This window comes from Canis lupus, chromosome 17 (assembly GCF_003254725.2).
Source record: "Canis lupus dingo isolate Sandy chromosome 17, ASM325472v2, whole genome shotgun sequence".
NCBI lineage: Eukaryota > Metazoa > Chordata > Mammalia > Carnivora > Canidae > Canis > Canis lupus.
In genome coordinates, this window is record NC_064259.1 from 58,743,554 (window position 1) to 58,814,917 (window position 71,364).

At 42.8% G+C, this 71,364-nt stretch overlaps 3 long non-coding RNA genes and 8 other non-coding genes across 11 annotated transcripts in view; 8 read left to right on the top strand and 3 right to left on the bottom strand.

Moving 5' to 3' along the window:
* Positions 1 to 519: 519 nt before the first annotated feature.
* LOC112664048 (uncharacterized) lies at positions 520 to 2,175 on the top strand. The gene is made up of 2 exons (XR_003139475.3): positions 520 to 1,393; positions 1,855 to 2,175. It is a non-coding gene; the product is annotated as an uncharacterized LOC112664048 (long non-coding RNA).
* TRNAG-UCC (transfer RNA glycine (anticodon UCC)) lies at positions 859 to 930 on the top strand. The gene has a single exon. It is a non-coding gene; the product is annotated as a tRNA-Gly (tRNA).
* Positions 1,701 to 1,772, top strand: TRNAH-GUG (transfer RNA histidin (anticodon GUG)). The gene has a single exon. It is a non-coding gene; the product is annotated as a tRNA-His (tRNA).
* A 491-nt stretch (positions 2,176 to 2,666) lies between the features above and the next one.
* Positions 2,667 to 2,739, top strand: TRNAK-CUU (transfer RNA lysine (anticodon CUU)). Its single transcript has one exon. It is a non-coding gene; the product is annotated as a tRNA-Lys (tRNA).
* A 10,079-nt stretch (positions 2,740 to 12,818) lies between these two features.
* TRNAN-GUU (transfer RNA asparagine (anticodon GUU)) lies at positions 12,819 to 12,892 on the bottom strand. Its single transcript has one exon. It is a non-coding gene; the product is annotated as a tRNA-Asn (tRNA).
* Positions 12,893 to 14,394: 1,502 nt separating this feature from the next.
* On the top strand, positions 14,395 to 22,813 carry LOC118351229 (uncharacterized). The gene is made up of 3 exons (XR_004806350.2): positions 14,395 to 14,759; positions 19,371 to 19,616; positions 19,758 to 22,813. It is a non-coding gene; the product is annotated as an uncharacterized LOC118351229 (long non-coding RNA).
* A 9,872-nt stretch (positions 22,814 to 32,685) lies between these two features.
* Positions 32,686 to 32,757, top strand: TRNAQ-CUG (transfer RNA glutamine (anticodon CUG)). Its single transcript has one exon. It is a non-coding gene; the product is annotated as a tRNA-Gln (tRNA).
* A 1,655-nt stretch (positions 32,758 to 34,412) lies between these two features.
* LOC118351230 (uncharacterized) lies at positions 34,413 to 43,304 on the bottom strand. Its single transcript, XR_004806351.1, has 3 exons — positions 43,167 to 43,304; positions 42,278 to 42,388; positions 34,413 to 34,524 (listed from the first exon to the last, which is right to left on the bottom strand). It is a non-coding gene; the product is annotated as an uncharacterized LOC118351230 (long non-coding RNA).
* LOC112665185 (U1 spliceosomal RNA) lies at positions 38,106 to 38,267 on the bottom strand. The gene has a single exon (XR_003140275.3). It is a non-coding gene; the product is annotated as a U1 spliceosomal RNA (small nuclear RNA).
* A 16,782-nt stretch (positions 43,305 to 60,086) lies between the features above and the next one.
* On the top strand, positions 60,087 to 60,160 carry TRNAN-GUU (transfer RNA asparagine (anticodon GUU)). Its single transcript has one exon. It is a non-coding gene; the product is annotated as a tRNA-Asn (tRNA).
* Positions 60,161 to 71,330: 11,170 nt separating this feature from the next.
* TRNAV-CAC (transfer RNA valine (anticodon CAC)) overlaps positions 71,331 to 71,364 on the top strand; it is a 73-nt gene continuing 39 nt past the window's right edge. The window contains exon 1 of the tRNA in view: positions 71,331 to 71,364. This exon is cut by the window's right edge and continues 39 nt beyond it. This is a non-coding gene — a tRNA (tRNA-Val).

The following is a 71,364-nucleotide window of genomic DNA, read 5'->3' on the forward strand; positions in this document are numbered from 1 at the left end:
ACTACCTCATACCATATGCTAGACTAATTAAAGAATTAAATTCAAGAGTAGAAACAATGAAAAAGCTAAGAAAAATACATAGTTATCTTAGTATGGGATAGAAGACTTTTCCAAGACAAAAACAAAAACGGAAATGATAAAGGATAAAACTTAAGTGAGACTACGTAACAGAAAATTGCCCATTTAAAACTCCTATAAATAATATTAAAAGTCCAATGACAAAGTAGTATAAATCAGTAATATCAATATAAAGAATTAATAGAAAAATAGACAAAGCATATGACTTAGTAATTCTCAAAACTAATACAAAAAATCGGTAAGTCTGAAAAATGGTCAACCTCAATAGTAATAGAATAAAAGCAAATTGAGATAAGACTTTTTATCCTGCACTTTTGTGAAGGTGGAAAGCATAACGAGATCCCGCTGACTGATGTGATATGGTAATAGCGAAAACAGGTGTTATCGCCACCTAGCAATTTGGCGATATGTATTCAAAGTTTTAAAATGCGCATGCTTTCTCATTTGCAATTTTGCCTTAATGCATTTGCCCTGTGAAAACACTCTGAAATGCCTAATGACTCCCTCAGGGTAGCCTTCACTCCTTAACTGGATTTCAGACGCCCCCTTCAAACGACAAAAGCTAAAGCTAGAATTGGCTTTTTTTTAAACGTGTGAATCCATAAGAAGCCGCCAAAGAATTTTTAATATAATCATAGGAGAAATGCTAGAGAGCTTCTCTTCTACGTCCTCCTTTCGCTTTGTGTTAGTAATCCCCTAATACAGCTCCCGGGGAATTGCGTGACCAAGCTCTGCACCAGATACTCCTCATAATGAAATCGACCCGCGCCTCCCGGCACCGCGTTGGTGGTATAGTGGTGAGCATAGCTGCCTTCCAAGCAGTTGACCCGGGTTCGATTCCCGGCCAACGCATCTGCTGCCCTCTCTTTTACTCCCCCATATTCGAAGTCCAATTCAGTAAAGCAATGGGGAAAGGAAAGCCTTTTGATCATCCTTGCGTTCTAAGATTACTGGTTTTGGGGGAGTCTCTCCTAAAAAAAAGCCTCCGGGATGTTGGCGGCTGCAACCCTCGGCCAAGTTCGTGTGCTGGGTTCGGCCGCTGGGGTCGCACCACCGGTTTACGGTAACTAGCCTTTGGGGACCTTTAGGGAAGTGTCTGAAACAGAGACTGCTCGGATTTGTTTTCCTAAGTCCTCAGATGTGACTCGAGTTCACTGAGAAATCAGAATAAAGAAGTCAGCCCCAGGGGCCGCAGCTCCCGAGACAGCGCCACGTCGCTTGCAAAGGCGAGGGCAGCGAGAGGAACGAGAGGAGGGCCGCTTCCGGTCCCACCATTCTGGGGACAGGAGCCTCTACTCCAGGCCACGAGCTGGAGGTGCAAACAGGGAAATCCTCGGGGCGGCTTGGTTCTTTTGGGAGGAGGGAAGAGGAGTTCGGGGGTGGGGGTGCTGGGATGGTCCCCGGCCGCTGCCCCGCCGACGGACGATGCTGGCGCCCGCACGCGGGATTCGAGCTCAGACCCAGATTCGGGGATGGAGACATCGAGATTGTGGAGTGGAAACATTTGTTGGGCGTTTTGAGTGATGCAGACCGTTTGAATCGGGCAGATGACACGGCCGCTCGTAAGGGGTCCTGTTAAAGGGCTAAAATTAAGCCGCAGTGTGTCGCCTGGCGGGTGGCGCGCCGTGATCGTATAGTGGTTAGTACTCTGCGTTGTGGCCGCAGCAACCTCGGTTCGAATCCGAGTCACGGCACATAATGTCTCCTTGGCGAGCCTGGCGTTTTACTTCTATTTTACGGTTGAAAACAGTTTTACTCTCTTTTGGTTCTAAGCAGGCTCCCTGAAGTGCAATCCACGAACTGGGTGAATTGCTTTTGTTCCGCTCCTTCCGAGGCTCGCCCACCCGAGGCAGACTCACCTACCCAGTTCTGGCAGCGACGCGCTTCAGGGCGGTGTAGGGGGCCTCGGGGTTGCCACCAAGCCTGCAGACGAGAGGATCCTTCGCTTCTGACTCTGAATTCAGCGCCTGTACCGGACGCGGGAAAAACGAAGAGTTGGGAGCGCAAAGTGAGATAGCCTGGGGCTCTGTCTCCCCTCTGACTTGAAATCTCGCTGGAACGTTCACACCTAATAAATACAGTCTTTTACTTAAGCCACGCAAGATTTTGGTATTTAAAAACAAATTCGTGTCCTCAGTGATGCGTCCCTCAGCCCCACTTGCACCCACCACCCTGGGTCTGCAGGGTTTAGGACGAGAAGCCAGGGGCTGGATTCCCAAGGTCCGGGGAGAGCGAGCCCCCACGCCCCACCTCCCCGGCTGTCTGCGCCTCTCATCCCCGGGCCCTCGCGCTCTTTCGCCTCCTCCTCAAGGGTCCGCACGCCTTAAGTCCGGCTGTCAAAGCAGCCCGGTCCACGCGGACTTTGCGGAAACACGGAGATTTTAGGCCTCCTAATTCCCCGTCTTCTGGCCCCGCGCAATCCCCATCACTCTCTCCAAGCCTCAGTCCTGGGACTGCAAAGCTACTATTGTGTTCACAAAATCTTAGAGCCAGAGGGCTTGAAAGAACGAGTAACTAGCGAGTATATGGACCTTGCGGCCTGTCTCTCCAAAGAAATGATATTTCTAAAGAGAAGCCAACTGACCAGCGCCCGGCTAGCTCAGTCGGTAGAGCATGAGACTCTTAATCTCAGGGTCGTGGGTTCGAGCCCCACGTTGGGCGCGAGCACGTTTTTTTTCCTATTCAGTTCCTATCAAATCCTCTGTTGACAACCAACAATTATGAACTTATAAAAAGTCATTGCGACCACTATTGTTTTAAACTTCCGTAAGGTCTTCCAGGAATCTTCTCTATTCCCTCCAAATTGAGGAAAAATAAGGAATCCGAACCGGGGATCCTGGTCATTGATACAAGGATCCCTGACCTACTGCTGGGGGGAGAGGAGGCTTCTCCGGGGGGCGAAAGTGTCAAGAGCTGGAGCTCCTGCCCCCGGGGGTCCCCCTACGTCCTGCTGCGACTCTGCTCCACCGAGAAGACGCCTTAGGACAGGACGGGATGGAAACACTCTCCTCCTCTTCCGCTCAGTGGTGGGAAATTTTGGATTCACTTCTCGAAGGCCCTTCTTAGCTAGTTAAAATGTTCTCCACTAGGTGCCAAGGAGCATCTGCTTTTGCTTTTCAGGTTTTGAAGCGTTCACCAGCCTCAAAGGGCTGTGAAATAAAATTCGTTTACTAAGATCTCGAACCGGGGGGAAAAAAGGGGGTTCCCTGGAAAATGATCTGGGGAGGCGGAGGAGGGACGCGGAAGAGCCAGGGAAGGGAGGGCGTGCGCCGACCGCAGGCTCGAGTGGGCGGGGCGCGAGGGGGCGCGAGGGGGCGCGAGGGGCGCAGGCGCGAGCGAGCGGGCAGCGGTGGGGAGTCTGGGCTGCGCAGTCTCGGAGCTTGCGGCCGGGCGCTCTGCAGCGGTTGCGCTCGCTGGGAGGCCTTTGTTTTGCTCCGCAAAGTCTGAACTTGAACCAATAATTCTAATCATCAGTTTTGAATAACGAAGTAGGTGTTTAGGGAAAAATAATGGTCAGTGAATATCATGGCCTGTATATAAGGGTAAATTCCAAATCAATCAAAGATTTAAATGGTAATAAAGAACACTCATGATGAGAACCAGCTGTGTATGGAATTGTTGAATCACTAAATTATACACCTGAAACTAATATAACACTATGTTAACTGGAATTAAAAACTTGGAAAAATAATAAAGAGGAACATAAAAGTTCTTGTAGAAACATGAAACGATTATTTATCATGTTGGGTGTGTGTGAAAAAAGCTGTTTATGACATAAACTCAGAAATCTTGAGAAAAATATCAGGTCATTTGACTACATAAATCAAATGATATCCGCATAAGTCCAAACACAAACAACAAATTTGAGAAATATTTGCAACTCGCACTGCATTAAAAATCCTCCATTTTAAGTTCATGCATTGGTGGTTAACATCCTTTTCACTGCCCTAGTTGTGAACTCACATCCCAAAACAGCTGAAACCCCTTGATAACAAACGCAAATCGCTGGACTCTAACTTCCCCTTCCTGTCTTCTTCCTCACCCACAACCTTGCTTCCCATTCTCTCCATACCTCTCTTGGTTTGCTTTCCGTGGACCCCACCCAAGACCCAGTAGAGACTTAGGTCCACAGGTCCTCCTGTCTCTACTACTCCGCCTGTGAAATTGAGCACCCTGCTGGTTATGCCTCTATGTGGCCCTGTGCTGCACAACATGACCCCCCTCTTTGGGACTGTGAGTATAATAAACTTCTTCCTTTCAAGCCTGTTTCTCTTCTCCTGTGGCTGCACCAACTTCACCAAACCATACCCAACACCTGCATTCTTAGAACATACATATATACAAAAGACTGGTTTTCCTAATATTTACAGAACTACAAACCAATAAGAAATAAGCCAACAACCCAATAAAAATAGCAAACATATAAAGAATAGAAAATATAAATTTCTATTGTTCATAAAGAAAGATATTCAACATTCAAGGGTAAATTGGCCCAAGTTCTACAGGGTGCCTTTTAAACAACATCTATCAAAAATTTAAATAAGCTTTTTAAAAAAACTTTTTAAATCCACATTTAGAAATTTATCCCATGATATACCTACACGTTTGAAATTAAACATATACAAGGTTACTCATGGAACACTTTTCATTAAGTAAAAGAGTGGAAACCTCTCTAAATGTCCACCAGTCTGGGGAGGGTAACCAAATATACAACTAAATGTACAACTGTACAACTAAATATGGTTCCGCTAGCTGTAAAAAAAAAAAAAAATGAGGAAGTTCCTGATACTCCAATGCGGTGTGATTGAAAAGAAATGGTTGTAATATTTTGCAGCTCCTCCCATCAGGAGGTGGAGCTTATTTGTCTCCCGTCTGTATCTTGGATTGGCTCTATGACTTGCTTTGGTCAACGTTGGCGCCTAGTAAACCTGATGGAAACACAGGCTTGAAAAATGCTTGCACTTTGAGGATTAACCTCCTTTTGCTGCCTTTGGAATCCTAAAATCATGATCTGAAGACCCTCAAGCTAGTCTGCTGTAGAGATCACAAGGAGAAAAAGATTCATCCCAGCTCTTCTAGGCAATTCAACTATGCCTCAGACAGATGATTGAGCCATCCATCCTTCAACAGCCAGCCCCAAATTAGTTGGCTCAGAACAGAAAAACTTCAACTCACGGAAGCACTAAAAAGTAACACATTATTGTTATTCTAAGACAATAAGTTTGGAATGGCTTGTTATACAGCAAAAGCTAACTTAAACTCACAGAGATATAAATCAAGTGAAGATCCCAAAGTGAGGAATGATCCTATAACGTGCAATCATTTGTATCAAAAGGGAAATAATGGTAGTTGCAAGAGATATACACTTTTACCTGTATATACATAAACCTCTCTGGAGGGATACACAAGAAATCCAAGTTCCCCTATTGAAAGGACCATTCAAGTTCCCAGTATAGTGGCTAAAAATAGACCAGTTTCAAAACAGTAGGGACAAAGAGGAGATGCTGTAAGCTTTTGGGAAGGGAGATGAAAGAACAGTTTAATGTAAATAGTCAAGAATCAGAGTGACATCTGCCTTCCCTACAATGTTGATACCCTCCAGTATATAACCATCAGGAACAAACTTGTAATCAAAGTTGGATTTGGCCCATTGCAACAAAGGAGACAACATACACCATGGGGAACTGTGGGGGCAATTCTACCTTTGGAAATCTTAGTAACTTTTATTCAAAAAGTGGGAGGAGTGGAACAGAGCCAAATGTGAAACTGTAAAGAAGTAACAGTAGCTATTAGTGGTTGAGAAAGGAAGAGGAAGTTTGGTTATTTTATGTGGTTTGGACTGTGTGCTGTTCATGCTCAGACATGATCACTGTGGGCATACTGGCCATACTGACTCCGGTTTTGGCCGGCATTTTGATTTGTCCTTTTGGTGCTCTTTCTATTGTTATGTTCTTCAAAAGCCCCTGCTCCCCCAGATGTCTTGTGATCTCAGAGGAGACAAGAGCACCAAGAGTACCTTGATACAAACCTCGATAACATAGTTTTGGCCTCCTGATGCACAGGTGTCGGCAGGAGGTCTGTTAATGTTAGCTAATGATCACAATTGTGTGAACACTTGGATCTCACTGTTAGGGTCTCCCTCAGGTCCCATCTCCTTCCAATCTGTGAGTGAAGGTCTGGATTTTTGTGGAGAATAGCTGAGCAGCTGACTGGTGGGCCAATTCCCCACCCCCCAACCCTGTCAGTTAAGTTACCCAGTATAGAAACTGTAAACTGTCGTCTGATTTGTCTTTCCAACTCAAAGTGCCTTCTCAGTTTGGGGGATGCTTTACAGTTCTTCTGCCTCCGAACAATCATGAAGTACTTCTTTTTTTTTTCTTTCTTTCTTTCTTTCTTTCTTTCTTTCTTTCTTTCTTTCTTTCTTTCTTTCTTTCTTTCTTCTTTCTTTTCTCTCTCTCTCTCTCTCTCTCTTTTTTTTTTTTTTTGCTTTGCTTTGCTTCATCGTGATTATAGAGTGATTTTATCTGATGTTGGTGTTCTGGGAAGTTTCCTAGTTTTACCAGGGAAACAAGACAGCCTAGGTGAAAAATCTAAGGGAAAATGATTTCACCCTAACATTCTCTATTTAGTAAAATATCAATTAATGGATATAATACAGATATGGATATAATAGACATTTTCAGACATACAATGTCTCCAAGAGTTTAGTCCTTAAGCAACTTCTTTACAGAAGTTATTGGAGAATATACACCATAAACAGGAAGGAAGGAATGAAGAAAGGAGACCACTTGCAACCCCTGAAGCAAAGGACCTAACAAAAGAGGGGCAATGGAAACCCCAAGCTGATGGTGAAGTAAAGGGAGGTATTATGACAGCTGTCAAGTAGTCCAGACTAGGGGCAGCCCCAGTGGCCCAGCGGTTTAGCGCTGCCTTCAGCAGAGGGCCTGATCCTGGAGACCCAGGATTGAATCCCACAACAGGCTCCTTACATGGAGCCTGCTTCTCCCTCTGCTTTTCTCTCTCTCTCTCTCTCTCTCTGTGTTTCTCATAATAAATAGATTTTTAAAAAAGCAGTCCAGACTGGAGGAGATAGGAATGTGTCAGGAGAGATTTCTTGAAAAACAAACAAAACACAACTATGTGTGTTTCAATGTGTCAAGGGGAGATTTACAGAACTGGAAAAAAAACGGTTATAACCTAGTAACAAATGCATGGAAAACTAAGCAAATGGAAAAATAAGGTAATTGTTAGTGCCAGGAGAAAATGTTACACAGAAATTGATCACATTTAATTATGAGTTATATAAATATATATACATACCTAGGAGATATATATGTGTATATAAAATCTCTATACTTGTATCTATATATCTATATATTTATTTATTGGAAAGAGAGAGAGATAAATTTTTATTTTAAGGAATTAGCTCATGTGATTGTGGAGGCTGTTCAATCCAAAGTCTTCAGGATAGGCCAACAAGCTGGAGGCCCAGGGAAGAGCTGATGTTGTAGCTCTAATCTTGGAGCGGAGTCTGGAAGCAGAATTCCTCCCTCTTTGGGGGACCTCAGTCTTCTTCCCCTAAGGCCTTCGACTGATTAGCTGAGGCCCACTGTCATTATGGAGAATAATCTGTTTTACTCAAAGTCGACTGATTTAAATGTTAATCTCATCTAAAAAATACCTTCACAAGAACATCTAGACTGATGTTTGACCAAACATCTGGGTACCTTGGCCTAGCCAAGTAGACACATAAAATTAATCATCACAATTAGGAAGATAGGGAAGTGGGAAATGTGTGTGTGTGGTAATTGTAGAGGGAGTAGGTGGAAGAGAAAGTATCTAAAACTAGAAAATGAAGAATTGGGATACCTGGGTAGCTCAACAGTTGGGCATCTGCCTTCGGCTCAGGGCGTGATCCTGCGGTCCTGGGATCGAGTCCCGCATGGGGCCTGCTTCTCCCTCTGACTATGTCTCTGCCTCTCTGTCTATCTCTGTGTCTCTTATGAATAAATAAAATCTTTAAAAAAGAAAGTGAAGAATTAACAATATTTGTTCCCAGAGATGGAAATAACCAATCAATTTGATCTCTGGCAGTGAGCTCCCAGGTGCTTTTGTGGCACATTCTCTGAGGCTTTCTGAAAGCCAGCCCTGCTGAGGATTAAGGGGGTTTCCCGGGACTTCCCAGCTCAGCTCAGCGCAGGATTCCTGGGCCCCACTGGGGAATGTAATCACTGACAAGATGGTGTGGTGTCCCAGCAATATCAACAGTGGAGACCCATTACTAGCCTGAATGGGCAAGGGGAGAAAGATGTTTCTGGAACCTGGAAAAGTGATCGTTGTAGCTAAGGCAGTAGTATAGGGCCATCAAACAACAGCTCTGGCTTTTGAAGCATAGCAGAGAACACAATCACTGTCAACCTGCAGAAAATAATCACCCTCTGACCTCATAGTCTTCCTGCCCTGCCAACCCCAATCCATGCCTCCCATGGGCTGTAGCTAACAGGAAGCCAGTGGGCAGAGGAGCCCCTTTATGTTCAAAAAGATTAACTTTCTGGGGCATATAGTAAGGTGGATAATGGTGAGAATGGATCTGAAGCAACAAATACAGAGTACCAAGCAAATATGGCTTTTTCATTCTTGAGGTTTTAAACAAGTTAATAGACTTTATTTCTTGGAGCAGTTTTAGGTTGACCGAAAAACTGAACAGAAAGTACGGAGTTCCCATATAATCCCTCTCCATCTGCCTAGCTCCCCTGTTATTAATACCTTGCACTGGTGTGGTACATTTGTTACAACTGAACCATACTGATAGATTATTATTAATAAAAGTCCTAGTTTTCATTAGGACTCATGCTTTGTATTATACTATTCTATATTTCTGAGATTTTCATTATAATTTCATCATTAGTTGAATTTTGGTGTCAAATAGGTTTTTTCAAAAATATTTTGTATTGGGGCACCTGAGTGGCTCAATGGTTGAGTGTCTGCCTTTGGCTCAGTCATGATCCTGGGGTCCTGGGATCAAGTCCCGCATCAAGCTGCCCTCAGGGAGGCTGCTTCTTTCTCTGCCTATGTCTCTGCCTCTCTCTCTCTCTCATGAATAATAAATAAATAAAATCTTTTAAAAATATTTTGTATCTCCTGAATTATTTCATTTATTTGAGCATATCTGCTTGTTCTCTTTAGACCTCTATGATGTCTGGACTGGAGCCATATAAGTATTTCTTTCCCTTAGATCATTATAAACCCTAGGTTAAATTTTCCTCCCATCTTTGTCAGAACCCTATTTTCTTATGAGAGCTTTCCAACTTTATTAGAACAAAGTATGTTTTTCCTACCATAACTGGATTTTCTTTTCCACAAAAATACTGGCAATGTGGCTAGAATCTTGAAGTGTAGAAATCTTTTTAAGATTTTTTTTTTTGGAGGTAGATATTACTATCTGTTTTTAGCTCAGAGCAGACAAGCAGATAAGGAAAGAAAGAAAAAATCCTGTGGAACTTATGGATCATGATGCTTTAAGAACTTCTGGATCATTATGCTTAAAAAATTTCCCAGAGAGGGATCCCTGGGTGGCTCAGCGGTTTGGCACCTGCCTTGGGCCCAGGGCATGATCCTGGAGACCCTGGATCTCCGTCGGGCTCCCTACATGAAGCCTGCTTCTCCCTCTGCCTGTGTCTCTGCCTTTCTCTCTGTGTCTCTCATGAATAAATAAATAAAATCTTTAAAAAAAATTTTTCCCAGAGAATGTGGCTTGCCCACGGTGTCAGAGGACCAGCTGTCATTGTGGGTTAACGGCCTGCCCTGTGGCTTCAGCAGCCATAGGCAAGTTTGAGTTATAGCATGTAAAGATAGCCTGTTTCATCTGAGGTTTTTAATCTATACTTACAAAATAGGTGGTTACTTTGTTATAAAAGTAATAAAGCCATACTTGTTGACTTTACTGAAAAATAAAATTGTTTATAAAAAACAATCATTAGTATACATTTTGCCTTTGGGAACTGGGAGCTTGAGCAAAGGAAATAAGAATTTTTTCATGTATCTCTCTGTAATCCCTTTTCTGTTCTCTCTCTCTCTCTCTCTCTCTCTCTCTCTCTCTTTCACACACACACACACACACACACACACAATTCCTCTAGGAGGAAAAGATCAAAGAACTACAGAACAAGTTCTACTCCCAGAACTTTTTTTACTTGACATTTTTAAGTATTATAAGCCTTCTGTTTCCACTTCTCTGGTACGATTTTTTAGCAGCACAATTGGAATCCTCAGATCAACTTTTTAGCTGGCTCTGTGGCCTGTGTCCCTGAATTCAGTCTGGCCCCATTGCTGACCACACAGAATGGACAGGGCTGAATGTGACCTGCTTCCGGTGAAGATCTTCACAGGCTACTTCGTGCTCACTTCAGACAGACCAGAGATTCCAGAAACTTCAAACGCGGTTTGTTCATGAGTATATAAATGGCCACAGATTTATATAATTGAACAGTGTTTTCACTTTTGAAAGTAAGTGGGGCCAAATAAGAGGTAGCGGGATAAGGTGAAAGGTGGACTGGGATATCTTTGCCAACTCTCAGAAGAATCCAGGTCTTAATCTTAGCTTAGTTTTAAGGGCTTCAGGAACTAGCCAAATATGAGGAGAAGCAGGCCAGCTTAGGATTTCCAGAAATCAATATTGGGAGCCTCTTTGTCTACATCCTGCAATGTGAGCTAAATCCATACTCCCTTCTGTAGGCTGTAAGTCTGTCCTTGAACATAGTTATTTGTAAATGAGTTCTTTTAAAATCATTAAAGCAATTATAGGTAAAAAAAAAAAGTGACTATTCTCAAGTCTTCAATCTGGCCACTTTATATGAAGGGACTTTTAAAAACTCAGGAAATGCCTCTTTATGTTCCCACTTGTTACGGATTGAATGTCTGTGTTCCTCCCAAATTCCTTTTTTTTTTTTTTAAGTTTTTATTTTTTTATTCATGAGAGACACACAGAGAGAATGAGAGGCAGAGACACAGGCAGAGGGAGAAGCAGGCTCCATGCAGGGAGCCCAACGTGGGTCTCGATTCCAGGTCTCCAGGATCACACCCCATCCCAGGTCTCCAGGATCACACCCTGGGCTGCAGGCGGCACTAAACCGATGTGCCACCGGGGCTGCCCTCATCCCAAATTCCTATGTTGAAGCCCTAACCTCAGTGTGATAGTATTAGGAGGTAAAGCCTTTAGGAGGTAAATAGGTTTAAATGAGTCATGAAGGTGGCATCCCATGATGGAACTAGTGACCTTATAAAAATAGGAAGAGTCACCAGATTCTCCTCTCTCTCTGCCCTCTGAAGATCCTCGGAGAAGGTAGCCATCTGCAAGCCAGAAAGAGGGATCTCACCAAGAACTGAATCTGCCACCCTCTTTACTTTTGACTTTTCAATCCCCAGAACTGTGAGAAATAAATGTCTGTTGTTTAAGTCACCAAATCTGTGGTATTTTGATATAGCAGCCAGAGCTAGGACACCACCCAAAACCTCTGAAAAGATCAAAATAAGATTTTAGAAATCTATATGAGAATGCATCCCCTATTTCTCTTTTCTATGAGAAGTTTCCTTTAGCTACTTGTTCACCTCAGCTCACCAGACAAGGTTTTATAACAAGTGTCACATACCAGTATTAAAACAGTTCCACAAGATCAACAGAATAGCCACCATCACTAAATTCCCCCAAATAAAATCCTGAGAATGCAGTCTCTCCTCTTGCTATGTAAGAAAAATTTTAGAAGACCCATTATCTGAAGTCTCAATCCTTTTTAAAAAGATTTTATTTATTTATTTATTTATTTATTTATTTATTTGTTTGTTTGTTTGTTTGTTTATTTATTTATTTGAGAGAGGGAGCCAGCATGAGTGGGGTGAGGGACAGAGGGGGAAGCAGACTCCTCCCTGAACAGGGAACCCGGTGGACCCTGGAATTTCGGGATCATGATCTGAGCCAAAGGCAGAGGCCCAACCAACTGAGCTACCGAGGCACCCGTCTGAAGTCTCAATCTAATGAAAATTTTAAACATCTCTCCTTTCCAATTTTTATTTGGCTCAGGGCCACGGGTGAAGGCCCCACTCTGAAAGGTGAGTTCTTGGTTCTTCTTCCCCAGCAGAAGCCTGAGCTCCGTGTCCAACAATTAAGGAATGTTTGTATATACAATAATCCACCCATACCATGAAAAGATATGCACTTGTTTAAGATGAAGGAAATAACAGAAGTGGTGATGAGATGCCATTGAAAAGAGTTACAGTAGCTAACATTTAACAAACATTTATTAAGTGGTCAAATGATTTATGTGCATATCTCATCACAGTTTAAATTAACCCATGAAGGAAATAGTCCTATTTGTCCCCTCTTATAGACAAAGAAATCGAGGCACAGAAAATTCATGATTTGTTCAAACCACGTGATGGAAGAACCAAAATTGCCACCCGGAACTAGGGGCTTCACACCCAACAGAAGATGGGTTTGTTGTTCTCAATTCTTGGGATTTTCTAGTTTCCAGGATGTGCAGTTGTAAAAACCCAGCTTCGGGAACTGAGGAATTCTGCAGCGCCTCTGGGATAAAGCCCAGAGGCGGGCTATTGAAAAAAATACCTTTGCTGAAAAATTCCTTCTTTTAGGCTCATTTATGCAACTTCAGTCTTCGGGCAGCATACTTGGGAGTGTGCTTTAGCGCGGACAGAAGGCCGGATGCTGCTCGTAAAAGAGACCAGACCGTCCCTGGGTGGGCTCGAACCACCAACCTTTCGGTTAACAGCCGAACGCGCTAACCGATTGCGCCACAGAGACACGGAAGCTCCTTCTCCTAAACCCATTTCCTGATCTCAGAAATTGCTTTTCAGCCTCTGGCTGGGGCCCTCCTCCCCATTCTTCTACCCCGGAGGCCGGAGGCGCGGGAGGCACTGAGGCCAAAGGGTGGTGTCACCGGGCGTGTATGAACGTGAACACCGGCCGCAGTCCCGGGGAGCGCGGGGGGCGAGCCGCTGCCTCCCCGCTGCCTCCCCGCTGCCTCCCCGCTGCCTCCCCGCTGCCTCCCCGCTGCCTCCCCGCCGGCTCCTCGCCGCCTGCACAGCCCTCCCCTCAGCCTCTCGGGCTGAGCCCGTCCGCCCTTCTCGGCCCCCTCGGCCCCCGCCGCTAGAATGTGGACGCGGCAGGCGGGACTCGGGCTCGGCTCGCGCTGCGCCCCGCGCCCCCGGGCAGGCCGGGCACCTAGGGGCCGCTCGCTAAGCGCTGGGTGAAGGGTCCGTGGTGCAAGGTGGGGGCCCGGGCAGCCAAGGGTCTCAGTGGGGGCTTTGAAGCGCTTAGTCCTACGAGGGGCTCAGGAAAGGTTTCTCAGAGGCGGACGCGCGCTTTGTCCCGGAGCTGGTGGGGAAAGCCCCGACTTCGGACTGGCGCGCACCGGGACGCCACCGAGCTCCGCACCGGGCCCGCCCGGTAGCCTCCGTCCCGCGTGGTCGGTGCGGGGCGTGGGTGCGGAGGGTTGGACCGGGAAAGGCAGAGAAGGGAAGGAGGCGGGCGGGCGGGCGGGAGACCGCTAAAGGAAACGACCAACGGGAAACTGAAAATACCGATTTTCCTACATTTCGATCACCCGCCACTGGCCTCCTCTTTGGCGGCCACCGCTCCGCAACCGTGTGCGGTTGGTGCTCTCCCCTCCGAAGAGACATTCGTCTTTTAAATGATGGGTTTAAAGACGGCACCGCTGTTGGAGGTCACCCTTGGGACGCAGCAACTTCCCGAGAGTGGGCGTGAGGGCCGCTGGGGGGCGCATCACCCGGGCTCACAGCCGCTGCAAACTTCCGCCCCGCCCCGCCCCGCCCCGCCCCGCCCCTGCCCCTGCCCCTGCCCCTGCCCCTCTCCCCCAGCCCGGAGCAGCCCCGCCCCCACCCCCACCCCCCGGGGACCTGGACCCGCCCCTCCCCGCGCCTGCGCCCTGCAGGCCGCTGCTGACCGATGGGACGAGCCGTCTGCACATCTAGCAGATCCGCTCTCCCAGGCCGATGGAGAACTCTAAGGAGCGGGCGTCCGACTGACTGATCCTAGTATTATTGCCGGAATAAACTGAGTAATGCTCGTACTGAGAGTAGGACGCTGACAGCTGTAGCTTGAATTCCACATAAATAATGCTGAAAGTTCGCTATAGTTTTGTACCCATTTGCGGGCACCTTGTAAGCACGCATGCCCTCAGATATTTTTTCTTTATAAATGTATCTTATAATATTCTATTTATTGATATGTATGTTCCTTGGAGTCTCCATGTATTTCCCCAACAGCCCCCAAAAGGAGAGGCGAGCCCGCGGGGCTGGGGCACAGAAAGTGCACTCGGCACCATGTCAACTTTCACCTGTGCCTTAAGAGCTTGCAGAAAAGCGCCCACATTGTCCTGGAGGGTTGGGAAATTCTGGTAACAGGGCTGAGGAGGTGAGAGGATCCGTGGTAAGACTCGGCGGCACCCTCGGGATGGAGTGAAAATCCTTTTATCCCGGACGTCCTCTCCGTGGAAGTCGGGTTCGGCCTGGGCGGGAACCAGCACCGGGAGAGGCCGGAGAGGGCTGGAGTTGCGCGGCAGCTGGGCCCCGCCTCGGCTCGGCGCTTTCTGTCCACTCCGCTGGTCCCTCCTCGAGCTCAGGAAGCCGGAAGATCGTAGGCCTGGATTGTGAGTTAGTGCCCATCCGCCGTGGGCCGCGGGAAATCCATTAAACTCTCTACAAACCTATTTCCTGACCAGCAACACGCTGAGGCTGCCTTCGCTCTTGGCTCAGATACTTTACCTTTGGGCAATGATCCCAGCTGCTAGGGAAAAAAGAAGCGCATCTACTTCGCGTCGTCCTGCTAGCTCAGTTCGTAGCGCTCACGACTTCTAATTTTAAGGTCTTGAGCATCGCCCAGCGTCCAGTGCATTTTATTTGGTTGTCATCGGGTTGGGTCCCCGCCGTGGCCGGTGCTGAGTGGGTCCTTGCCGGGGCCACTAGGGGCGGGGGGCGCCGCCCGGTCCCTTGGAACTCGGGTCCCGGGAACCACTCCTTTTTTTTTTTTTTTTTCAGTTTGGATCGTAAAGAATAATGATGCCCAGTTGATTCACTTTCTCTGAGACTGGCGGGACCCAAGATTCTTATTTTTTGTCCCCCACCCCCAACTCTAGGATTGTCTTGAGTCGGGGCATGGGAGGTTGACTGCATCAGCTCAGATGCCAAGCTCAGATGCTGCCTCTCTGCGGCTATCAAAACTATGGGAAAAGGCACAAAGACAACTGAATTTTGAAAGTAACTTAATTCCTTTGTAATTTTAAATGTTCTATCCATTAAAAGGCTTTATTCCTGGGGCGCCAGGGTCTGAGTCAATTTCAGCTCAGGTCATGATCTCAGGGTGGTGAGATGGAGCCTGGTGTGCGGCTCCTGGCTCAGCTAGGAGTCTGCTTAACATTCTTCCAACCTCTGCTACTTTCCCCTTCAAATAATCTTTAAAAGCCTTATTCCAAGAAGGATGTGCAGGTTTCAGCAGATCACAAAAAGAGTCCTCAGTAGAAAAGAGGTTTAAAATCTGCATGCTTGGGAGAAAAGAACTGGTGCACCCAGGAGCTCGGGTGGGGAAGACAATGGGAAGGAAGATTCAGAACAGAGTGACAAAATTGGAGAAGGGAAGAAAGAGACACATTCCAAGGACTGGTCCCCACTAAGGACAGCTTATCTTTCTGAGCCTCCTTTCCCACCGTTGTCTTTTCAGGGCATCCTCTCACTCTTCCACCCAACGGATTCTGGGAATTCTAGCATTTTCTACTAGGTCTACTAGGCCCACACAATGTTCCCTCTACCAGGACCAGGTCTGGCACCTTACAGTTGTCCTTTTGCTGATCCTCTCTTTTGTGGACTGTAGGTAAACCAAAACCTTATCTTTACCCTCTCAGGGACTCCAAATGGGCCTGAGAATTAAGTTGACATAAGATAGATTAATAGGAGAAAAGCACATTGATTTTTACGTGTACATAAGAGGTCCGATAGGAAAATGGAAAATTCAAAGAAGTGGGTAAGCCTAAGTATTTTTATACTAGGTTGAACAATTGAAGCAATTGTGAAAAAGCGAAGTATATGGGAAGATTAAAGGAAGATAGGAGTTATTTTAACAAGGTCTGTACAGATTTCTCTGGGCCCTGACTTTCTGTGTCACATGACAAGAACTGTTTCTTTCCATCTGGTAGAGGGAGGGCATCTTTCACATGGGAGTTTATCTCCTGCTTTCAGGAAGGAAAGGGGAGGTCAAATCACTCTTCTTGAACCTGCTGTTTTCCAAGTACCTTGAGCTCAAAACAATCCTTATGTCAAAATGGCATATTTTGGGGGTGGCGTATCCTGCCACCCTTCAAGTTAAAGCATGGGAATATGACCAGAGAACAGGATAGGTAGCTCAGATCTCCTTGTGGTGCTGTGGGGTCACCATGCTAAAAGTGAGTTCAGCAGTCCCAGATTAGTCTTAGTTTTTGTTAAAGTAAAAACAAAATCATAGGGCTAGGTCATTTGTAAATGTGGAAAATAATATTAAAATTATTTAGAAATCAGTAATCTATTTTATCTTTTTTTCTATTTTATCTTTTTAAAAATGTTTCAAAGCACTTTAAAAAAATTTTAATTAAAAAAACAATCATCTCTATACCCAATGTGGGGTTTAAACTCACAACTCAAAATCAAGAGTCATATGTTCTACTGAGTGCGCCAGCCAAGCACCTCTAAAATCCTTCATTTTATTTTTATATTTAGATTTTATTTTTAGGAATGCCTGCGTGGTTCAGCAGTTGAGCATCTGCCTTTGGCTCAGGGTGTGATATCGGGGTTCTGGGATCGAGTCCCACATCAGGCTCCCTGCATGGAGCCTGCTTCTCCCTCTGCCTATGTCTCTGCCTCTGTGTGTGTGTGTGTGTCTCATGAATAAATAAACAAAATCTTTTTAAGTAATCTCTACACCCACCTTGGGGCTCAAACTTATAACCCCAAGATCACATGTTCCACCAACTGAGCCAGCCATTTAGGCGCCCTCATCTTTAAAGGTACTCGCAGGAATTCAGGGCTTCTACCCACAACTATAACATAGCAATACTACCAGATTGGTCTTCTTGCTTTAACCAACCATAAAAATGCCCAAAATATGTGAAGCCCCTGTTTGCAGACACTGGCCAGAGGTAGTGCAAGACTGTGATCCCCTGAGAGAGGGGTGGGAAAGCCAGAATCTCAGCAGAGCATGGTGTTCACACTGAACTTCGAAGGCAGAGATCAAAATTAGGGCAGCTGAAACGAAGGGAATCTTCAGAGTAGAGCATCAGAAAGGAGAAAAGAATTTAGATGCCAGTTTTCAGAAGTCTGCATTGGGTCCCCTATAGGTCATTTTAATGAGTGTAGGGCCACTCATGCGCAGAGAGCTACTATCCAAGGCTTACCAGATGACAGATGCCACAAGATGGAAAACAGAAGAGATCTTAGAGATTGGCACTGGCAACACTGGGATTCAGGCCTTGTTAACTCTATCATTCTGAGCATTCAGCTGATACTCCAGAAATGCTCTGTTTTAGGTGTGAAAACCACACCTTAGTGTAAGGCTTACTCTTGACTCTCCCTAACAAATATTAAAACCAAGCCCTGATAAGATTAACAGAGGAGCTGGGCTTTCCAAGTTGAGTCACACCAAGTTAGAGAGCTTTGAGAAACACCTTGGACTTTCCAAAGATCTACCTAAACAAAACATAAATCCAGTGCTGCACAAATTCGAGGTCATCAGCTAGTAATCAAATTGCTCAGTGGGGCAGCCCCGGTGGCGCAGCGGTTTAGGGCTGCCTGCAACCCAGAGTGTGATCCTGGACACCCCACCCGGGGTCGAGTCCCACCTCAGGCTCTCTGCATGGAGCCTGCTTCTCCCTCTGCCTGTGTCTCTGCCTCTCTTTCTCTGTGTTTCTATGAATAAATAAATAATTTTTTTAAAATTACTCAGTGGAACAAATATTGATACTCTTCGGAGAAAGATATCAGAATCTGGATTCTTTTAATGTATCATTCAAAGTGTGGTATAAATAATAAAAACCATAAAGAAATAAAAAATAAGATAAACAAAAACAAAACAATAAAAAGTACAGACATATGAAAAAAAATGAGGTCCATTTAATTCATACTTAAGAGAAAAATAGCAGTCAAAAGAAACCAACTCCCAGATTTCCCAGATACTAAATTTAGCAGACTTCAACATACATTATATGTATGCATTATATATGTATATTTTATATAATTATATAAACAATATACATGAAACAAAAGGACTATACAATGTCATTGCGTATCCTAGTTTTCTTTTTAAAGATTTATTTATGTATTTTGAGAGAGAGAGAGCACACCAGTAAGAGGGGTAGAGGGAGAGGGAGAGAGATTCAGAAGAAGGAGACTTCTTGCAGAGTCTGAGACCACGACCTGAGCCGAAAACTGAGAATCAGATGCTTATCCAACTGCTCCACCCAGAAGCCCCTGTTCTGTGTTCTTCTTTTTAAGATTTTTATTTACTTGTGAGAGACACAGAGAGAGGCAGAGACATAGGCAGAGAGATAAGCAGGCTTCCTGCAGGGAGCCCGATGCAAGACTCGATCCCAGGATCCTAGGATCACGACCTTAGCCAAAGGCAGACGCTCAACCCCTGAGCCACCCAGTGGTTCTGTTTTCTAATAAAGAATCTCACACACAAAAATGGAAATCATAAAAAAGAATCAAATGGGAATTCTAGAACTGCCCAATGGGCACACAAATAAGCAGAGATGCAGATTCTGCTTGGTTTCCACAACATGGGTGCCATTCTCCGTGACTAATCTGGCTACAACCACTACTGAGTGCCCAACAGCCAAGAGCAAAGAACAACCAGCCTATGATATGTTATCAGTCCCCAGTTGGCAAGCAGGGAAGTTATTAGCACAGGGCAGCTGGTTGATCACAAAGGACCTTTGCATCATGGGAGGGGCAGCAATTTTGTTCTCACTGGAAAAGATACTTTTATTTTTTATTAAAGATTTTATTTATTTATTCATGAGAGAGAGAGAGAGAGAGGTAGAGACATAGGCAGAGGGAGAAGCAGGCTCAACACAAGGAACCTGATGTGGGCCTCAATCCCTGGATTCCGGGAACACACCCTGAGTGGAAGGCAGACGCTGAGCCACCCAGATGTCCCAATACTCACTTTTATTATGGTTTTGCCTTCTCTGCCTGCAATGGTTCTACTAAAACAACCATTTTGTGTGTACTTCCAGAATGCCTCTTCTATATCATGAAACTCCAGACAGTATTGCTGCTGACCAAGAACTCATTCGTTTGACAGTTGCCCTGGGTTCACGCTCACTCACCAGTTTTACCCTGAAGAAGCTAACCTGATGGAACGTGTTTTTGAAAATTCAGTTTCAGTGCCAGCTGGATGACAATGCCTTGAGGAGCCAGATATTTCACAGGAGGGTCTATACCCTAAATTAGCAACCAATATAAGGAGCTGTTCCTGGAAGGTAGGAAATGGGAGTGGTTCCTCTCACTATTACCACTAAGGATATACTAGTGAACATTTTGCTTCCCACCCACCTCTGTAACTTTGGGATCTGTTGACCTAGAAATCTTAGTTCCCAAGAGAAAAATGCTTTCACCAACAGGTGCAAAAATGGCTGTATTGAAGTGGACACTGAGCCTGCCCCCTGGCCAATTGGAGGTCCTCATGACAGGGTGTCAACAGGTAAAGAAGGTTACTTTACTAAGTGGGATGACTGATCCTGACCAGCTGGGTTGCTACTACACAATGGAAGTAGGGAGGAGTATTTGAGGAATGCAGGAAAGCCCTTGGAGGACTCTTTGGAACTCATTGCCCTCTGCTTAAAAGTCAATGGAAAACTCCAACAATCCAGTACAGGCAAGACAGAAATGGTCTGGAGACTTTGGGAATGAGGGCCTACAAATCACTACCAGGCGAGAAACCTGTTAACATTGAGGTATGGTGCTTGCTGAGGGCAAAGGAAATATGGAATGAATAATGAATGAAGAAGACAGTAATAAATACCTGTGACAGTTGCAGAAGTGAGGACTGTAATAGATATGACTATTTCTTGCTTATTTTGATGTAAATATTTTTGTGTATGTGTATATTACTCAATATTTTTCTTTCCTCTTCCATCCCACTACCAGCTAACATAAGATGTATTGATAGTAGTAAACTTTTAATCTAAGTATTTAGATGAGGATATCAAAGGGGGAATGAATGTGATTCAACTGGAAAAGATTTTATTCTTTTGGAGAAAGTTTTGGCCTGTTTTCATTGTTTGAAGAAAACACGATTTTCCTATTGTCTTTATTTGAAAGTTAAGAATGGTTTTAAAAGGAGCAAGAGGAATACCACACAGACAACAAGTCCACAAGAGGTGAACAATGGTGGATTTGTGTCAGTTTTCATTCCTAAACTGGAAGAACATTTCCCAGATTTCCCATCCCTGCAAAGTTTTGCGCTAGCTGGACATATTGATTTGGAAGGTGGAAATAAACAGAAGTGGCTGCCATATTCTTCTAAAACTGAGCAGAGGTCACCAGTTCACACGTGCAACTTATTGCTGGTTTATCTTATGGGCATGTGGTGGCAGGAAGGCTTGCAGCAACTACAATTCCCACCGCATCTCTTTTAGGGCTTCCCTGCTCCCTGGGCCTGCTGGATGTTTAACTCCTTGACAGTAAGTGCCAGCTGGACATTCCTTTCTTTAAGGTTGAGAGTTCCGAGTGCTGAGAGACTGAGACAACTTCTACAACTATCCTTTTTTTTTATGGGGTTCACTGTTCCACTTTGTCCCCTGCAAAAGTTGGCCCAGGATCCCAGAAAGCTTTGTTGAATCCTATCTTATGCAAACTCCTATTATTAGTGAAGCCCTGGGATGCTTTTGGGACACCCTTTTTAAGAAACCAAATATGGAAAGTTCTAAAGGAATATAGTTATCAGCCGGTAAAACCAAAATAAAATGACAAGGCTTTTCCAAAAAGCACACTTTATATCGCAGTTCTAGATTAATGGAAGCAAGGTCTACATAAGACTCCTGGTTTTTTGAGTTGTGTAAAAGCTGATCTTCATCAATGTTTAGCAACCTATAGTGAACATCAAGTAAAATTAAAGCTTGGGTGTAAGATATCAAACTGAAAACAGTGGCAAAAATGTATAAATTCAAAAGCACAATATAGACACTGAAAAAAATTTAATTTATATAAATCTGAGGCACCTGTGGCTCAGTGGTTGAGCCTCTGCCTTTGGCTCAGGTCGTGATCCCGGGGTCCAGGGATTGAGTCCCACATTGGGCTCCCTGCATGGAGCCTGCTTCTCCCTCTGCCTATGTTTCTGCCTCTCCCTGTGTCTCTCATGAATAAATAAATTTTAAAAATCTTTTAAAAAATAATTTATATAAATCTATTGTTTTTCACAAATTATCAAGGGGATACAAGGACATTGTGGATCAGAAGTGAGCAAGATAAGACAACATCCTGGGAAAGAGACTGGCAAACACAACTGCCCACAGCTGCCAACACTGGACCTGGTTGGTTTTCTTATGAACTGCAGTACAATGTAAGGGCATTTACAGATAGGGAAAATCTAAAATTCTGCACCTTCAGCCTGTAGGGAACCTGTGTGTCTGGCAGGCTTACTGATGCCCATGTGCCTTTTTTTCAAATGATGCTTTACAAAGTGTGGAGTAGAACACTTAGGATTACAAAGGAAACAGGTTCCTTTCAAATCCAGTTTTCTTTGTGATTGCAGCACTGTGTGTGTCTATTAAAATTCATTAAGCTTCACAACTCGTGGGGAAATCTATTCCATTTTTGAAAGTCAGTTTTATTCACAGAATATTTCATTAATTTCACTTTCAACCCTTAGATGTGGGAAAGTGTTTTGTATTTTCTTTTTCTAGTCCCTTTCTGGAACACATATTATTCTGTAAGCAGAAAGAGTTGAGGGTCCTCAGAAAAAAGAAAGCCTAGAGGTAGCTTTCCTGACACAAGAGAAGGCATTTTGTGTTCCTGGCTATTTTCCGTGATCTATGATGCCCTACCTCTCCACTTGCCTAAGCACACTTCTCCGGAGAACTTGCTAGGAGGTCTCAGAACTACAAAGAAATGCAAAACTTTCAGTAGTTAAGGATTTTAAGAGAATTAAAGGGAGTGCAAAAACTGACAGTCTCTACCAGGCTAGGAAATAGCCTAACCATCTCAGAGACAATAAATCAGTGGTAAAACTCCCAGTACCTTTTCAAAAGTAAGGGAGGCCCTGCATTCGTTACCAGGGATAAGGAGCCCAAGAATCCACCCAGTATGCCCATAGCCCCGTCCCCTTGCCAATTACCTCTGTTTCATTAAAATGAAAAGGCAGGTGCTCAACCATTGAGCCACCAGGTGCCCCCTTTCCCTACTTTTTTAATGCTCTCTCTCCTCCTTCCAAAACCTTTCTTTTGTTTCAACTCAGTGGAGCTCCTCTCTACTTGCTAGATGGAATGCTGCCTATTCATGAATTGTTTAATAATAAAACTAATTGGATCTTCAAATGTACTTGGTTGAATTTAGCTTTTAAACAGGTATTAGGGTAAAGTTTACCTCATAGAATGTGCCCAGAAATGTTTTTTTTGTCTTCTATTTTCTGAAAGATATTGTAGGTGATTGGTATCATTTCTTTAAATGTTTGGTAGAATTCACCAGTGAAACTACCTAATCTAAGTGTGGTTTTGTTTTCAAAAGCTTATTAACTGCTGATTCAGGGACACCTGGGTGGCTCAGCGGTTGAGCATCTGCCTTCAGCTCAGTGCGCGATCCTGGGGTTCTGGGATCGAGTCCCGCATTGGGCTCCTCGCATGGAGCCTGCTTCTCCCTCTGCCCATGTCTCTGCCTCTCTTTCTGTATCTCTCATGAATAAATAAATAAAGTCTTTTTTTAAAAAAATTGCTGATTCAGTTTAGGCCTATTTAGATGATCAATTTCTCCTTGTGTGAGTTTTGGAGAATTGTGTCTTTTGAAGATTTGGTTCATTTCATCTAAATTATCAAATTTGTGAGCAGTTGTTCATTATAGTCCTTTATTATAATTTAATGTCCATGGAATCAGCACTAAGGCTCCTTCTTTCATTTCTGGTATTAGTAATTTGTATCTTCTCTATGTCTTGTTTAGTCTGGCTGGAGGGTTGTCAATTTTATTCATCATGCCAATGTACTAGCTTTTGATTTCATTGATTTTTCTCTATTAATTTCCTGGTTTTAATTTTATTGATTTCTGCTCTAATTTTTATTATTTCTTCTTGTCTGCTTACTTTGAATTTAATTTGTTCTTTTTTAAATTTCTAAAAGTGGAAGCTTAGATTATTGATTTTAGATCTTTCTTTGCTAACACACACATTCAATATTATTAATTTCCCTCTAAGCACTACTTTTGCTTCATCCCACACATTTTTCTTCTTAAGATTTTATTTATTTATTTGAGAGAGAGATAGTGAGAGAGGAGGGGAGCACTCAGGTAGATGGAGGGACAGAAGTAGAAGCAGACTCCCCACTGAGCAGGGAGCCTGACTCAGGACTGGATCCCAGAACCCTAGGATCATGGACTGAGCTACAGGCAGACACTTAACCAACTGAGCCACCCAGGTGGTCCCATATCACACATTTTTATAAACTGAATTATCATTTTCATTTAGCTCAAAATAATTTCTCTTGAGAATTTTTCTTTGACCCATATATTATTCAGAGTGTGCTGTATAATCTTCAAATTTGGGGGATCCCTGGGTGGCGCAGCGGTTTAGCGCCTGCCTTTGGCCTAGGGCGTGATCCTGGAGACCCAGGATCGAATCCCACGTCGGGCTCCCGGTACATGGAGCCTGCTTCTCCCTCTGCCTATGTCTCTGCCTCTCTCTCTCTCTCTGTGTGTGACTATCATAAATAAATAAAAATTAAAAAAAAAAAAAACAAATTTGGGGTTTTTCAGCTATTTTTCTGTTACTGATTTCCAGTTTCATTCCATTGTGATCTGAGAGTGTGTATTGTATTTCTAGTCTTTTAAATTTGTTGAGATGTGTTTTATGGTCCAGAATGTGGTCTATCTTGGTGAATGGTCCATGTAAGCTTGAAAAGAATGTGTATTCTACTATTGTTGGATGAAGTAACATATACATGCCAATTAGATTCACTTGATTGATGTTATTCAGTTCAATTACATCCTCACTGATTTTCTGCCCACTAGATTTGTTAATTACTAATAAAGAGATGCTGAAATTTCCAAGTCTAATAGTAAATTTGTTTATTTCTCCTTACAGTTCTATCAGTTTTTGCCTTATGTATTCTGATGTTCTGCTGTTAGGCACATACTCATCAAGCGTTGTTATACCTTCTGGATAACTGACCCCTTTATCATTATATAATGCCACTTGTTATTATAATTTTTCTTGCTCTGGGACACCTGGGTGGTTTAGCGGTTGAGCATCTGCCTTTGGCTCAGGTCCTGATTCTGGGATCTGGGATCGAGTCCCATGCTGGGCTCCTTTTGGGAGCCTGCTTCTCCTTCTGCCTATGTCTCTGCCTCTCTCTCTCTTTCTCTCTCTGTGTCTCTCATGAATAAATAAATAAAGTCTTTAAAAATATTTTTTTCTTGCTCTGAAGTATATTCTGAAATTAATAGAACCATTCCAGTTTTCTTTTGATTAATATCAATATGGTATATCTTTCTCTATGTCTTTACTTTTATTTTTTTGTCTTTACTTTTAATTTATCTGTGTCTTTATATTTAAAGTTTCTTATAGACAACATATAATTGGGTCTTGTTTACCACTCTGATAGTCTCTGTTTTTTAATTGATGTATTTAGACCGTTCATATTTAAAGTAATTATTGATATAGTTGAATTAATATCTACTATACTTGTAACTGTTTCTATTCATTGCCTTTGTTAATTGTCTCTTTCTTCTTCCATTCTTTTTCAACCTTCCCTGGTATTAAGTGAGCATTTTACATGATTCTATTTTCTCTTCTCTCAGAATATCACTTATGTTCCTTTTAAACATGTTTTAGTGACTGCCCTGTAGTTTGCAATATACATTTACAAGTAATCTAAGTCAACTTGCAAACAACACTATAAGGTTTCATGGGTAGTACGGGTCCTTATAACAGCATTCCTAGCTCCCTCTACTGTCCCTTATAATGTTGCTGTCCATTCATTTACTTTTTCTACAAGGTATAATCATCAAATGCATTTTTGCTATATTACCATTTTGAGCAAATTGTCATCTGTTAGATCAATTAGCAATAAGAAAAATAAAATATTTTATTTATTTTCATTTATGCCTTTTCATTCTATTCTTTCTAATGTTCTTCCTTTTTTTTTGTTCTTCCTTTCTTTATGCAAATATGAGCTTCTGACCTATATCATTTTCTTCTCTGAAGAACTTCTTTTAACATTTTTTGCAAGGCAGATTTACTGGCAACAAAGTCCTCAATTTTTGCCTGTCTCAATGTCTTTATTTCTCCTTTACTTTTGAAGGGCACTTTTGTAGGATACAGAATTCTAGTTGGTGGAGATTTTCTTACAACACTTTAAACATTTCACTGTATTCTCTTCTTGCTTGGAAGGTTTCTGAAGAGAATTCTGATGTAATACTGATGCTTGTTAGTCTATAGATAAGGTGTTTTTTTTTTTTTTTTTTGCCCTTCAGGCTTCTTTCAAGATGCTTTGTCTTTGGTTTTGTGCACTTTATGAGTGTTATATGCTGCGATGGTTAATTTTCTGTGGCAAAGTGGCTGGGCCATACTGTCCAGATATTTAGTCAAACATTATTCTGGATGTTTCTGGGAAGGTGTTTTTTAGATAGGGATAACATTTCAACCAGTGGACTTTTAGTAAAGGAGAACTCCCCATACTGCGGGTGGGTCTCATCCAGTCAGTTAAAGGCTTTAATAGAACAAGCAAGAAGGAGCTCCACCAGCAGGCTGCCTTTAGACACCAACCACAACTCAGTCTCCAGCCTGTTGTGCTGTCTTACTAGGTTGGATTCATCAAGCTTCTACAGTCCCATAAGCCATCTTGGTATAAGGAGTTGTTCTAGAGGAACAGAATCCTAAGAATGTCTTTTATTTCTTTAAAGATTTTATTTATTTATTCGTGAGAGACACAGAGGCAGAGACATAAGCAGAGGAGAGAAGCAGGCTCCCTGCAAGAACCTGATGTGGGACGCGATGTCGGACCCGATCCAGGGACTCCAGGCATCCCCTAAGAAGGTCTTTTAATTCGTTCTGGAGTTTCTGGAATTGGCCCTCTGATATGATTAACTTAAAAACACTAAAAACTCTATTCCACTAATAAAAACTGCACTGGTAGTCCATGGCACGATGTGGCAATAGAGATGTGCAAAATATCACTGAATATTCCTACTCAAGCACTTAGAAAAGGCAAGTATCTGGGGGGACTATGTATATGATACCTTTGAACATTTTTGTCAAACTAACAAGTATAATGAGATTGGCTCATTCCATTATCAAACAGAAATGGTATATACGAGGGACATCTGGGTGGCTCAGTGGTTGAGCATCTGCCTTCGGGTCAGAGTGTGATTCCAGGATTGACTCCCACGTTGGGCTCCCCGCCGGGAGCCTGCTTCTCCCTCTGCCTATGTCTCTGCCTCTCTCTGTGTTTCTCATAAATAAATAAAATCTTTACCCAAAAAAAAAAAGGGGGGGGGGGGAGAGAAATGGTGTATACAAGATAGGGCCCAAGTAAGCCCTGAAGGTACAAGGAAGTTACTTGAAGAAGTGGCACAAATGCCCACAGTCCCCATTCCTGCTACACTACCTTTTCTCTCACAGCCCACATCTATGGCCTCATGGGGAGTTCCCTACAGTTTTCGTGGAAAAAGAAGACTGGAGCCTTGTTTACAGATGGTTCTGCATGACTTGCAGGCACCACCCAAAAACAGACAGCTATAGCACCACACCTGCTTTCTGGGACAGCCTTGAAGGACAGTAGTGAAAGGCAACCCTTCCGGTGGGTAGAACTTTGAGTAAGTCTACCTGGTTGTTCATTTTACTTAGAAGGGACATGTTTGAAAAATTGGTGACAGGGAAGTCTGGAGAAGAAGTGTGTGGATAGACCTCTTAGAATGAATGAAAACATGAAGATATGTGTCCCAGTTGAATGCTCACCAAAAGGTGGCCTCAGCAGAGGAAAATTTTAATAATAATGTGGATAAGATGACCTGTTCTCTGGATAGCAGTCAACCTCTTTCCCCAGCCACCCTGTCATCACACAATGGGCTCATGAACAAAGTGGCCATGGTGACAGAAATGGAGGCTATGTGTAGGTTCAGCAACATAGATCTCTACTCACCAAGGCTGACCTGCCTACAGTTCCTGCTGATCGCCCCATCTGCCAGGAGCACAGACCAACACTTAGTCACCATTCCCCAGGGTGATCAGCCAACTACCTAGCAGCAGATCAATTACATTGGGCCACTTCATTATGGATGGCACAGTCTTTTGTTCTTACTGGAAAAGACACTTACTCTGAATGCAGATTTGCCTTCCTGCACACAATGTTTCTGCCAAAATACTATCCCATGTATTTGTAGAATGGCTTATCCACCCATATGGCATTCCATGCAGGATTGTTTCTGGTTATGAACTGAATTGTGCCTCTCCAACCACCAAATTCAGATGAGGATGCTTAGTTCCCAATGTGCTGTTTGTGGGGATGGGACCTTTAAGGAGGTAACCAAGGTTATATGAGGTCTGGTGGGGCCCTAATCCAATAGGACTGGTGTCCTTATAAGAAGAGGAAGAGAAAAAAAAAAAAAAGAAGAGGAAGAGACACCAGAGTTAGCTGTGTATGTGTTTGTGTGTGTATATGCATGTGCACACCCATGCACAGAGGAAAGGTCCACATGAGGACACAGAAAAGGCAGCTCAGGAAGGTAGTCTTCACCCAACAACCCTGTTAGTACCATGATGATCTTTGACTTTTAGCTTCCAGAACTGTGAAAAATAAACCTCTGTTGTTTAAGTCACCTGTCTATGGTATTTTGTTATGACAGCCCAAGCTAACTAATACACTTTAAAAAAATATTTAATTTATTTATTCATGAGAGACAGAAAGAGAGAGAGGCAGAAACATAGGCAAAGGGAGAAGCATGCTCCTTGCTGGGAACCCGATGCATAACTTGATCCCAGGACCCCAGGATCACGACCTGAACCGAAGGCAGACACTCAACCACTGAGCCACCCAGGTGTCCCCAAACTAATACACTTCTGATCAAGGAACTCACTTCACAGAATATGAAGTATAACGGTTAGCCCATGCTGGTGGAATTCACTAGTCTTACCATGATCCACACCATCCTGAAGCAGCTGACTTGAGACACCAGTGGAAAGGCCTTCTGAAGACTCAGTTACAGTGCCACTGGTTGCAATACCTTGAAGGGTTGAGCAAGATTCTCCAGGAGGCTGTATATGCTCTGAATTGACATCCAGTATGTGGTACTATTTCTCCCATAGCTAGGATTCATGGGTTCAGGCATCAAAGAATAGAAATAGGAGTGGTACCACTCACTAGTACTTCTAGTGACGCCAGCAAAACTTTGGCTTCCTGTCCTTGCAGCCTTGTGCTCTCCCATTTGACCTACCTTCTTTTCTGTATTACCATGCTTTCCAGCTCAGCTGTGCAGTTCTAATCATAGAACCAGTAATATCAGCAGGCTTGCAAACCCTTAGCCCCACCACTAGGCAAGTGTTATAGGATTTGACAGGACCGTCCTTGTTTGGTGTTATAGACTGAATTGTGCTCCTCACTGTCACCTCAAATTCTTATGTTGAAGCCCTAAACCTCAATGTGACTGTATTTGGAGGTAGGGCCTCTAAGGAGGTAATTATGGTTAAATGGGGTAATAAGAACAGGTTCCTAATCCAATAGAACTGGTGTCCATGTAAGAGGAGGAAGAGACACTAGAGATCTCTCTCCATGCACAGAGAAAAAGCCATTCAAGGACACAGTGAGAAGGCAGCCTTCTGCAAATGCCAGAAAGAAGTCTCATCTCTGGTCTTCTGGCCTGTTGTTTAAGCCACTCAACCTGTGCTATCTTGTTATTGCAGCCCAAGGAGACTAATATAATACTTAGTAACCAGGTTGTATTCACTTAATCTGGCTACATAAGGGAAAGTATGTTTAGAATAAGCATTATCCAATTTCATGCTATGAATATCATGTCTTTTGCACTGACATTGCCTTCCTTAGTTACACATATATTTATGCCCGGAGCAGCTGGGAACCACAAAATCAGGCAAGATGGGAAAAAAAAAAAAATTGGATGAAAAAGATACAAAGTTTCTTACATCCTCCCATCACCTTCAGACCTTAGAAACTTTTTCAATGAAGTCCATACTTTAGGTACCCTCATATTCAGTCTGAGTACACAATCATATAAGCACCTAAGTCAGTTTTTCCAGCTTCAATCTCACGTGCTTGGAGAAACAAGCATTTCAATTACCTATTTCCATTTCATTGAGACCACTGTTCTAAGGGTGATGTGTAATATTGCATCTCATCTAAGGGTGATAAAGAGACATAATATTATGTCTCTTTGTCCTTTTTCCAAAACCACAATGTCATCTTCATTCTGCTGTTCTCCTGATTTGACCACAAACTGGAATCCCAGCAACTCTTAACAGCCTCTAGAAAATCTGACCTAATATAACCCCAATCTCCAACTTGTACAAAGGGAAGTATGGTAATTAAGGAGAAAGAGCTTCATTACCAAAACTCGACTATAGCTGTGGATGATAATTTTAAGTTTCAACTGGTTTGTAGAAGGTTTCTGTTCAGCACTAAATATACAGGCCTGTTCATTTGCAAGGATCTTCGTGGTGCTCATTATCCCCACCTAACGGCCTCATGACAAGTTGTCATCAGTTGAAGGAACTGATGTGGTATACTAAAAGGAAATTAGTTCAGAAGCAGATGAAAAGACAAAGGTTTCATAAAAAGAAAGTGTGACTCCACATGTGCTTAAGAGATAGAAAAGTGTAAGAGAAAGTTGTTTCTACTTGGACAAGATAAAGCTGGATGATCTACCAAAGCATGCCTGTGTTGAGTCCACCAGAGAGCTGAGATTGCAAAACCACTTGGTAAACTGAAGTCCAAAGCACAATAAACCTCTCAAAGAGGCACATGCACATGAACCATATCATCTCCCACAGATAATGAAAAGGAAAGATGGCAGCCATAAAAGCTGTGAAAAAGAAAAGTAACTGAAATTTTAACCATTTCTTAAAAGCTAAGTGTGGGCTATCATGATAGTTTACAATCTCAGAGGCTCATAAGAAAAGCAAGCTTTTGCCCATTTTTCAAGGTTTTTAAAATATTTTATTTATTTGTTTAAGAGAAGGAGCATGGGGGGGGGATGGTGTGGGAGGGCAAAGGGAGAAGGAGAAGCAGGCTCCTCGCTGAGCAGGGAGCCCAACATGGGGCTTGATCCCAGGACCCTACTAGCTAGGCTCATGATCTGAGCCAAAAGCAGATGCTTAACCAACTGAGCCACCCAGATGCCCCATCAGGTGTTTTTCTCAGACTTCCACTAAGGGCTCTTAACTGCCTCTGGAAAATCTGGCCTAACATAACCCCAATCTCCAAATTGTACAGGGTGGGGTAGGAGACTCCAGGTTGCCTCAGGGGTGTAGGCATGCAGATCATGATCTACCACTGGCACAAAACCCAGTCACTTCTCTCATTTGAAATAAAAGTCACCTACCATTGATGTTGGAGCAAGAAACCCTGCCTACCCTTGGTTTCAGGTATTGGTCCACTCCAGTGAGGGGTTAACCCGGGCTGGGGCAAGGGGCTGAGGAGAAAGAGAGTGAGGAAGATGGGAGAGATGAGAGATACAGCAGTAGAATTGGAGGAGGAATAGAGAGGAGGCAGGAGGAGTCAATAGAGGCAGAAGAGGGCTTACGTTCCTGGGCCGTTCTGTTCATAACAGCACCCGCGCCCCCAAATCCCCACCTCTCACCTTCAGCTCTCAGACCCCACAAGGACAGTCTCTCCACCCATCGCAGTTTCCAACCTCATTTGTTCCTCTCCCCACTCCTTGTCAGAGCCTGGCTCTCTGGGTTTCCCCACCCTTCTGTGATCTCTCAACATCCTTTCAACAGATTTCTTTTCTTCTGAAATCAGCCAGAGTCTATTTCTGTTCCTTGCAGTCGTAAACCTTAACTCATCTTAAAGTTCTGGAGGAATGCTTTGTGATGGTACTTACTTCTCAACTTTTTCATTTTTTTATTCAGCTCTAAATATACAGGCCTATGTTAATTTCCACTTCATCTTCTCCTCAAACTTTGAGGAGAACACCTTCCTCTTCCTAACAAGAGTAGCCCCTTTGCCTCCTTCCTTGATTCAAGCCTTATCCATCTCTAGAAACAAAATAACTTCCAGAGCACTGGGCATCTTTCTGACTCTGTTCTTCAGCCAGTGGCTTTTTTCTTTCAATATCAATTTGTTGTTGTTGTTCTGTGTATTGGGTAAGAGAAGGAATGGCTTTGGGATAAAATAAAGAGGTAAAGGGGAATGAAATACACAGATTGTTATTTTGAGATGTAATGTGGATTTATATATATTATGTGTGTAAATATTTAGTGTGGTGGTATTTTGTGTATATAAGTAATGTACACACTGTAAGACACCTTGGGTACACATACCCTGTGGCCCAGTAATGGGTACTCTTGGGTACACTGATACATGTTTTTTTTTAAGACGTGAAGTTTCTAGGTCATAATATATCGAGAAATTGGAAGGAAGTTGACTTGGCCAAACTCTCAGAAAACAGCCTGTGAGTGTCTAAGAGTCACAGCCCTGCCTTGTGGCCTCAATGGCATGTGGTTGATTTTGAGTCAACGCAAGTAAGTTTGGTCTGATTTGTCTGAGTGTTCAGTGTAAACCTTAAACATGGCTGATTACTTTGTATTGTGGATCTGACGAATATAGAAACATAAGAAAAACTTACAATAGCAGCAACAACAAAACCCAGAAGTGTATGAAAAAAAAAAGGAAGGTTCTCCTGCCTCCCAGTCCCACTCCACTGCTGACACATCTTTACATATTATACATAGGAGTCGGTGGTGGCTTTGGAGTGTGATGGGTGCTACGTAGCCAAGGAAGTCCCAAGTCTTGCCTTGACAAATCATCTGCCCTCTCTGGGCAATGAGAAAAGTGTGAAGGCAAGGAAGAGGAAAAAACTGTACTACTTGCAGAAATGTCACCTCTGGACAGGAAACTCTGGATAAAACTAGGACAGAATATGTGGTTTATGAGCTCTTCCCTAGCCCTAGGCCCAGAGTGGCTTTACTTTGTTTTCTGAGGTGGAAGTGACATGAGAGAATTCAATCAAAGGAGGGGGACAGAGAGAAGGCAGGACAGATGGCCACCCAGGTCAACTGTACTCTAGTCGTGTCAAGTTAGTAGGAAAAATACTTGGGGTTATGTGTGGGGGTATGGACGCTAAATCCGTACTTACACTCCTCTAGCAAGGGATTGCCTGCTGCCCTACATGGGTTCCATGGTGTAATGGTGAGCACTCTGGACTCTGAATCCAGCGATCCGAGTTCAAATCTCGGTGGGACCTTTCCCTTTAACCGGAATAAGGGTGATTTTTTTACTGTGGATGGGCCTTTTGGGTCCCAGGAGCACAATCCAGGGGACCCGCGCCCCCTTCCTCCCCCTCCCTCGCAGCCGCATCCCCCGCGCTCTGCCTCCTGGTCCTCAGGAATCGAGGACCCCGCAGCCTGCTTCTCAGAGTTGGGGTTACCGTGGGGCCTGTGGGGCCTCCGGAGAGGGGGTGTAGAGGCTGAAGCTGCGGCCTCTAAACTCTCCACCGCGAGGGGCTCCCGCCGCGTCCTATAACTGCACCCACTGTCTGAGAGGCAGCTTGTGAAGCGGGTGCTCAGTCTCTGGAGGCTGTTTTGTTCTGAGGTTGATGGTTCAGAGACCTAAGCTGGAAGTACAATGTGGGTATTTTTGAACCAAGAAATTGAAACCTTATTCCCTTTTTATGGAGCTGGTCAGATGAGCTAATAAAGTCCGGGATGCTCCCAGGCCAGATTGCAGTTGCTAAGAGAGCATGACTTCACTCTCCTAGGAGGGGCCACAGCCACTGAAAAGCGTCACTGGTGCCACTTGAATAAAATCAGTTTTCATCACATCCAGTCTTCAGGTAGTATCGCCTCCCCAATACAAGACACCCTATGGATGATTTTATGCGAAGTGCCATTTCCCAGGGTCTACAAGCTAAAATGTGCTTACTCACTGACTCCTTTCAACAGGACCATCTCCTATCAGTATCCTCATTTTCCATCTGAGAACACTGAGAAAGGAAAGGTGAAATAACCTGTCCAGTCACTCAGCCAGTGAGTGGGATTTGAAAGCAGAAATTGGAACCCAAGACAGCCTGGCTCCAGATGATAGGCTCAGAACCACCATGTTTACACTCCTCCTAATTAAAAAAAAAAAAAAAAAAAAAAAAGGTAAAATACTTGACAAGAAATACAAGTCTGTGTATTTATTTTGAAAAAATACCTAGGGGAATCATGCAACAAGCATAAACCTATCCTAAATATCCTTATGACCCCCACCCCCTGCCTCTCAAATACCCTTCTTACCTAATGGCTGCTCCTGCAAACTCTCCAACTTAAACACACTTTGTGCCACAACCAGGTGTTTCCTCCCCTTAAAATTTTCCTCCCACCTACCCCATACCTCTTCCATATCTATTCTGTTCTTTCACTTCCAGGACGTTCATTTTTTTATATTTAAAAATATGAAAAATAGGGGTCCTGGCTGGCTTAGTCAATAGAGCAAGTGACTTGGCCTCTGTGTTGTGAATTCAACTCCTACCTTGGGCATGGAGCCTATTTAAAATAAACAAATAAATGAAAAATACATAAAGAAGATAAGCTGTCACCCCTATTCCCACCACCTGGAATTAACTACGTCTACCATCTTTACTTATTTTTCTTCAAATCTATTTTTTAAGTTATTCTAATTTTTTGCAAAAGTTATACACGTTTATTGTACAAATGGCAAAATTCAAATGATGCAGAAAATGCATATATGTAAAATTCTGAAACATCTTAAAATCAGAAATAACTTTGTATACATTAGGTAATTATTAATGGAGTTACACTTGGTATATTTATAGTGAAAATGATATATTTATAAATATGCTTTTATAAAATTGAGCTCTTATAGGTCTATTTTTATTTGAAAGTATTCAATTTAATAGGGCATGAACTTAACTGAAGAAAAGAGATACAAAACAAGTATGAAGGAATTGTTGAATGTTCAATCAAATTGTTCACCACATGAGATACTTTTCTAAAAGAACTCTCCAAGGCTAAAGACAAGAATAATAATGAATTAAAATTAAGACAGTAAAATTTGAATGATTTCTTATTTTTAAAATCAAATTTCTTAACATGCAGTTTTGTAAATAATACAATGCATTCATTTCAAGTTTGATGACTTTTGACAAGTGGGTGCACCCTGTAACCATTACCCCGTTCTAGAAAAAAGAACGTTTCCATTGCTCCAAAATGTCTTGTATCCCTTTGCAGCCTATCCTCGCACCATTCCTCATGCTAGGCAATCAACGATCTAGTTGTGTCATTATGAATTAGTTTTGTCTGTTCTAGAAATTCACATAAATGGAACCATTTATGTATGGTACTCTTAGTATGTACTCAGCATGATATTTTTGAGATTCTTATTGTTGCCACATATCAGGAATCTGTTCCATTGCACTGAAGAGTCGTATTCCTTTGTATGAATATATCACAATTATATCCATTCACTTCTTGATGGACATTTAATTATGTTTCCAGGGGCACTTGGGTGGCTCAGTGGGTTAAGTATCCAGCTCTTGATTTCGGCTCAGATCATGATACCACGGTTGTGAGATAGAGCCCTGTGTTGGCCTCTGAGCTGGGTGTGGAGCCTGCTTAAGATTCTCTCTCTCCCTCTGCCCATCCCGCTCCATTTCTCCCTCTCTTTAAAAATAAAATGGTTATGTTTCCAGTTTGGGGACTGTTATAAACATGTTCCTTTTTTAGGCATATGTTTTATAAATTCCATTTAAAATTTAATTTTTTAATACTAACTTATTTTGTGAATGGATGTTACACTCACAAATACAAAATTCACTCAAATGTTACAAAACTCTTAAGCAGAAGTCTACACATTTTTCTTTATATTTCATAATTAAGAGGAAAAAACCTTATTTTGGATCTATGCAACAATTCTTCTTTGAGGTACTTAATATTTTCATATGACATTTGCAAAATTGGCCTAGCAACAGAAGGAACTGGCCCAAGGTCAAACAAAAGGCAAATAAATGGTGGAGCCAGGACTGAAAGGGAGGCCTCCCAGAGCCTGTGCTCCTAACCACAAACTGAACCTAATATGTCTGTAATAACAACCTTGGTGTTTGATTAGGCTTGGAAATCAATATCCAAGTGCTGTATCGGTCTTCTGTTTGTTCAGAAACATTCTGATCAGGAAGCATAACGGTGCTGACAACTGAGGCTGGGAAATCCGTTTAACACTCTAGAAACCCAAGTTTTCTCATCAGTAAGGCACACACTGAAAGTTGACTTCAGTCTTGGTTCAGACTTTTTAAAAAAGATTTATTTATTTATTTGAGAGACAGAGAAGGGGGTGGAAGGGGTCGTCAGAGGAGAGACCATCCTGAAGCTGACTCCTCACCGATGACTGGGCTCCATCCCAGAACTCTGAGATCATGACCTGAATCGAAATCATGAGTCTGACGCTCAACAGACTGGGCCACCCAGGCACCCCTTGGTTTGGACACTTTATATTTGTTTATCCTGCTGCTGGGGAGAAGTTCCCGGCTCTTCTTCATCAAACTAGATCAGTCTATAGGACGTAAGACTTTCTCTTTCAGTGTCCTGGATACTCAATAGGCATTCCCTGCTTTTTAGGTGGTTTTCTTTGGACCTGCCCTTTTGTACCATCTCTTCCCCACCTCCACTCCCAACACCTTGTGTCATAGGTGGTCTCAGTAACTTCTGGGCTGAACAGATCTTAATATTGTTCCTAAGGTGGCCAATAGGGAGGTGTGATAATCATTTGGGACATGGCCATGACTTTGTTTGGCTAAGTAATTTCTGTTTGCCAGGACATTGTGCATTGGAAGTGAACAAGGTAAGACAACACCCTGCGAAAGAGACTAGTAAACACGACTGCCCATAGCTGCCAACACTGGACCTGTTTTGTGTTTTTTTTTTCCTGGTTGGTTTTCTTATGAACCAGTTTTCATTGAACCAGTTCAATTTAAGGGCATTTTCAGATAGGGAAAATCTAAAATTACCTCTGACAATTGAAAAAAAAAAAAAAAAAACCAACCTGTTATTTACAATTCCTACTGCCATTTAAGAAGGAATATTAAGGAAGCTTCCTAATTTGCCAAGCTACTGAAGCATGTCAGGTACAAACTGGAGGTTTAGAAAGAGCTATTATTTTTCTATATATGAAAGTATTGAGAGCCTGAGAGAAGAGGTGGGAGGAAGAGGAAACCGAAGCCAGAAATACGAAGAAGCTGCTTTGGGGTAGGAAGGATGGGTGGGTGCTGTCTTGGGAACTGGCTAGCCATGGCTGTAAGGTGTAAAAGCAAGACATTAATTAAGCAAGGCAGCTAATACTTAAAAAATGAAGGCTAAGGCAAGATTAGATATTTAAAGGACAGGAGATGGGAAGACAGCCTAGTTGCACCTCTCACAAGATAAGCAGATAAGACACTGGTCACCATTCACTCCCAACACCCTTTATTTTATGTTCCTGGAAGCATCACAGGGCATTCAACCAAGGTTCAGGTCTGACTTGTGTGGACTCTGTGTCCAAGACCCGGATGTCAGGGGCCGCTTCCTTGCATAGAATGAGAGTGTGTGACATTTCAAGTAAATCAAGACACATGGGACACCTGGGTGACTCAGCGGTTTAGCGCCTGCCTTTGGCCCAGGGCATGACCCTGGGGTCCTGGGATCAAGGTCCACATCAGACTCCCTGCGTGGAGCCTGCTTCTCTCTGCCTATGTCTCTGCCTCTTTCTCTCAGTCTCTCATTAATAAACAAAGCAAAACAAAACAAAAACAAAACAAAACAAACAAAAAAACAAAACAAACGCCCAAGACACAAATTGACCCGTTGCAGGCAGCTTTTACCTTGCACTTTGAAGTGAGAGCGCCTCCTATCCTAAGACCCAGCAAATGTTCCTTGGACTCTGTTGTGAAGAAAAGCAGCTGGGTAGAGAAGTACACCTAATTCTGAGATATGGGAACAATGCTAGATTTAACCCCACCTTCTCCACGTGGGGTTAAAGTGAACAACCTGAAACATAAACCAGCAAGCAAAATATTCCACCAAGAAGGAGCCTGGGTGCCCACCAAAAGATGGATGGATGTGGTCTATATATACAATGGAATACTACTCAGCCATTAGAAACGACAAATACCCATTTGCTTCGACGTGGATGGAACTGGAGGGTATGATGCTGAGTGAAGTAAGTCAAGGACAATCATTATATGGTTTTACTCATAAGGGGAATATAAAACTAGTGAAACTATTTCACATAAAAAATAGTGAAAGGGATTAAAGGGGAAAGGAGAGAAAATGAGTAGGAAATATCAGGGAGACAGAACATGAGAGACTCCTAACTCTGGGAAACGAACAAGGGGTGGTGGAAGGGGAGGGGAGCGGGGGGATGGGGGTGACTGGGTGACGGGCACTGAGGGGGGCCCTTGACGGGATGAGCACTGGGTGTTATGCTATATGTTGGCAAATTGAACTCCAATAAAAAATATGCATATTTAAAAAATTAGGTTCATAAAAAAAATAGCTGCATCTACTTGAAAACAGAAAATAAAAGGTATCTTCCCGCGCTATTTCTTTGTACTGTAGAAACCAAGGGAAAGGGCCAACACATTACCAGCCCCCCACAAATTATACAGCCGAGTCTCCCCACATTTGAGGAAATCGCAGGGGTCGGCACATGCTGAGGGTAACAGACAGAACTCGCTCTGGGAAAACCACCTCCCCGACTGTATCTCCCCAACCAAGGAAGTAAAACTCGCGTTGCCCCGCGGCCCAACACACCCTCACACGACCTACACTGTGCACACGCTCGCTTTGCTCCCCGCGCCTCTCAGCCTCCTTGGCTCTCTCACACCCGCAACACACGCAGCTTCGACCAACACTCCCAGACTCCTTCCCGCAGCTCCCGATACTGTCTGTGGGCCGCAGGGGCCCCGGCGGTAGCCGCGCGAGGCCATATTTATCCAGGACCCGCCCCGTCTGTGACGTCACGGGAGCGGCCCCACCCCCGCCTCTTGCCCCGCCCACTCCTCCCTCCTCCTGCGGCGTCCCGCGGACCCAGCGGCGGGCGGCGGGCGGGGGGCGGGCGGGGGGGGGGAGTGACGCCCGCCTCTCGCTCCTGCGCTCCCGCCCTCCCACCCCCACCCGCTGCGGCGGAGGGCGCGGGGTCTGCACCTGCAGCCTGCGGGGAACCTGCGTGTCTGTCCGGCTGCTGACGCCCCCGTGCCTTTTTTCAAATGATGCCTTACGAAGTGTGGAGTAGAACATTTAGGATTACAAAGGAAACGGGTTCCTTTCACATCCTCTCAATTATTTTTGTGATACGGGATCTCAATTAAAATTTGGAAGTCAGACCCTGTCTGTCTTTTGCCTCATATATTTTGGTTACTTTTTCACGATTTCTACTCTTGGCTCAAACTGGTGCATAAGCACTTAGGCCTAACACTTTTTGGGTCTTTATTTTTTTTAGATTTTCTAATATGGCGCTAACACATTTAAGTATTAGTTTAGTTTAGTTTCTCTGTAATAAGTTTCTCTGTAATAAGAAGCCAAAAGTAGATAAACCTACTACTTAGGAATTAACGTTTTAGTATTTTGTCGTATTTGGAAATGATCTAGATATTTATTGAATTTAACTTCCTGTTTAACCTAACTTAGCAAAACTGTAAGGTTACCAAAAAGATTTGGGAAAACTATTTAAGCTGACACAACATGAATTTATTTGGCTAGTAAACTCCAGTAGAATAAAAGTTTTATATTTAATGCTGGAACTCTAAAGATGTCTCTTTTAACTAAACCATCAACCTTAAACTAGCTTTTATAATTTAGTATTTTTCCAGATCATATAAACTTGAAAAACTCTTGGGTTAGTTTTTTTTTTTTTTCTTTTCCTTTCTTTTTTAGAGAGGAAGGGATTGAAGGCAGAGAGAGAGGGAGAGAGAGAATCCTAAGCAGGCTCCACTCACAGCATGGAGCCTGATGTGGGGCTGATCTCATGACCCTGAGATTTAGACCTGAGTGGGGAGGCGACAGATCTGAGCTGAAATCAAGAGCACCAACCAGGCACCCCAATTTCTAGGTTTTCAAACCAAGTAAATAGAGCTCTTTTATAAATTAATTTTAACAATACTGTGGCCTCTGGGTAGCTTAGTCGGTTAAGCATCTGCCTTGGGCTCAGGTCATGATCTCAGGGTTTTATGACAGAGCCACATGTCGGCTGGCTGCTCAGTGGGAAGTACTCCCTCTGCTGCTCCCCTTGCTTGTGTGCGTACTCTCTCTGTCAAATAAATAAAATCTTTTAAAAAACTAAATTAATTTCAACAATACCATCCAAAAGTAGAAAAATATTTGACATTTACAATATATATACAGACACACACAGATGGGTGCGAAGACTCTATAGTTACTAATATTTCTAGAGATTTTATGATTTGTATTTGTCCCTGAAATTAATTTTACGGAGACTGTGCTAGACGTTTGGGCATCAAGTCCCTTTTGGCAGTTTGTATTTTATGTGGCCTCTCCCTTTTTTTCTCTCCTTTAGTCTCAGGTGATTGTGGGCTGTGTTTACATTTCAAAGACATAAGATGCGTAACTTCAAGGGACAGAGAAAGAATCTAAGTTTCTCCAAGAAGGACTTTGTTTTTTTAAGGCAAATATTTTACAAGTCTTTTTCAGATAAAGAGGGGAAGTGTGGGGATTGGGAAGGAATACGTGAATTCTGAATTGCTTCTAAAACTAACTTTTGTTTTGCAAAAAGATACATATGGTAAGGACAGTTGCTATCAGTTTCTCAAAGATTGGGTTTTAAGTTAAATGACACCTTTGGCTGAGCCACCTATCCAACTACATTATCTGCTTTGTTTCTTTCCCTCTGGGTACAGGGTTTTAATTTTAAATATTTCTGGCAGTATTGAATAACCCTCCTTGGGTGTAAGCTGGGTCCCTAAAGAGGGTGCAAAGGATATTACCTTTCCAAAATCCAAAGTCACTCTCAAAGGCAGCCAGACAAAGAACCAATAACTTGTATGCCCCAGGCAGACAAAAAGCCTAGCCCAGTAAGCAAAACCAGATGAACAAGAAGACAATAGCTATCCCAAGGAAAGAAAGGATCACTATAATGGGTTTGGATTTGAAAAGAAAGAGACAATGTGAAATTTTATTTTTCCTCTCTCAGTTGGGCACTACAGATAGAGATTCAGAACTGATTCTGGTAAGAATTTTCACCCTTCACTGGCTTCTGCCAGTTTTTCCAGGATCCCCTCTGCAGGCTCTAGTATCTACCAATTTCCCCAGGTCTGTTTAAAGGAATAATACAGCAGTTTACCAGAAAATCACTCATTTTCATCAACTCTAGGAGGGGCCCATATGGTGCCCCCCTTTGAAGGTAGGTATGGAAGTGTCTATAAGGCCATCGAATTGGAGGACTTTTATTTACAGTTGTGTAGTGTTTTCAGAGTGGAAAAACAATTCAGACAGAGGATTAGTAAAATGAGTACCCAAAGGAGTATAGAGGGGAGCAATAATAGTATAGTAGTTACAGCAGTGTTACAGTTTTTTGTTTTAGGTATCTATCTATCTATCTACCTATCTATCTATCTGTCTATCTATCTATCTATCTATCTATCTAAAAGATTTTTATTTATTTATTTGACAGAGAGAGAGGAGGAGAGAGCAAGTGAGCACAAGCAGGGGGAGCGGCAGAGGGAGAGGGAGAAGCAGGCTCCCTCTGTGGAGCAGCGAGCCCCATGTGGGGCTCAATCCCAGGACCCTAGGATTATGACCTGAGCAGAAGGCAGACGCCCAACCAACTGAGCCACCCAGGTGGCCCTCATGTACCTCTTATACCCTTAATTTTCCATGAGCCCTTCGCAATGAATCTTTCAATGAACTGGAAGACTTCTGGAGGCTTTTGCTTGCCAATTAAAACAGGTATCCCATTCTGTTTAATTTGACAACCCTTGGGCAGTCCTGGTGGCTCAGAGGTTTAGCGCCGCCTTCAGCCCAGGGTGTGATCCTGGAGACCCGGGATTGAGTCCCATGTCAGGCTCCCTGCATGGAGCCTGCTTCTCCCTCTGCCTGTGTCTGTTCCTCCTCTGTTCCTGTGTCTGTCTCTCTCTCTCTGTGTCTTTCATGAATAAATAAAATCTTTTAAAAAAAATCTACAACCCTGACTTTTAAATACACTTCTCAAACTATCTTACCTATTTGGAATGTTCCACATCTTGGCCCTTGTAATCCCAAGTTGTTTTTAGTAAAATTTTGCCATTTCTACAGCTAGTCACACAGCTCCTGGTACCAGAGTTTTCAGATGTAAAGTAAGCAGGTGTGCCAGAAGGTGGCGTGCTTGACTCTTCAGAATTTCAAAATCCTATCCGCTAAGCCTTTGTTCACCCAAAACAAGACAAACCAGGGCACTTCAACACACCAGCGGTAACCTAAAGAAGTTACTGGCAAAGGGAAGGCCCTGCACACCACCGCAATTCCCAGCGTGGGCAAAACCAGTAGATTCCAGTAAAATGGAGAGTGGACAGAAAATGAGCAAAGGACCAACCTGCAATCCTAGCAAATGGAAACTGTGGACTGGAAAGGACTCCAACCTGGAACTGCCCAGTGGACTGAACCAAGGGCTAAGGATTGCCCCTCTGGCAGAGCCTCCTGTCAGTCTAGACTACCCGGTTACTCTTGGGCTGGAAGCTACCTAGATTCTTAGTAGCTCGAACTGAAGTAAAAAAAGAGAAGCTCAAAGCAAGAGAGACTTACCCATAGTCCTCTGAAACGGCAAGACCCTGAGCTCAAAGGACACCATGCTTGTTTTTCACTGTCCCTGAAAGCCACCAAGAGTTCACTTTGAATCCCTATGCTGCACCAAATCTGTTAAAAATACCAAATTTAAGTTTGAGTTTAAATAGAACAAACGTTTTTATTTTTTATTATTATTTTTTTAATTAATTAATTAATTTATTTATGATAGTCACAGAGAGAGAGAGAGAGAGGCAGAGACACAGGCAGAGGGAGAAGCAGGCTCCATGCACCGGGAGCCCGACGTGGGATTCGATCCCGGGTCTCCAGGATCGCGCCCTGGGCCAAAGGCAGGTGCCAAACCGCTGCGCCACCCAGGAATCCCAAACAAATGTTTTTAAAGACAGAGAGAGGGCATAAAAATAAAAGAAAGGAATTTTTGAGCAAGAAATGCATAGTTAAAAAAAAAAGAAATGCATAGTTTGGGCAAGGCTGCCCCCTTAGGAAGAGAGAGAGGGGTCTCTCAGTGAAATTCCTAGTATTGACCAGGAAATTCCAGATTGACTGGTCTAAGGTTACATTTCTGGGAGGTTGAACTGCAATTAGATTAGGTAGTAAGTCTTGTCTTACTGGGTTGGGGTCTCAACCTAAGTGATACCATTTGGGCCTGGTTTTCTTTTTAACATACTATTGAGGAGTGAACTGGGGAGACCCCAAGCCCTGGGGCCTCAATCCAGCCAGTCTTGAAGAGAGGGAGAGAAAGAGTGAAGAGTGACAGTGAGAACCAGAGCAAGAGGGAACAGCATGCCTTAAGGGATGGGTTTCTATCTTTTATTGACAGTTGTTAACTAAGGGGTGGAATATTTAGTACCTGGAGTAGGAAGCCAGGTTTCCCAATGTTTTTTCTTACTTTAGTCAGAGGTTTCCTGTCATGGCATCCGCCAGGCTTGGGCCTGTCTGTTTTGATCCAGCTTCTTGTGGAGCACGGTCAGGACAGGCCTCTGACCTTCCCAGTAGCCGCCCATGACTTCCTCATTGCTGACCTAACTGCCTACTCTGGCAATACCTAAACCAGACAAATGATACAGGAAGTTGAACTAGTTTGGGCTGCTAACCAGCTCCTCAAAAATCCACCCTGGATTTTTCTTATAGAAGCAAGAAAGAAACATGACCTACAAGAATTATAAAAAATTATAAACCTCCATTGAGACTGAAGGCTATTTTGAACTGTTGTGTATGGAAGGTTGATGTTCAGAGGTAGCAAAGAGACAAGATGGAGGAAAGTATTGTAAGTTCTGCTCTTGCATCTCACTCCGATGGCACTGTCTCAATCATTTCTTAACCCTTCAAAAATGAAATTATCAGTGGCACTTAATTGCCAAAGGGACAGGTGCAGTTTGATACCCTGGACCCACATAAGCTTTGTTGAGGAAAATAGATGAAATGTCGACAAACCTGATGGACCCTAGGATTTCTTTTTCCAGAGTCTCTTCCTCCAAAACTCCAGAGCCAATGATTGGAATGGCCTCCCCTCAGGGCTGCTTACCCATCCATAAGTATAAGCATAAAAACGATCCTCTGAGTAGAAAATTTCTCTGAAGGACTATAAAACAATAATGATGTAAATTATTTTATTGTAAGTGCTGCTCTACACTCGGGCATTCATCCTTGATTTTACCAAGACCACCAAAGACAGGTCCACCTCTACTGAGTTCCTCTCATCTCCCTGTGGATTCTTCTCCATCGTCTCCCCCTTCCTGGGAACCCTAATTCCTTCCCATCCACTGGGTTTCTGACAAGCCCTGCAGCTTCTCTCTATTTGAGAATTTCATTTCTTGATCCCCACTCCATAGTGAGACATGGTCCAACGATCTGTCCAAGTCCAGCATGTGAATCAGTGACCAGATGACTCTTTAGATTCCAGGAACCAGCAGGAGAAAAAATAAAAGTAACACTGAATTTAGACCCAAATACTCAAAACTTCAGAGACCCATCAGACACACCTACCACTTGAAGGACACAGCCTCTCTGAAGTCCCAGGCGCTAACTGGAGAGGTTTAGTTCCCACTTTCCTCCCCTAATGTGCCAGCTGTTCCCTGAAGGTCAGAATCTCTAAGGGACCTAACTTGCCTGAACAACAGATAGTTCAAAGCAAACCTACTGAACATTGGCTGGGATTTGAGCCCAGGCCTCCCAAGGGGGAGGCCAGCACCCTACCACTGAAACACCAATACTGTCCAGTGATGTGCTATACTAGGTCAAATCAGAAAGAGTCAAGGGGAAGGACTTCGAAAAAGCAACTGTCAACTAGATTTTCACAGTGCTCTCTTTGAACAACATAGTCAAAAAACAAAAAGACACCCAGAGCAAAGGCTTGCATAAGAGATTTAATGTCAAGCAATGCTATGAAGTTTTGACATTTGAATCTAAATATAGGATTTGAAAAAGCCTAATTCTAAAGTAAGCTCTTTACAAGTTGGTAACAGATCTCTGTAGAGAAGCATCAAGATTCATCTTGTTTCTTGTCTCTGGTCCATATCTATCATGGACCTGTGGAAAGTTGACTCCTTTGCTTGCTGACACATTCTCTTTGCTCACCCATTGCTTTGTATCTCCCAAACCCTTTCCTCCCACCCTGGGGATGAACACCAGTTCTTTTCCCCAAGCAGGTGTTCAGTATCCAGTGATGGTTCAGGAGGCTAGACTGGTGGGCGAGGATGTGTCTGACTTAATCCAGAAGATCTGGGTGATAACTGAGTTTCTCTCCTTCTAGGCTTCTTTGGAGTCCCTGGAAAAGGCCAAGGATTGACTCTTGCTTTTAAATTCTTCTGCCAGACACAGACCTCTATAAAATCGAATAAAAGAAAAATTTTCCAATATTTCCTCCCTTCATCATATGCTCTGACCTGGCCACCCAGAAAGGCTAGTTCAGAGAAGTATCCCAAATTTACATAGATACTCAACCCTCCTTAACTGTGAGCTACTCACACTGACTCCCTTTACTCCAAGGAAATGGGGTAAAAAGTTATTTTTACAGTGGAGAAGCCTAACAAACACTACCTCAGCTAGCTAATCAAGATTAACATCAACAGTGGTAAGTTATGGTAACAGTACATATTGTTAAATAAAGTTCAGGGATACCTGGGTGGCTCAGTCCATTGACAGTCAGATTCTTGGTTTTGGTGAAGGTCATGATCTCAGGTTTGTGGGATCAAGCCTTGGGTCTAGCTCTGGGCTCAGGAGGAAATCTGCTTCTTTCCCTCCTCCAACCCCAACTCCCATGTGTGTGTTCTCTAAAATAAATTAATTTAAAAAAAAGTTCAACCAAGTAAAATTGAAGACAGAATTGGGGTTTGGTTTGTTTGTATGTTTTTGCATTTCTTCTATGCAGAATTTTCAGTTTCTTCAGTTTTTTTCTGGGATATGTTTTTCTTCTGTGCAACCTTCTCTTCTGGTTTAGGAACAATCTTCTCTTTTTCAATAACGATCATCTCAATGTGGCAGGGAGAGCTCATGTATGGGTTAATCTGGCCATGAGCCCTGTAAGTTCTATGCTGCATCTTGGGGGCTCTGTTCACCTGGATGCACAAAAATGACTAGAGAATCTACATCTAAACTGTTACGTTCAGCATTACTCTGCATTTTTAAGCATACACAGTAGAAGTTCAGTGCTCCTTCTTGAGCCACCTAACCTTGTGTCTAGCCCCACTGTCTGGCCTGGACAGGCCTACCAAATCCAGTGACAGAATGGCACACACTCCTTCTGCAAAGTGACATCTTTCAGATACTCAGTGGCTTTTCGGATATGCATCCCCTCCCCTCGACGGCCTGGGCAGTTTCACAGGTGTTCTTAAAGTGAACACGGAGGCTTGAACCTTTTGATTTGCATGATTTTGTAGGATTTTCTGGATCAAGTGATAGCGAACAATTTTCAGAGGTTACCTCATGCTGCTTCAGGGAAGAGGCTTGAATTGGCTTTTTAAAAAGATTCCTTAATCAGGCAGCATCTCAACCAGCAAGCAGAGGAGGGCTCTGCTGGGCTAAGCAAAGGGAAGTTTTGTTGTTGTTGTTGTTGTTTTAAAGACTTATTTATTTGAGAAAGAGAGGGGAGCCGTGGGGAGGGGCAGAGCAAGAGGGAGAGTGAATCCCAAGCGGACTCCACACTCCGCGCAGAGCCCCAATGCGAGCGGATGCCATGGCCTTGAGTTCACCACCCTGGGATCAGGACTTGAGCAGAAACCAAGAGTCATATGTTTAACCAACTGTCTCACTCAGGCGCCCCCTAAAGGAAGTTTTTAAAGACAAAGAGAAGGCATTAAAAAAAAAAAAGAAAGACAGGCAGCCCGGGTGGCACAGCGGTTTAGCGCTGCCTTTAGCCCAGGGCATGATCCTGAAGGCCCCAGATCGAGTTCCATGTCGGGCTCCCAGCATGGAGCCTGTTTCTCCCTCTGCCCCTGTCTCTGCCTCTCTCTCTCTCTCTGTCTCTCATGAATAAATAAATAAAATATTTTTAAAAAAGAAGAAGAATCAGCAAAGAATGTATTATTTAGGCAAGGTTGCCCTCCTAAGGTAAGAGAAGGGGGTCTACCAGTAAAGTTCCTAGTATTGACCAAGAAATTCCATGTTGACTGGTTAAAGGCTACATTTCTGGGTTAAAACTGCAGTTAGATTAGGTAGTAAGTTTCAGTTTACTTACCTGGGGCTTTAACCTAAATGATGCCATTTGGGGCCTGTGGTTTCCTTTTTAACAGTACCCATAATACCAAGTGATAAGAATAGTACTTTACCTCCCCAAACCCATAACCCCAATCAGATCATGAGAAAAACATCTGACAAATCCCAGTTGAGGGACATTCTACAAAGTACCTGACTTGTACTCCTGAGAATTTTCAAAATCATCAATAACAGGAAATCTGAGAAACTGTGACAGTCAAGAGGACTGTAGGGAGAATATAATGGGATCTTCTAGGTGGAATCCTGGAATAGGGAAAGGTCATTATGTAAAAACTAAGGAAGTCTGAATAAAATACGAACTTCAGTTAATAATAATGTATTCATTCAATTATGACAAATGTACTCTTCTAATGTGAGATGCTAATTGTAGGGGAAACAGAATGCAGGGTCCATAGGAATCTTCTGTACTATCTTCTCAACTCTTCTATAAATCTAAATCTATTCTAATACAAAGAGTAACAAAAAAAAAAAAGAAAAGGTCAGTCCAATTGTAAAAGTCATTGTCATGAACAAAACACTTAAAATATCTTCACAAAAGATTTCTTTATGGCCAAGGAGCATAAATAAATAAATAAATAACCACGATTAATTAATTAATTAATTAATTAAAATACCATGATAAATCATTACATACCTATCAAAATGGGTAAAATTTAAGAGACAGAACACTCATGCTGACAAAAATGTGTTAGCAACTTTATCTCTTGTTGCTGGTGAGAGAGTAAAATAGTTCAACCATTCTGGGAAACTGATAGATCCTAATAAAGTCAAAAATAAAAATATCCATAGGTGCCTGAGTGGCACAGTTAAGCAACTGACTCGGTTTAGGTTCAGGTTGTGATCTCCAGGTGGTGATCTCAGCATTGTGATCTCAGGGTGGTGAGATCAAGCCCCATGTCGAGCTCCATATTGGTTCTGTGCTGGGCATGGAGTGTGCCTGGGATTCTCCCTCCATTCTCCCTCTACTCTTCCCCACCACATTCTCTCTCTAATAAATAAATAAATCTCTTTAAAAATATACAAATATCCCATAACCCAGCAATTCTACCACTAGGTTTATACTCAAACAAAATGAACATAAAAGTGCACAAAAAGATTCCTACAAGAATATTCATAGCATAAACCCTCATGTGATTGCAAAAAAAAAAAATTCATAGCAGCTTTATTCACAATATCCAAAACCAAAAATAGCCCAATTGTCCATCAACTATATTGTATTCACACATTGGAATAACACTCATTGATAATACCAAAACGGTCTAGTGATACACATGACAAAATGGACGCATTTCAAAAATATTATGTTGCGTGAAAAAATATATACACAGAAAGTATATTCGTTTATGAGAATTTCCAGAAAAGGCAAAATCAGTCTGTGGGTATATAAATCAGAATAGTGATTGCTTCAATGGGGATGGGGTGAGGACTGACTGTAGTAAAAAACAAAATTTAACTGCTAAATTTGAATTTTTTAAAAAAGATTTTATTTATTCATTCATGAGAGACAGAGAGAGAGAGAGGCAGAGACATAGGCAGAGGGGAAAGTAGGCTCCCCATAGGGAGCCCGATATGGGACTGGATCCGGGGTCCCGGGATCACACTCCGAGCTGAAGGCAGACACTCAACTATTGAGCCACCCAGGCATCCCAAAATTTGAAGATCTAATTGGCTTTATTAAGCCATCATGAATCGGGCAGTATCCCATGTAGCAAACAAGATGCTCCAAGGAATTGTACAAAATGAAAGGTTTTTATAGGAAAGAAGTTATTAGCCAAAGAAAGGAAAGTTGTACTGTATGTTTTTACCAGAAAAAATAATTTCCAACCCTCAGGGACAGAGGCCAAGCTATTAATTCAGGTATCTCATGAGTATGGTTTGTTCTGGCACAAATCAATAGTCAGGTTTGTAGAGCCAGAGAGTTTTTTGCAGGGTAGAGCAAGAAGGTATAATAAGGCTTCACCATTAGCAATGAGGGTCACAATAAAAAATAATATGTTAACCCAGGAATTAAAATTTATTCCTAATAACAGGCCATTGTTAGAAGAACTTAGATAAAAATAGATATTTTGGCTAGTATATGAGTTTCAGGCAAGATAGACGAATTAACAAGTAAGAGATTCAGTCCATACAGCAAATAACCTATGAAAGCAGTGACTTTTTCAATATTACAGAGTTTTACCACCAAAGGAGTCTTACTGTGTGTAATATAGCAACAAGCATTAGCATACTTACTAGGACAAATAAGAGCCCAAATACCTCAATCCAACAGTACTTCATGATTAATTCCCCAAAGAATCTGAAGGGTGTTCTCCAAATTAAAATGCCAAATATAAGATGATCTCAGGGTGGTGCAGAATTCTTCATTTCATGCAAATAGGTCCACAAGAAGGACACATGTTACACATACTGTCATATTACTTCACAGAAAAATAGATAAAGGAGCTTCCCCCAATAAAATTATTATGAAAAGTGTTACCAAAAAAATACCAAGTTATTGGTTAAAAAAAAAAAAGACAGTGTACCTGTCAATTGTGCAGCCCTATAAATATATCTTCTGCCATATTGTTTCATGAGATTTCTATGTTTATCAGCTGCACAGTGGGTCAGGTGATGAGTCATTTCCATCAGGTGTCTTTTCACAGACTGTGGAAAGACAGGTTTCTTGTTTGGGCCATATAATAAATTAGTCTGTGGCCTGAACCTACAACTGTTGTCAGCCCAATATGATTTTTCTTCATGGGATGCCCTAGATTGACCATCCTTGAAAAGGAGTTTTAGATTTTCCTTCAGGAGTTAATTAATATTGCCTATGAGGATTTTGGTTTTGCTAGATTTTAAGGCAGTGGTCCTTGCTGCTTGATCAACCAAAAATTTGTCTTTGCTTCTCCTGAGTCTAATTTTTTTTTTCCTGAGTCAAATTTTGAGTGTCCAGAAACCTTGATAATGGCCAAGACAGATGCAAGTTTGTAAAAAATATCAAAAGGTTTTTAGACACTTGGCTATGAATTCAGATTATGATCAATACTTAATAATTATGTATTTGACCACAGTGACAATAAAATATTTTAAAGACAAATACCAAGAGGCTACATAGTTGAGCATAACCCATAAAAGCCCTGAAAAAGCACAGAAAATTATTTTGATAAAACACAAAATCTTTGCTTTCCTTTTTAAATCTCCTCTCAGGTTGCAGACCAATAGTACAGGAAAACTTTGTCCTTTTAGCGGATGAAAGAATATTAAGTTTTAGTTTTACAGTATGAAATTCATTCATTTTTATAGATTCATCTTGACATTGTTTTGTTAGACTGGGAATGACAGAACAGGCAGGGGCAACAGGATTCCCATATTGTTGAAGAGGGTTGCTCTAAGTTGAGTAAGCAGAATAAAGATTTGAAAAATAGAACAAGTTCTGGACAGATGGCAGATGGTATAAATATCAAAGAAGCCATCACCAGAATCCCAGCCTTACAAGTAGTTTTTTAAAATGGGGGAAGTTCTTTTATTGTATTTTTTTTCATTTTAAAACTTATCTTTTTGGGGCATCTGGGTGGCTCAGTGGTTGAGCCACTGCCTTTGGCTTCTGTTGTAATCCTGGGGTCCTGGGATCAAGTCCTGCATCAGGCTCCCTGCAGGGAGCCTGCTTCTTCCTCTGCCCATGTCTCTGTCTCTTTCTCTGTGTCTCTCATGAATAAATAAAATCTGAAAAAAAAAACTTTTATAAAAAACAATGTATTTTTTTTACTATAGAAAATTTGGAAAATATAGGGACACCTGGGTGGCTCAGTGGTTCAGTGTCTGCCTTTAGCTCAGGGTGTGATCCCAGAGTCTGGGGATCGAGTCCCACATCGGGCTCCCTGCAGGGAGCCTGCTTCTCCCTCTGTCTGTGTCTCTGCCTCTCTGTGTGTCTCTCATGAATAAATAAATAAAATCTTTAAAAAAAACAAACAAACAGACTCCTCCAGAGGCATAATGAGCGTCCCTCTCTGAGCAGTCACCCACCTGATCCCTAAGAAAGGCCATGATCTCAGAGGAATCCAAGATGGCAGAGAAGTAGGAAACTTATATTTTGTCTGGTCCTAGGAATTGAGCTAGATAGCTATTACATAATTCTGAACACCAGAGAACTCAACCGGAGATCTAAGAATAGAATGGCTGCAACTCTACAAATAAAAAACCAACCACTTTCTGCAAGAATGACAAGACAGAAAAACTAACCTCAAAAAAGAGAACAAGAGTCAATACTGACTTTCAGGGACCTAATCAGAATGGATATAAGTAAGGGGTCAGAACTAGAGTTCAGAACAACAATTATAAAGATACTAGCTGGGCCTGGGTGCATCTGGGTGCCTCAATCAGTTAAGAGTCTGCCTTTGGCTCAGGCCATAATCCCAGCATCCTGGAATCGAGCCCCTCCCTGCCCCTACCACCCATAGGAGTCTGCTTCTCTCTCCTACTCTTGGGCTCTTTCTCAACTCTCACTCTCTCCCCCACCAGATCAATCAATCAATCAATCAAATCTTAAAAAAGAAAAACAACAATATTAGCTGGGCTTGATAAAAGCATAGAAGACACTAGCCAATCCCTTCTGGGAGGAAATAAAAGAACTAAAATCTAATCAAGTTGAAATAAAAAAGGCTATTAATGACATGCAATCAAAAATGGAGGCTCTCACTGCGAGGATAAATGGGGCAGAAGAAAAAATTAGTGATATAGAAGATAAAATGATGCAGAATAAAGAAGCTGAGAAAAAGAGATAAATAATAAGCAGATCACCAGCAGAGAATTCAAGAGATAAGTGATACCATAAAGCAAAACTATAGTGGAATAATTGGGATCCCAGAACAGGAAAGGGGGATGGCAGAAGGTATACTGGAGCAAATTATAGCAGAGAACTTTCCTAATCTGGGGAAGGAAACAGGCATTCAAGTCCAGGAGGCACAGAGAACACTCCTCAAAATCAATAAAACAAGGTCAACACCTCAACATATAACAGTGAAGCTTGCAAATCTCAGAGATTTGGCTTCTGTTGTAATCCTGCTGTCAGAGACAAGCAGAAAATCCTGAAAGCAGCTCAGGACAAGAGGCTCATAACCTACAAGGGTAGAAACATAGACTGGCAGCAGACCTATCCACAGAGACCTGGCAGGCCAGAAAGGACTGGCATGATATATTTAGGGTGCTAAATGAGAAAAATATGCAGCCAAGAATATTTTATCCAGCAAGGCTGTCATTCAAATAGGAGAGATAAAAAGCTTCCAGGACAAACTGAAACTAAAGAATTTGTGATCACTACACCAGCCCAGCAAGAAATATTATAGGGGGTCCTTTATGTGAAAAGAGAGCCCAAAAGTAACATGGACCAGAAAGGATCAGAGACAATATACAGAAACAGTGACTTTACACGTAATACAATGGCACTAAATTCATATCTTTCAGTAGTTATTCAGAATGTAAATGGGTTAAAGGCCCCAATCAAGAGATCCCTGGGTGGCTCAGCAGTTTAGCGCCTGCTTTCGGCCCAGGGCACGAACCCTGGAGTCCCGGGATCGAGTCCCTCATTGGGCTCCCTGCATGGAGCCTGCTTCTCCCTCTGCCTGTGTCTCTACCTCTCTCTCTCTCTCATGAATAAATAAATAAAATCTTTTAAAAAGGCCCCAATCAAAAGACATAGGGTATCAGATTGGATAAAAAAGCAAGATGCATCCATATGCTATCTGCAAATGACTCACTTTAGACCTGAAAACACAACCATATTGAAAGTGAGAGGGTAGAAAACCATTTATCATGCTAATGGACATCAATAGAAAGTGGGGATAGCAATCCTTATATCAGGAAAATTAGATTTTAAATCAAAGACTGTAGTAAGGGAGCAGCCCAGGTGGCTCAGCGGTTTAGCACCGCCTTCAGCCCAGGGTGTGATCCTGGAGACCCGGGATTGAGTCCCATGTTGGGCTCCTTGCATGGAGCCTGCTTCTCCCTTTGCCTGTGTCTCTGACTCTCTGTGTGTCTCTCATGCGTAAATAAATAAAATAGAAAAGAAAAAAAAAAAGACTGTAGTAAGGGCTAGGGATGAAGAGGGACACTATATCATAATTAAAGAGTCTACTCAATAAGAAGATCTAACAATTATAAATATTTATGCCCCTAACTTGGGAGCAGCCAATTATATAAAAAATTAATAACAAAAAAAAATTAATAACAAAATTAAAGAAACACATTGATAATAATACAAAAATAGTAGGGGACTTTAATACCCTACTCACACATAAAAAAAAAATACCCTACTCACACAGTGGACAGATTATCTAAGCAGAAGATCAACAAGGAAACAAGGGCTTTGAATGACACACTAGACCAGATGAACTTCATAGATATATTCAGAGCACTCCATCCCACAGCAACAGAACACACATCCTTCTTGAGTGCACATGGAACACTCTCCAGAATAGATCACACACAGGGTCACAAATCAGGTCTCAACTGGTACCAAAAGACTGGGATCATTCCCTGCATATTTTCAGACCACAATGCTTTGAAACTTGAACTCAATCACAAGAGGAAATTTGGGAAGAAATTGAAAGACGTGGAAGCTAAAGAACATCCTACTAAAGAATGAATAGGTCAACCAGAAAATTAAAGAAGATTTTTAAAAATTCTTGGAAACAAATGAAAATGCAACTGTTTAAAACTTTTGGGATGCAGCAAAGGTGGTCCTAAGAGGCATGCATATAGCAATACAAGCCTTTCTCAAACAAGAAAGGTCTCAAATACACAACCTAACCTTATACCTAAAGGAGCTGGAGAAAAAAACAGCAATAAAGCCTAAACCCAGCAGGAGAAGAGAAATAATAAAGATTAGAGCAGAAATCATTAAAATAGAAAACAAAAGAGGGATCCCTGGGTGGCGCAGCGGTTTGGCACCTGCCTTTGGCCCGGGGCGTGATCCTGGAGACCCGGGATCGAGTCCCACGTCGGGCTCCCAGTGCATGGAGCCTGCTTCTCCCTCTGCCTGTGTCTCTGCCTCTCTCTCTCTCTGTGTGACTATCATAAATAAATAAAAAAAAAAGACAAAGAAAATAAAAAGAAAACAAAAGAACAGTAGAACAGACCAATGAAAGTAGGACTGGTTCTTTGAAAGAATCAATAAGATTAATAAACCTCGAGCCAGACTTATCAAAAAGAAAAGAGAAAGGACCCAAATAAATGAAATCATGAATGAAAGAGGAGAGATCACAAATAACATTGAAGAAATACAAACAATTCTAAGAACATATTATGAACAACTATACACCAACAAATTAGACAATCTGGAAGAAATGGTTGCATTCCTAGAGAAATATAAACAACCAAAACTGAGACAAGAAGAAATAGAAAACCTGAACAAACCCATAACCATCAAGGAAACGGAAGCAGTCATCAAAAAGCTCTCAACAAACAAGAGTCCAGGGCCAGATGGCTTCCCAGGGAAATTCTACCAAGCATTTAAAGAAGAATCAAAACAAATAAACAAACATACAAAAAATAAAGAAAAATCAATATCTATTCTTCTGAAGTTGTTTCAAAAAATAGAAATGGAAGTAAACTTCCAAACCCTTTCTATGAGGGCAGGATTACCTTGATCCCAAAACCAGACAAAAACCTGAGAGGAGAATGATAGATCAATACTCTGATGAACATGGATGCCAAAATTCTCACCAAGATACTAGTCAATAGGATCCAACAGTACATTAAAAGGATTATTCACCTCGACCAAGTGGGATTTATTCCTTGGTTTCCAGGGTGGTTCAACATCTGCAAATCAATGTGATACACTACATTAATAAGGGAAAGGACAAGAACTGTATGATCCTCTCAATAGATTCAGAAAAAGCATTTTACAAAGTTCAGCATCCTTTCTTTACTAAAACTCTTCACAGTGTAGGGATAGAGGAAACATACCTCAAATCTTAAAAGCCATATATGAAAAGCCCACAGTGAATATTATTCTCAATAGGGAAAAACTGAGAGCTCTCCCTCTAAGGTCAGGAACACAACAGGGATGTCCACTCTCACCACTGTTTTCAACATAGTACTAGAAGTCCTAGTCTTAGCAATCACACAACAAAAAGAAATAAAAGGCATCCAGATTGGCAAAGAAGTAGTCAAACTCTCACTCTTTGCAGATGACTTGATACTCTATGGAAAACCCAAAAGACTCCACCCCAAAATTGCTGCTCATACAGGAACTCAGCAAAGTGGCAGGATATAAAATCAATGCACAGAAATCAGTTGCATTTCTATACACTAACAATGAGACAGAAGAAAGAAATATTAAGGAGTCGATCCCATTTACAAGGTCACCAAAACCCATAAGATATCAAGGAATAAACCTAACCAAAGAGGCAAAGGATCCATACTCAGAAAACTATAGAACACTCATGAAAGAAATTGAGGAAGACACAAAGAAATGGAAAAACAACATTCCATACTCATGGATTGAAAGAATAAATGTTGTTAAAATGTCTATGCTACCTATAGCAATCTATACATTCAAGGAAATCCGTATCCAAATACCATCAACTTTTTTTCACCGAGCTGAAACAAACAATCCTAAAATTTGTATGGAACCAGAAAAGACCCCAAATAGCCAATAGAATGTTGAAAAAGAAAACCAAAGCTGGTGGCATCACAATTATGGACTTCAAGCTTTATTACAAAGCTATTACAAAATCATCAAGACAGTATGATACCAGAACAAAAACAGACATCTAAATCAATGGAACAGAATAGAGAACCCAGAAATGGACCTTCAACTCTATGGTCAACTAGTCTCTGACAAAGCAGGAAAGAATATCCAACAGAAAAAAAGTCTTTTCAACAAATAGTGTTGGAAAAATTGGATAGCCACATACAGAAGAATGAAACTGGATCATTTCTTCACACCATACACAAAAATAGACTCAAAATGGATAAAAGACCTAAATGTGAGACAGGAATCCATCAAAATCCTAGAGGAGAACACAGGCAGCAACCCCTGTGACCTCAGCCACAGCAACTTCTTTCTAGATACATCTTCAAAGGAAAGGGAAACAAGGACAAAAATGAATATTGAGACTTCATCAAGATAAAAAGCTTTTGCACAGCAACGGAAACAGTCGACAAAACCAAGACAACTGCCAGAATGGGAGAAGATATTTGCAAATGACCTATCAGATAAAGGGCTAGTATCCAAAATCTCTAAAGAATTTATCAAACTCAACACCCAACAAATAATCCATTCAAGAAATGGGCAGAAGCCATGGACAGACATTTGTCTAAAGAAGATATGCAAATGGCAAAAAGACAGATGAAAAAATGCTCCACATCATTTGTCATCAGGGAAATACAAATGAAAACCACATTGAGATTCCATCTCACACCAGTCAGAATGGCTAAAATTAACAAGTCAGGAAATGACAGATGTTGGTAAGGATGCAGAGAAATGGGAACCCTCATACACTGTTGGTGGGAATGCAAGCTGGAGCAGCCACTCTCAAGTAGATAGTGAGGAACAGTATGGAGGTTTCTCAAAAAGTTGAAAATAGAGCTATCCTACGACCTAGCACTACTAGGGATTTACCCCAATTATACAAATGTAGTGATCCAAAGGAGCACCTGCACCCCAACATTTATAGCAGCAATTTCCACAGTAGCCAAACTATGAAAAGAGTCCAGATGTCCATCGACAGATGAATGGATAAAGAAGACGTGGTATACACATGCAATGGAATATTAACCATCAAAAAAAAAGAAATCTTGCCATTTGCAATGATGTGGATGGAACTAGGGGGTATTATGCTGAGCAAAATAAGTTAATCAGAGAAAAACAATTATATGATCTCACTCACATGTGGAATTTAAACAAAACAGGGTCATAGAGGAAGAGAGGGAAAAATAAAAAAAGACAAAACTAGCAAGGGAGACAAGCCATAAGAGACTCTAAACCATAGGAAACAAACAGGGTTGCTTGAGAGGAGGTGGTGGCAGGAAAGGGGACCTGGAAGATGGACATTAAGGAGGGCATGTGTTGTAATGAACACTGGATATTTTTTAAAAGATTGTGTTTTGTTTGTTTGTTTATTTATTTATGGGAGACACAGAAAGAGAGAGACATAGGCAGAGGGAGAAGCAGAGTTCCTGCAGGGAGCCAGATGAGGGCCTCGATTCCAGGACCCCAGGACCATGACCAGAGCCAAAGGCAGACGCTCAACCACTGAGCCACCCAGGCATCCCAGCACTAGGTATTTTATAAGATTGACAAATCACTGACTTCTACTTCTGAAACTAACAATACATTATATGTTAATTGATTAAATTTAAACTAAAAATAAATAAATGTTTAAAATGAATGAGAAGTAAATCCCATGAAAATTCAAAAAGAAAGAAAGAAAGGAAGGAAGAAAGGCAACGACCTCAACCAAAGGAGGGAAGTCCGTATCTAAGAGGGCTCAGTGCAAATAGAAGGCTTTCCATATACAGGCAGTGAGCACAAGTCTCTTGTGATTATTACTACACCGGATTCCGGAAGACACTGGCCCTGCCATGCTGAAATCACCCCAGGTCCTGCTTCTGAGAGCAAGCATGTCAACCTAAAATCGTCAGGAAGCAATAATTAAGCAAGAGTATTTATTTGGGATCAAATAATTGCCTTTTGGCATACACATATTTGATTAGCAACGCTAATAGTTATTTAAATATTTTAGTTGCTTAGTGAGAATTTTTTAGGCTCTACTCTGCAACGAGTTCAGAGTCCAATACAGGGCTTGAACTCAAGACCTTGGGATCCAGGATATGGTGCATTAATCCCCAAATGTCCTATAATAAGAACTTTTGATTGGTGTTGATGGCAGAAAGCTAATTTTGACTAATAATTGATTGCTAAGACTATCACTAAGCAAAGTCTCTTCCTATGGCAATTTACAGGTTTTTGGAATCAGTTCTCATAATATTTGGGGTTTGAGGCAATTGAAAATTTCCTGGTTCCGGAGGCCTGAGTGGCTCAGCGGCTGAGCGCCTGCCTTTGGCTTAGTCAGGATCCAGTCCCACATCCGGTTCCTTGTGAGGAGCCTGCTTCTCCCTCTGCCTGTGTCTCTGCCTTTCTCTCTCTCTCTGTGTCTCTCTCTCTCTCTGTGTGTCTCTCATGAATAAAAAAAAAAAAAAAAGTTCCTGGTTCTACCCAGTGGAGAGGTGCTTAAAGCCCATCTCCTTAATGGCTTCCTGGCTCATTTTAAAACCCCTTCACGCAAGTGGCCCAATTCCATTGCATCTTTCAGATTTTTTAACAACTGGAAAGGCGTTCTAAATTTCTGGACTAATATAAATTTTCCCTAATTTTATCTGGATACCAGTTACTTTTAGCAAAATTCACTGGACTGTGGACTTAAGATTTGTGTACTCTATGTTCAATCGTTTACTGTTCAAAAAAAAAATTGGGGTGGAGGGAAATGTCATCAAATTAAGATTTTATTTTATTTATCAGATTTTATTTAAAGTATTCAGTTGGAGTGCGAACTCCCATTTCATCTCATTTCTTTTTTGGTCTAAGAAGGTCCCGCTGTTTGAAATATCTCGACGAGAAAAATGACTGTAGCCTCACCATTCATTTTTAGGAAGATATCAACGCCGGATGGCACGTCCCTCACCTCCTTCCAGGCCTGGGGCAGTGCAGCATTTCAAGATGCCTGTGACTCAAGGGTGCACCGTGGGGTTTCCCCTTGTCTGGAGCAGCACCCCGGGAGTCACAGGAAACCGGGAAACCGTGCTCTTGAGCCTCTGGCGAGGGGCGCCCCTCACGCAGGTTTTTATCCCTCGCCACAACCTGACATATTGCTTTGAGGGGGATTGGAACCGAGCTTGCTAAGAAGTACGAGGCAGAGTACCCACAGAGACCCAGAGACCCAGAGACCACAGAGACCCAGAGACCCAGAGACCACAGAGACCCAGGGCCGGGCGGCCTGCAGCTGTGTTTTGAAGTTCTATCTAAAAGCCTTCGGGGACGCCTGGGTGGCTCAGCGTTTGAGCATCTGCCTTTAGCTGGGGCATGATTCTGCGGTCTGGGATCGAGTCCCGCAAGGGGCTCCCTGCACGGAGCCTGCTTCTGCCTCTGTGTCTCTAATGAATAAATATCTTAAAGCAAGCAAAAGTAACTAAAAGCTTCTATATTTTGCTGGGTTTTGTTTTTAACTTGTTTACTCACAGAGAGAGAGGCCGAGGGAAAAGCAGGCTCCACGCAGGGAGCCCAATGTGGGACTCGATTCTGGGTCCCCAGGATCACACCCCGGGCTGCAGGCGGCGCTAAACCGCTGCCCTCGTTTTGTTTTGTTTTTAAGAGAGCTCCAGGTCTACGCAGGTTTTGTTCTTTCGGGGTCTCTTTTTCCTTCCTTCCTCCTCATTCAGCTACGTTAAAACAGCCATTGTCCTCTCTCCAGGATCCCGCCCTTACCGCTTGCGCAAGGCCGTCTAGGAGGTCTGGTTGACCCCGGACGAGCCTCCTCAGTTTCTCGGCCTCCGTTCGCCACGCTCCTGTCTCGGGACGTTTAGGCGACCCCCGCCCCCCACCTCTGCTCCCCTCCCCCCGGCGCTGAGCTCGCCTGCGGGGAAGCTGCTCGTGCGGAGCCCCACGTGCGGCTGGCGCGCGGCGGCCTTTCCTGCTGCCGGCGCTGGAGACGCTGCACAATGAACGGTGACAAGTTTGAGAAGTTTGAAAAAGAAATTTCAGCTTTGAAAAGCTTTTCATTATTCCCATTCACGGGGCTCTTCGGTTCGTCACGGGCCTAAGAGCTAAAGAGGACAATGGAATTCATTCAACGAGCCCCAGTGGAGCGTCTTGGTGAAGGTGGAACCTGCTCCCCGCATGGGGACGCAAGAGCGATCACTGCCCTCGTAGAGCTTCCCTGCCTGGCACAGGACACCAAGAAGGAAGCCACCTCTCAGGTGACGAACACGCTGCGTGGGCTCCAACTCCTAGCCCCCGGTTTACCGAGGCTTTGGAACTTACACTGCCTGGTGGTGGGCACGTCCCCGAGGTTAGTAGGTACTCACTACCTAAGAAGGCCCGGGGTGCAGAGCGCCCTGTGTCTCTGTGGCGCAATCGGTTAGCGCGTTCGGCTGTTAACCGAAAGGTTGGTGGTTCGAGCCCACCCAGGGACGGAGTGAGTGCCTTGTCAGACTTTTAATTCAGTGCTGCACCTGCACTCTTCGTCACATAAAAACTACAGTATCGGAAGCTGGGTCCCAGCCAACTCACAGAAGCTCACTCTTAAAAGCACCCACCTCCCCAACCTGATTCCCTTACAGTACCTGCTGGGCTGTCAGTTTTATAGCTCTAAACCGAACTCCTCAAACAGATATAAGAACCCAGATTCCAGTGGGTAAAATTTTTTCTATTCTGCCCTGAAAGAGTGGATGAATAAGTTACACTTTAATTTTTAAAAAATAAAATCTAAAATTGTTTGCAAACATTTTTCTAAACTGCTGACTTTGGGAAGATTGTTCTTAAGGGTACTTACATTTTTTTAAATTAAGACTTTGTTTTTTATTAAAGATTTTTATTTATCCATTCATGAGAGACACACACACACAGAGAGGCAGAGACAGGCAGAGGGAGAAGCAGGGTCCCTGTGGGGAGCCCCATATGAGACTCCTTTCGGTGACTCTGGGATGGGATCACGCCCTGAGCCAAAGGCCTATGCTCAACTGCTGAGCTGCCTAGGCCTCCCAAGACTTTATTGTTTTTTAGAGAAGTTTTGGGTTCACAGCAAATTGAGGGGAAGGTACAGAGATTTCCCATATACTTCCTACCACCCACCCCATGTATAGACTCCCTCATTGTCAACACGCCCCAAGGAAGTGATGTATTTGCTACAACTAGTGAACCTACATTAATACATCATAATCACGCAAAGGCCATAGTTTATTGGCGTTCACTCTTGATGTTGTACATTCTGTGGGTTTGGACAAATGTAAAATGAAAGCATTATGGTATCACACAAAGTAGTTTCACTACCCTAAAAATCCTCTGTGCCCCCTTTCTGTCAACCACTGATCCTTTTAGCTTCCACAGTGTTGCCTTTCCAGAATGTTATATAGTTGGAATCCTACAGTATGTAGCCTTTTCAAATATCCTTCTTTCACTTAGTGATACACATTTAAGATTCCTCAATGTCTTTTCATGGGTTGGCTACTCATTTCTTTTTACTCCTGAGTAATAATTCATTGTCTGTATGTGTCACAGTTCATTTATCCCTTCACCTATTAAACGACATCTTGATTGCTTCTAAGTTTTGGCGATTGTGAGTGAAGCTGCTCTTGGCATCCTTGGGCAGGTTCCTGTGTGGATGTAACTTTGCAACTCCTCTGGCTAAAAGCAGGGAACCTGATTACTGGCTCACATATTAAGAATATTTTTAGTTTTGTTAGGAATTGCCAAACTGTCTTCCAAAGTGGCTGTACCATTTTTAATTCCCTCCAGCAATGAATGAGGGTTCTGTTGCTCCACATCTTCGCCAACATTTGGTGTTGATGTGCTTCAGTTTCTTCATGTGTAGCATGAGGTCAACAATGGTAACCTGTCCCCAGGAAGTGCCTGGATTTGGTAATTGCTCTATCAATAATATTGTAATCAGTGGAATCCTCATCATAATTATCCTCTGCATTTTTTGGACAGAAGCATTTCTCCCATAGTATATGTAATATTTATTTTACCTCTTTCATATTGCTTTTGCAATTAAGTTGGTTTTATGCTTTTGTGATTATGAAATGTAAGCACCATCATTCTTGTACACCTATCTTTGGCTACCTGTGCAGGTGTTTCTATAGTGTACAAAACTGGAAGTGCAACTACTATATTATAGTATTCATATGCTTCCAATTTTAGGAAATCCTGCAAACTTGCCTTCCATAGAAGCAGTATCAAATTATATTCCAATTTCTTTCCCAGCCTATCAATGTCCCTTTCTTCATTTACTTGCGAAGACAACAATCTTTCTGAACCTCTATCTATGATATTCTGATAAGGGAAGTGGTACCCTCCTGACTTAACTAAAGAGCAGGTACAACGGAGGGACATTGTGAACATTACAGAGGCATTCTATTGCATATGTTGGACAGCTAAACTTTCAGGATGCAGTCATTGAATACAAAGTCCTCGAATTACTGTCATTGTTTTCTGTAGTCAGCTGAGTCTAGGGCAGAGGGCTCAGGGTGATTGCTTTGCTTCCTCCCAAGTAGCTTATCCAAGGGGAGAAAAATCTGACTCCAGATGGCTTTTCTTCTTTTTAAAAAGGAATCTTGGGGGCACCTGGCTGGCTTAGTTGGAGGAGCATGTGACTCTTGATCTCAGGGTCTTGGAGGTGCCTGGCTGGCTCAGTTGGAAGAGTATGTGACTCCTGATCTTGAGATGGTGAGTTTGAGCCCCATGTTGGCTGTAGAGATCACTTAAATAAATAAAACTTTTAAAAAAGGAAATCTTGGTTTTGCTTTTATTTGATGACAAGACTCTAATGCCTGTTCTCCTTGCTATGCAGTGGTGAGTTGGCATGCACATAACTGTCTCTGTATTTTTCCTTGACAGTTTTGTCTTGCTGTGTCCATAAAAATGAGCCCATCTGAAACATATCCTAGAATATGTTTATGTTATTATGAACATATCCTAGAATATGTTCAGTAGAATCCTACCCTTGACTGGCTCCTCTTACACACCTGGACCGTGTTGCTATTGGCTCAGTTCTTCTGTTGAATCTCATGAACAGCAAGTGAGCTTCTTGCCTTTCATACACTTAGTCGGGTGATCGGAAAAGTTTTTTTTCTTTCTTTCTTATTTTTGCATCATTATTTCCCTCTATTAGCAGGCATCAGTGCATGATTTTTTTAAAGATTTTATTTACTTATTCATGAGACACAGAGAGAGAGAGAGAGAGAGAGAGAGAGAGGCAGAGACATAGGCAGAAGGAGAAGCAGGCTCCAAGCAGGAAGCCAGATGTGGGACTCCATCTGACACCCTGAGCCAAAGGCAAACGCTCAACTGCTAAGCCACCCAGGCGTCCCATGTTTTAATTCTACAAAATCAATTCCTGAGGCTAATCTTTGTTGAGTGGTAGTTGACAGAGATCTATTCCCTGTTAGGTAGATGACAACTCATGTAGCCTGAGTCTTTTTGATTGTCTGTTGTGCTGAGGATTCTGGTCGGTATTTTCTGGCATTTGAGATTACAACAAGTTGTTCACATCTTGTCCTTCCAAAATTTGGTATGAACCTAATACTTGTCAATACTTGCAAGAGTGGAATGCCAATGATAAGGATGATCTTCATCCACAGTGATGTCCCTGTAGGAACTCTTGGCTTTAATAAACTGCTATATCTAAAAGAGATCTTAGCACAGGAAGAAAACAATTTTTTTAACTTGCAAGGGGCAACCTTCTTTGATTGGAATACTTAGGTTTCTAAATAGTTGAAAAAATGTTAATGTCCATTAAGGATTGTATTTTAAATCAGAGCACAAAGTAAGGAAAGACATTTGTATCATAACAGACAAGAAATTAAATCAACAGCATGTGCTTTTCTGACAAATTAATATTCATTACCACTTTCTATAATTGTAAGTTTGGCTTGATAAAAATGGATGAAAGCAATGACTTCAGGCACAGATCTATCACCTGGAAGAGACTGCCCTGTGAGACTCAAAAGGGTATCACAGAATTACTCAGATTATCAGCAATGGGGGTCCTTCAAGGAGGTCATTTTGCTTAATCATTTTCTTCTGTGTCCTTCACTGTTAACCCTTGTTCATAGATTCTATTGGCCTTTGTTTCCACATTAAATGCTGTTACTTACCACACTTGGGAATGCCCACTAGTCTGATGGAATTCTTCCCTTTTATACATATTTTCTTAGAAACAAATCAGTAGGGGAATCCCTGGGTGGCTCAGTGGTTGAGTGTCTGCCTTCAGCCCAGAGCCTGATCCTGAAGACCCAGGATCGAGTCCCACATTGAGTTCCACATGGGGCTCCCTGCATGGAGCCTGCTTGTGTCTCTGCCTCTCTCTGTGTGTCTCTCATTAATAAATAAATAAATAAAATCTTAAGAAAGAAAGAAATCAGTATACTTTCTCTTCCTCTGCAGAGAAAAAAACAGATTAGGCCTCTAAACATCTAACTAGTCAGGGTAATCATAATCACTTATGTAAATTTATACTTACGTAAATTTAAAATAAAACTAAGAATGTCTAGAAAAATGTTATTGTGTATGCTTTAAATGTGATATTTCCTTTATTTTAATTTAATATTATTTATTTTAATTATTTTTTCATATAGACTCCACCCCCAAAGTGGGGCTTGAAGTCACGACCCTGAGATCAAGAGGCCCATGTTCTATCAACTGAGTCTGCCAGGTGCCCCTAAAGGGGATATTTCCTTAAAGAAAAATTTCAAAATCATATCCTTGGTGTTATGCACTGCACAGCTTCTCAGACCTCAAACTGCCACCTTCATTCCTTGTCACACATTGATTTTTTTTTTTTTTTTTTTTTGCGTGGTGCTTGCTTTTATCACAGCAACCACCAAAATCCAGTTTTGTGAAGATATCATTGAAGAGAAAGTAGCATAATCTAATGTTCATGAATTTTATTGCATGTAAAATACATCTCAATAAACCTGACTTTTAAAAAGACTGACAATCACAAATGCTGACAGGATGAGGAGCATTGGAGACCCTTAATTCTGGAAAGAGTAAATTCTAAAAATTTTGGAAAAAAATTTGGTCGTGCCAACTAAGGGTCACATATTCATGGTCATATATTGTAGCCCAGAAATACTACTTTTAACTACATACCTCAGTCCTGTGCTGTCCAGTATGATAGACACAAGCTACTTGAAGCTACTGAACACGTGAAATGTTGTTAGTATCACATGTTGCAATGACAGTATTTTTGGTGTAGTAGGTCTATTACAATAATAGTAAGATAGATTTATCTCTTTCATTTTACTTTTTAAAATGTGCTAGAAAATTGAGAATTATATGTGACTGGCATTATACTTCACTGAAATGGGCTGTCCTAGAGAAATATATATGGCCACTGAGAGACCTATCAAAGAATATTCATATCAATCCAAAATATCATAAATTGGAACCAACTCAAATGTCCAAGAGCAGAATACATATATTGAGATACAATTCACACAAGGAATATGGAAACAAGAAGTACAGAGAAAACATGGATAAAAATCACAGACGTGATGTTGAGTACAAGTCAGACCAGTGCTTCTCTCCCAACAAAAATGATTCAATTTATGTGAATGTAAAGGGCAAGAAGAATTAACATCTATTGTTATAGGTAGGGGTTATAAGGAGGGGTGTGGTATGGAGATTACTCTGTGAGACCTGAGATGGGAAAAGACATGAGAAAGATTTCTGTGGCCTGTTAATGTTCTATACTTCAATTGGTACTACATCAGTAGTTATTCAGGTTGGCTTACATTGGTAATGGTTTTGTAATGGTACAGGTTTATATTTAATACATCTTGGTTTAAAAAAGTTTGGAGGAAAAATAAAGTTTGGGTGTGGGGATCCCTGGGCGGCTCGGTGGTTTGGCACCTGCCTTTGGCCCAGGGTGTGATCCTGGAGTCCCAGAATTGAGTCCCGCGTCGGGCTCCCGGCATGGAGCCTGCTTCTCCCTCTTCCTGTGTCTGCCTCTCTCTCTCTCTCTCTCTCTCTCTCTCTGCCTATCATAAATAAATATTTTTTAAAAATAAAAAAAATAAAAAGTTTGGGGGTGCCTAGGTGGTTCAGTCGGTTAAGCCTCTGACTTTGGCTCAGATCATGATCTCAGGGTCCTGGCATAAAGCACCACATTGGGCTCCCTCCTAGGCAAGGAGTCCGCTTCTCCCTTTGCCCTCCACCCCCCCTCCATAAGTAAATAAAATCTTAAAGATATGAAAGAATCTTTCTTTCACAAAGGAAGTTGGGGAGAGGGGAGTCACCATACTCATTCCACGACTAAACTTTCAAAAACTTTTGGAGCATTCACAAATGGCTTGGGTGGCTCAGCAGTTGAGGTCTGCTTTAGCTCGGGGAGGGGGGGGTGTCGGCTGGGGGGGGGAGGGTGGGTGATCTTGGAGTCCCAGGATCGAGTCCCACATTGGGCTCCTTCCATGGAGCCTGCTTCTCCCTCTCCCTAAGTCTCTGTCTGTCTGTATGTCTATATCTCTTTCTCCCTCTGTGTCTCTCATGAAAAAATAAATAAAATCTTAAAAAAAATAAAATTCAAACAGTTATACTTTGTCCCAGTTCTCAATAATATGGGGGAGGGAAAAATTCCCTTTAAAAAACAAAAAACAGGGCAGCCCAGGTGGCTCGGCGGTTTAGTGCCGCCTTCGTCCAGGGCATGATCCTACAGTCCCACTTTGGGCTCCCTGCATTGAGCCTGCTTCTCCCTCTAACTGTGTCTCTGCCTCTCTTTATCTATCTCTGTGTCTCCCATGAATAAATAAATAAAATCTTAAAAATAAAAAGCAAAAAACAAATAGCCGAAAAGTTGATCTGACGGGTGGGTCAGCTTCACCAGAATGAACTGTCCAGACTAGCTATTTGCTGGCTTTCAGCTCATCTGTCTGCCAAGGAAAGGAAAAAAAAAAAAAACAACAACTCCCCATTCTCGAACCTTCTGTGTTTGTTTGTTTGTTTGTTTTTTTCCTTTCTGCTCTCTTTCCCATCTCTCTTATAAATCCTGGCTTTGTCTTTGTTTAATGACATTCTTATAACTGTTCCAATTTCTGTAAGTCAACAATGAGAGATAACTCATTCAAAATCTCTTTACTACTAAGATTGACATATAATTTTCATATTCATCTCTGTATATACATCATAGCTCGGAGGTGGAGATGCTTCTGAGGAAAATGTAGCCATTGGACCATCCCAAGACAGGTCCTTTCTAGTCGTGAAACAAAGCCAGTTCCCAATTAGAGGGTATGGTTCACATGCCCACTGTAATTTTCTCTGTCACTCTCCATTCTGGTCCTTTGTGTCCCAATCTCAACTTCTGGTGGATCTGAGAGACCTGTTGTTTGCTTTGCTCTAGGATACTCTTTCATTCTGGGACAGGCTTGGGGAGTGAAGGGTATTGGCATCCAGAGTCAAAGCTCCTAAAGTGCCAGAGCTTTGCTGGCAACCTTTTGGTTCCCATCGAAGGCCAAGACCTCCCCATCACTATTTAAGTCCTACCTCAGAATTGTGTCTTTACTTGTCCATCACGACCATTGTTTCTGTGGCTTCCATTTTTGTTCTGCGGTCTTGGCTGTGCTATAGAGAAATTAGCTTTGCAAAATTGAGTAAAAACGCTGCTCTTGGAAATCAAACGCAGTGACCTGGGGAAGGGACAAAAATTCTACCAGAGACCCTCAATGGTCTGACATGACTCTCTGATTCCTTGCATCAATCACCTAATCCACACAGAGATTGCATGGCTCTGTATGGCCTCCTGCCAGCAAGAGCCTGGAGTCATGCTCTTGTCCCAGGAACTTTCAAAAACAAGGAAACTTCTGCACCGTACAACAGTGGACCAACACAGAGCTTCAGCAACATCAGTCAAACCCGGGAGGAAAGGCATGAAGCCACCACCTGGTGGCTGGCCGAATGACCAGCCAAAGGACTGAGACCCCATCTGTGAGAGAGCAGGACTGGCTGAGGCTCCCTTGACTCAGGAAGGTGTATGGCTCTGATGAGGAAGCAGAGACAGCAGGGGACATATGGTCCTTAGGGTTGAACTGACGTTCAGCTGTACCTAGGCAGCTGAAAAAAGCCCTCGAGAATTGTTACTGAGGGCTCCTGGGTGGTGCAGTCCATTAAGCATCAGACTCTTGGTTTTGCCTCAGGTCTTGATCTGTTGGGCTCTGCACTCAGCAGAGTCTGCTTAAGACTCTCCCTCCTTCTCCCTTGGTACTTCCCTTCACGCATGCTTGCTTGTGTGTGTCCTCTCTCTCTCTCAAAGGCATCTTTAGAAAGAATTGTTATTAGATGTGAAGTGTCATTACTTTGCTTACTGCCACAGAGAAATAAGGCAGATGATTTTATGGTATGATGATTATTCTCTAACCTGTGTTATCTCTGCTCTAGCCACTGGCCACGTGTAGCTATTTAAACGGAACTATGAAGTACAAAAAACAAATTTGAAACTTCGCTTTCTCAGCACTAGCCACAATGCAAGCACTCAACTGCCATATGTGTCCAGTGGCCTCCGCATTTGAAAATGCACATCTGGCTCTTTCATCTGGTGTGTCAGTTGCACATAAGATGATTTTATTTCAAAGTCCTGACTTCGTCTTCAGCATTAGATTCATTTTAGTCCATCTGGTACATCCCTAGCACCAGCAGCTCCTGTGTCTGTACTGATCTCTTGGTTTTTCCCTGAGCTTTATTTGAGGGGAGGGCTCTCTGCTTTTCCCTTGGCTGCTAAAGAAGCCAGCATGTCATGTTTTCCCTTGGCTGGCAAAGAAGAACCATTCCATGCCCTGGCTACTGCAGGGCAGTGGTAAAACCGGGCATGACCGGGGTTTTCTTGTGTTGATCATTCCAGCCCCAGCATTGCTCTAGGTTCCTGTAAGGCTGCCTCTGCCCACGCCTCAAGGGAAAGCTTGTGGAGGCTCCTGAGCTCTGCTGATTACCTCTGTTCTTAACTATAACTACAAGATTTTTTCCTTTTATGTAATTTTATAGTTACATCCTGTTTGTGCCAATGCCTACTGGTGTTGGAATTGTGATGCTCATATACAATTAATTTTTAAAATAAATTTACTGCGTAAAAGATGTAAATCAAAGTATGGAAAATATTACCTAATTGATGCTAAAGGTCCATGGATGTGGCCAAATATGGAAGTGCTATGTTCATTAATGAACTTTGAAAAGCATGGTTCTGTCTCATCTTTATGGGATACCCTCCCTTCCGCTTGTCACTCCAAAGCACTCCCTTTGCCCTAAGTCAGTAGGCAGGAGTGCTCAGCGTCTGTCTCCTCTACACTTTGAACACAAAAGGCAGTCTTTTTTTTTTTTTTTTTTTTTCCGTTGAGCTTCAAGGGAGCTTCCATGTTCAGACCATTAAGAAGAGTCGAGATTTAGAGAGAAGATGACTGGGAAAAATTAGAGAGGGTGACAAATCATGAGAGACTCTAGGAAATGAACAAAGGGTAGTAGAAGGGGAAGGAGAAGTGGGCGGGGGGATGGGGTGACTGGGTGACAGGCACTGAGGGGGGCACTTGACGGGATGAGCACTGGGTGTTATACTATATATTGGCATATCGAACTTCAATAAAACATTTTTTTTAAAACTTTAAAAATTAAAAAAGAAAGAAGAATCGAGATTTAATTAAAAAGTCCTGGTTGGGACATGTGATTGCATGGTCTCTGGAGGCATGGAGTCTGGGAAGACTAAATCGCTGTGTGTGTTCTTTCTCCTTTATTTCACCAAATAATTCTCAGTGTTTCGTAGGCTTTACTTTGAATCTTCTCTCTCTCTCTCTTTTTCAAAATCAGGGAGGTTGGGCAAGAAGGAGGGGAAGCAAATCTTGGTGAAGTCTTCTCAGTTAACACTGGCAGGATGGTCAAGCCCAATGGCTCTGGAGGCAAACTGCCTGGCTCTGAGTGCCAGCTCTCACCATCCCAGGGCTAGGGCCCTTTGAAAGTCAGCTCGGCCTTTCAGTGTCTGGGTATTCACACCTGCAACGAAGGGTGGTAATAAGCTACGCTATCTCAGGTCGTTACGTGGACTAGACAAGTTATACGCGGTACAGCATGGAGGGACGTTGTGCTGGTCACACAGTAAAGCTCTGAGAAAGCAGTTAATAGTATTATAATTAAGACTTTTCTTTCCACCTAACTGCACCACTGCTGACTTTCGACATTCCCCAGAATAAATGGGGAGTATTAAAAGGTTTGGTTGGCCTCTTCCCCTCCATATTGGTGAGCAGCACTTGGACAACCGGTTACTTGATAATTTTGATGGTGATTTAACTGACAATGGGACGGCATGGCAGGGAACTGGATCCAACTTCATGAAATCCTTGTAGCTTGGACAAGCATGATGAGATGGTTTAGCTCATGGAGGACAGTCTTCTGCACATGCTTCTAGCAAGTGATATAATATCCAGCCAGGCTTACCCCAAATATTATTAGAAAACTTCAAATATGCACCAGTGATCCCCTCCTATTTTAAGAAGAAGAGGGAGAAGGAGAAGAAGAAAGAAGAAGAAAGGAGAAGAAAGAAGAAGAAAGAAAGAAGAAGAAGAAGAAGAAGAAGAAGAAGAAGAAGAAGAAGAAGGAGGAGGAGGAGGAGGAGGAGGAGGAGGAGGAGGAGGAGGAGGAGGAGGAGGAGGAGGAGGAGAAGAAGAATTATTATTTATCTGGAAGATGTAGATTTCCTCTTTCAGTGATGATGGAGTATTTGTAGTAAACCAGTATTCACCCTGAAAGGCAAGAAATAAAAATAGATAACAAGATAAAAATTTTCATCAGAGAAACAGAATCAATCATATTTTTTCAGGTCTGCTGTGAAGCCACAGAGAGACTCCAAGGCAGCCCACCCAGTAGAAACGGCCCTGCCCTCCGAGTCACGGCTATGCCACTCGTGGGCTCTGTGCCACTTAGAACGGTTTCTCGCACTTCCTTTTCATCCCTCCGTTCCAAGGCCTGGATTTCTCTGGACACTGTTCGACGGTAATGGCCACAGGCCTCCTGTCAGCGGCTTTAAAGCAGCCCAGGCAGGAACCCAAGGGACCACTTTTGCCCAGAGGGTACCAGAGTCTCCCCCTTCATCCCAGAGGACCGCGGAGGAGCGCACAGCGAAGGGCTGGGAACCGAGGCGCTCAGGGCCGGGGCCGCGGGGCCCGCGGGGGCGGGGGGAGCCGGTCCCCGGGCTCCTGGGAGGATTCCCAGCCCCGAGCGCTGACCGCCCCGCGGGGACCGCCCCGGCGACCGCCCCGGAGGGCGGGTGACCCCAAGGGGGCGGCGGGGGCGCCTGGGGCTCGGACGCAGCTGACCCGCCCCCCCTTCTCCCGGAAGGGGGTCCCAGCACTGGGGTCCCTCCAATCGGATCTGGAAACCCTGCGTTGGATGCGGATCCCGAAGCCGGACTGCCGAGGCCCCCAGAGTCTTGGGCGCCCGGGATGGTGGAGACGCGGAACCCCAGCCGGGCCGCTCGGGGCTGCGGTCCCCCGGCCTGCGGGCTCGCGGGTGCTCCCAGGGGCCTTTGCACTCGGCAAAGAAACTGGTGGGCAGAACAGTAGTGGCAGCACCAGGCTTTTCAGGGTCCTGGCAGAGGGCGCCGCCGGCGGCCTGGTTTCCGTAGTGTAGTGGTTATCACGTTCGCCTC